Genomic DNA, 72,089 nt, shown 5'->3' on the forward strand with positions numbered 1-72,089 from the left:
CTCACGCCGCCTGGAACACCACAGCGTAATGGTGTGTCCGAACGTCGTACTCGCACTCTATTGGATATGGTGCGATCTATGATGTCTCTTACCAATCTACCGCTATCATTCTGGGGCTATGCTTTAGAGACTGCCGCATTCAATTTAAATAGGGCTCCGTCAAAATCCGTTGAGACGACACTGTATGAATTATGGTTTGGACAGAAACCTAAGCTGTCGTTTCTTAAAGTTTGGGGATGCGATGCTTATGTCAAGAAACTTCAACCTGAAAAGCTCAAACCCAAGTCGGAAAAATGCGTCTTCATAGGATACCCTAAGGAAACCATTGGGTATACCTTCTACCTCAGATCCAAAGGCAAGATCTTCGTTGCCAAGAACGGGTCCTTTCTGGAGAAAGAGTTTCTCTCGAAAGAAGTAAGTGGGAGGAAAGTGGAACTTGATGACATGACCCCTCTCGAACCGGAAAGTAGCACAGCACAAGAAAATGTTTCTGTGGTGCCTGCACCGACTAGAGAGGAAGTTAATGATGACGATCATGATCAAGTTACCACTGAACTTTGTAGGTCCACAAGGACACGTTCCGCACCAGAGTGGTACGGCAACCCTGTCCTGGAAATCATGTTGTTGGACAACGGTGAACCTTCGAGCTATGAAGAAGCAATGGCGGGTCCAGATTCCAACAAATGGCTTGAAGCCATGCAATCCGAGATAGGATCCATGTATGAAAACAAAGTATGGACTTTGACAGACTTGCCCGATGATCGGCGAGCGATAGAAAATAAATGGATCTTTAAGAAGAAGACAGACACGGATGGAAATGTTACCATCTATAAAGCTCGACTTGTTGCTAAGGGTTATCGACAAGTTCAAGGTGTTGACTACGATGAGACCTTCTCACCCGTAGCAAAGCTGAAGTCCGTCCGAATCAAGTTAGCAATTGCCGCATTCTACGATTATGAGATATGGCAAATGGACGTCAAAACGGCATTCCTTAACGGCTTTCTTAAGGAAGAATTGTATATGATGCAGCCGGAAGGTTTTGTCGATCCTAAGAATGCTAACAAAGTATGCAAGCTCCAGCGCTCAATCTATGGGCTGGTGCAGGCATCTCGGAGTTGGAATATTCGCTTTGATGAGATGATCAAAGTGTTTGGGTTTACGCAGACTTATGGAGAAGCCTGTGTTTACAAGAAAGTGAGTGGGAGCTCTGTAGCATTTCTCTTATTATATGTGGATGACATACTATTGATGGGAAATGATATAGAATTCTTGGAAAGTATAAAGGCCTACTTGAATAAGTGTTTTAAAATGAAGGACCTTGGAGAAGCTGCTTACATATTAGGCATCAAGATCTATAGAGATAGGTCGAGACGCCTCATAGGTCTTTCACAAAGCACATACCTTGACAAGATATTGAAGAAGTTCAATATGGATCAGTCCAAGAAGGGGTTCTTGCCTGAATTGCAAGGTGTGAGATTGAGCACGGCTCAATGCCCGACCACGGCAGAAGATAGAGAAAAGATGACTGTCGTCACCTATGCCTCGGCCATAGGGTCTATTATGTATGCCATGCTGTGTACCAGACCTGATGTAAACCTTGCCGTAAGTTTGGTAGGAAGGTACCAAAGTAATCCCGGCATGGAACACTGGACAGCAGTCAAGAACATCCTGAAGTACCTGAATAGGACTAAGGATATGTTTCTCGTTTATGGAGGTGATGAAGAGCTCGTCGTAAAGGGTTACGTCGATGCTAGCTTCGACACAGATCTGGATGACTCTAAGTCACAAACCGGATACGTGTACATTTTGAATGGTGGGGCAGTAAGCTGGTGCAGTTGCAAGCAAAGCGTCGTGGCGGGATCCACATGTGAAGCGGAGTACATGGCAGCCTCGGAGGCAGCACATGAAGCAATCTGGATGAAGGAGTTCATTGCCGACCTAGGAGTTATTCCCAATGCATCAGGGCTGATGACTCTCTTCTGTGACAACACTGGAGCTATTGCCCTTGCCAAGGAGCCCAGGTTTCACAAGAAGACCAGGCACATCAAGCGTCGCTTCAACTCCATTCGTGAAAATGTTCAAAATGGAGACATAGATATTTGTAAAGTACATACGGATTTGAATGTCGCAGATCCGTTGACTAAACCTCTTCCACGGGAAAAACATGATCAACACCAGAACTCTATGGGTGTACGATTCATCAAAATGTAACTAGATTATTGACTCTAGTGCAAGTGGGAGACTGTTGGAAATATGCCCTAGAGGCAATAATAAAATGGTTATTATTATATTTCCTTGTTCATGATAATTGTCTATTGTTCATGCTATAATTGTGTTATCCGGAAATAGTAATACATGTGTGAACACATAGACCATAACATGTCCCTAGTGAGCCTCTAGTTGATTAGCTCGTTGAAAAATAGATGGTTACGGTTTCCTGACCATGGACATTGGATGTCATTGATAACGGGATCACATCATTAGGAGAATGATGTGATGGACAAGACCCAATCCTAAGCATAGCACTAGATCGTGTAGTTCGTTTGCTGAAGCTTTTCTAATATCAAGTATCATTTCCTTAGACCATGAGATCGTGCAACTCCTGGATACCGTAGGAATGCTTTGGGTGTACCAAACGTCACAACGTAACTGGGTGGCTATAAAGGTGCACTACAGGTATCTCCGAAAGTGTCTGTTGGGTTGGCTCGGATCGAGACTGGGATTTGTCACTCCGTATGACGGAGAGGTATCTCTGGGCCCACTCGGTATTGCATCATCATAATGAGCTCAATGTGACTAAGTAGTTAGTCACGTGATCATGCATTACGGAACGAGTAAAGTGACTTGCCGGTAACGAGATTGAACGAGGTATTGGGATACCGACGATCGAATCTCGGGCAAGTAACGTACCGATTGACAAAGGGAATTGTATACGGGATTACTTGAATCCTCGACATCGTGGTTCATCCGATGAGATCATCGAGGAGCATGTGGGAGCCAACATGGGTATCCAGATCCAGCTGTTGGTTATTGACCGGAGAGTCGTCTCGGTCATGTCTGCGTGTCTCCCGAACCCGTAGAGTCTACACACTTAAGGTTCGGTGACGTTAGGGTTGTAGAGATATTAGTATGCGGTAACCCGAAAGTTGTTCGGAGTCTCGGATGAGATCCCGGACATCACGAGGAGTTCCGGAATGGTCCGGAGGTAAAGATTTGTATATAGGAAGTCCAGTTTCGGCCACTGGGAAAGTTTCGGGGGTAACCGGTATTGTACCGAGACCACCGGAAGGGTCTCGGGGGTCCACCGGGTGGGGCCACCTATCCCGGAGGGCCCCATGGGATGAAGTGGGAAGGGAACCAGCCCCTGGTGGGCTGGTGCGCCCCCCATGGGCCTCCCCATGCGCCTAGGGTTGGAAACCCTGGGGGTGGGGGGTGCCCCACCTGACTTGGGTGGCAAGTTCCCCCCTTGGCCGCCCCCCCTTGAGATTCGATCTCTAGGGGCCGGCGCCCCCCCAGGGCCCCTATATAAAGAGGGGGGAGGGAGGGCTGCGGACCCAAGCCCCTGGCGCCTCCCTCTGTCCTCGTAACACCTCTCCCTCTCGCTGAGCTTGGCGAAGCCCTGCCGAGATCCCCGCTGCTTCCACCACCACGCCGTCGTGCTGCTGGATTTCCATCAACCTCTCCTTTCCCCTTGCTGGATCAAGAAGGAGGAGACGTCTCTCCCAACCGTACGTGTGTTGAACGCGGAGGTGCCGTCCGTTCGGCGCTAGGATCATCGGTGATTTGGATCACGACGAGTACGACTCCATCAACCCCGTTCTCTTGAACGCTTCCACTCGCGATCTACAAGGGTATGTAGATGCACTCCTCTCTCTCGTTGCTAGATGACTCCATAGATTGATCTTGGTGATGCGTAGAAAATTTTAAATTTCTGCTACGATCCCCAACAATATTTTCTAGTAGCTTTGTTTAATTTGCGAAAATCAATTACCATTCTATAACATGAACAATTATTTGAGGGATCAATTCATTCTTATCATTAGGTACAACAGTAATACCTCCCTTCTTAGGGACACAATGAACGGGACTTACCCATCCACTATCAGCAATAGGATAAATTATATACCTGCCTCCAAAAGCTTTAGTATTTCATTTTACCACTGCTTTCATCTTAGGATTTAACCTCGTTGATGATCAACAACTGGTTTAACATCGGGCTCCATATTAATTTTGTGCTGACATAGAGTGGGATTAATGCCCTTAAGATCATCAAGAGTATATCCAATAGCGGCATGGTGCTTCTTCAGAGTTTCAATACTTTCTTTTCTTCGTGCTCTGAAAGATTAGCACTAATAATAACAGGATATATCTTCTTTTCATCAAGATAAGCATATTTCAAAGTATCAGGTAATTGTTTAAGCTCAAACACGGGATCACCCTTGGGTGGAGGAGGATCTCCAAGGAATTCAACAGGCAAATTGTGTTTCAAAACAGGCATTTGGTTAAAGAATATTTCATCTAATTCCTTTCTTTCATTCATAAACATATCATTTTCATGGTCTAGCAAATATTGTTCTAAAGGATCGGTAGGAGGCACGGCAATGGAAGCAAGACCAATAATTTCATCCTTACTAGGCAATTCTTTATCGGGAGGTTGTCTATGAAATTTAGAGAAATTAAAATCATGAGACACATCCCCAAAGCTTACAGTAACAATTTCTTTCTCACGGTCTATCTTAGAATTAACAGTGTTCAATAAAGGTCTACCAAATATAATGGGGCAAAAGTTATCTTGTGGGGAACCAAGAACAAGAAAATCAGTAGGGTATTTTATTTTCCTACACAAGACTTCGATATCTCTAACAAACCCAATTGGTGATATAGTATCTCTATTGGGAAGCTTAATAGTAACATCAATATCTTCCATCTCAGCAGGTGCAATATCATTCATAATTTCTTGATATAAAGTAAAAGGAATTGCACTCACACTAGCACCCACATCGCATAAGCCATGATAACAATTATCTCCTATTTTGAAAGAAACAACAGGCATGCCAACAATAGGTCTATGTTTATCTTTAATATCGGGTATAGCAATTCTAGCAGCTTCATCAGAGAAATAAATAACATGCCCATCAATATTATCAGCCAAGAGATCTTTAACCATAGCAATACTAGGTTCAACTTTAATTTGTTCAGGGGGTGTAGGTGTTCTAGTATAACTCTTACAAACCACGGGTGAAGCTTTAACATGATCCTTTATCCTAACAGGAAAAGGTGGTTTCTCAATATAAGCAGTAGGAACAATAGCATCAACATTATAAGTAACAATTTCTTCTTCAAATTTAATAGGTTCTACTACTTTCACTTCAATGGGAGGATGATATTTAAACCACTTCTCCTTAGGGAGATCAACATGAGTAGCAAAAGATTCACAGAAAGAAGCTACTATCTCAGAGTTAAGTCCATATTTAGTGCTAAATTCACGAAAAGCATCAGTATCCATGAAAGATTTAACACAATCAAACTTAAGGTTTATACCTGACTCATTACCTTCGTCGAGTCCCCAATCATCATAGTTGCGTTTAATTCTTTCCAATAAATCCCATTTGAATTCAATAGTCTTATTCATAAAAGAATTAGTATAAGAAGTATCGAGCATGGATTGATCATTACGAGAAAGTCGAGCATAAAATTTCTGAATAATAATTTCTCCTGAGAGCTCATGATTGGGGCATGAATATAACATTGACTTAAGCCTCCCCCAAGCTTGAGCGATACTTTCTCCTTCTCGAGGCCAAAAATTATAAATATAATACCGATCATGATGAACCAGATGCATAGGATAAAACTTCTGATGAAATTCCAATTTCAATCGGTGGTAGTTCCAGGATCCAATATCATCACGTAGCCTATACCATGTCAATACCTTTCCCTTCAAAGATAAAAGGAAGACCTTCTTCTTGACATCATCCTCGGGCAAACCTGCAAGCTTAAATAATCCACAAACTTCATCCACATAGATTAGATGCATATCAGGATGTAATGTTCTGTCTCCTGCATAAGGATTAGCTAGTAGTTTCTCTATCGTACCCGAAGGAATTTCATAATAAATATTTTCAGTAGGTTCAGTAGGTTGAGGAGCAACTCTTTGCTCTACCGGTCGAGGTGAAGATACCCCAAACAAGCCCCTCAAAGGATTATTTTCCATAGATCCCCTATACTTGTGGGTCATCAAGACTCTTTTCTGGCGCTGTTGCCGGGGAGTGAAGCGCCTTTGGTGAGTGGAATTTGGTAAGGAAACATTTATATTACGTGTTGAAATTTACTGTCACTTGTGGATGTCTTGGCTGCAAAAAACGTTATCCACTGGAGAGTCCCAGGAATAGAGACCACCCCTGACCCACAAGAAGGTGAAGTCATAGTTTTTACTGATCATATGCTCCGGGGGTTTACCCCACCCGGCTCAAAATTCTTTCGTGATGTGCTGCATTTCTTCCAACTTCATCCTCAAGATATCGGGCCCAACTCTATTTCAAATATTTGCGACTTTCAAGTTTTTTGCAAAGTGTACCTTCAATAAGAGCCCACTGTAGAATTGTTCAGGGAATTTTATTACTTGAACCGCTAGACCGAGTTCACAAATGGGCCCAGCCTAGAACTAGGTGGCATTTCAATTTAGAGGCGGAAAGAAGCCACTTTTCCTGCCGCCGCACTTCCCAGTCATCCTAAGGACTGGAACCAGACTTGGTTTTACTGCAAAGACACATCTCGAGAGGGTGAAAATCCTCTGCCGGGTTACCGTGAAAGCCGGCTTAGCAACAGACACGCTCTCCTAGAACGGATCAGCACAGAAGAACGGGCCAAATATATGCCCATTTTTTCAAAGATTAGAGCCTTAATGGCCAATGGTTTGACTGGAGTTGATCTAGCTTGATGCTGGGTCGCATGGAGAATCTTACCCTTAAGCCGCCGGCCCGGCTTAATGTGTGAGTATACTGGCGATGTCAAAGATCCCCAGTGCCACTGCCAAATAGAACTGGATGATGATGAAATCAATTGGATGACCAAGACACTGCTTAATGAGAGCTTGGAAACTTGCAGCAAGACAGACTTGAATCCTTTCTGCACCATTAACAAGGCTCCAGCCGTAAGTATTTTCAACAATTTCCGACTTATTCATTATTTGCTTAAACTATCTTCTCATTATCGCTTGACTTCTGCAGCCAGATTCCCCCTTTTGGAACAGAAAACTCCAGGACAAACCGGCCAAGAAGGTCAGGACAAAGACCAAGGCTCCCAAAAACCTGCTAAGAAGAAGGCAGATGCGATTGACTCGTTCACTCTGGATGATGAGTCGGAGGTAGAACTTGACTCCCTTGGCTCATTTTTTATACACCTTATTGACAATGATTGCTATCAGGATGACGCGGAGGCCAGCCATGCAGATGGTGAAGAGGTAACTATCCTTTCCTCCGACTTAGAACCTCTGCCAAGACAGAAAGTTCGACAAGCGAGCCGGAAAGTAAGGTTTTCTCACCCTTTAGCTTACCTGGATCCCAACTTTATTTTGAAGAAACAACAGCATGAAGTTCGCCGCACGACCCGGAACAGCGGCGGCGGCAATCTCTCCTCCGGCTTACCCAACACGCCGGCTCCTCTTGGAAACGCCGGAATGAGGTGCCACAAACTTCAACCCTCTCCTTTCCTAAGGCGGGTCTTATCCGTCAACCACTTAATCCGTCCGACTCAAATTATCAGGGAACTTCTCACTCTTCTTTTGGCGACTCAACTGGAACTCAGATTCCTCTTTTCAAAGTTGCTCCTGGGTGAGAACATTAAACTTCTTTGCTTTAATACTTACACATTTGATATATTAACCCCTTCATGTGTCTTATTTCCAGTTGTATAGCCAAGCCCAGAAAGAAGTTGAAGGTAAATAAATTGACTGAAGATCCCAAGGCTGCTGACCCGGAGAAGCAAATGATGTCAGAAGCCTCTCATCATACTCCTGAAGCTGCTGATGATGATCCGCCAGCACAATGTCATAATGGATTCCATGGATGTTAACCCGGCCAATGCTAAGCCGCCAAGTCCCATCAAGCCTGCTGAAGAAAAGACTGAAGATGTTATTGTCACCGGGGTTGGTTATGCAGAGCCGGGCAACCCCACTGTCTTATCAAAACATAGCGCCAAGGAAGAATTTTCAGCTGCTGACAAGGGCAAATGGAAGCTAGACTTGGAAAGTTATGCCCAGTTTAACGCTCATGAGATTCACGCGGGTTATTTAAACCGCCTTCATACCAGCCGTGACTTTGAAGCCGGCCTAGTCAATCTGATGAAAGAGCGCTTTGAGGTAAACACTCAAAATTATTCTCATATAGATATCTGTCAACCGCCAAGTCTACTGAATATGAAAGAATTAAACATGTTGTAGACTTAAATAGCATCTTTGACCTTGTAGCTATTCCATAGCAATTTAACTCTGCTGAATCAAAACAAGTAGTCCCCAAGGGCCGGCTTATACTGGATAGTTAAGCCAGGACTTAAAATTGTAGTGCAAAAATCCGCATATGTAGCCCCCATGGGCCGGTTTAAATTGAAAGATTTTAACCGGGTCATCAAGTATGCGTATGCAAAAAAGATGACCTGCATTAGCCCCCAAGTGCCAAGTGAAATACTTGTATTATGCTTGGTACTTTAATAAGATGATTATCATAACCACACATTGTTGCTTAATCTCTATGTCTTGCAGGCTGAATTAAGTATGAAAGAATCCCAAGTAGTGGATCTGCGGCAGAACATCCAAACACAACAATCTGAAACTTCCAAGGCCAAATCAGAACTGAAAACCATTTTGGCAGCTGCCATCTTTGGTAAGTAATATTGTACTTCAATCTTTCACCACCAACGTATCACAATCATCAGCCGATTTATCAATATATCTGCCAATGCAGGCCCTAGAAGTTCCAACCTTGGGCAAGACATGCATGTGAAACTTAAAGCTGCATATACCCTTGTGGAGCAGTTATACACCGGCGCTCAATGGGCTATATCTGCTATTTCACATAAAAAACAATCACCTTCACTCATCAGGGAAGTGATGGATAAATTACATGTGCTGCCTCAAAGAGTTGAAGAGCTAAAGCGATTAGCCGCCTGAGCCGGTGCCATCACCGCGCTGAGTCGGGCAAAGGCATGGCAAGCAGAACTGGACCCAGAAGAGTTGGCCACCGGCTGCCCAAGCCTGAAAGAGGACGGGTCTCCCTTCGAAGCAGCAGATTTCGCCAAGTGTATAAGGGAAATGCGCCCTTTGGCAAGCAAGCTAGCTGAGGAGACTGACTTGGCAAAATATCAGGCGGCTTACACCAAAGAAAACTCAAAAGTATCAGCGCCGGTTCATGATGCCGTGGATCTTATCCCACCAACACGTAAGCACACCTTCGCTCCCGATATTGATCTGTCGACCCTTATAGATGATGAAGATGTATATAAAGCTCTGACTGGGATCAACTGGGCCACCTCTGACTTCCAGCCAATGGATGATGATGAAGAAGAAGAACCAGTGCAAGATGACCCGAAGTCTTCAACACGCCAAGCCCAGAACAACTGACTCAAGGGGCGGCTCTTAAACTACAGCATAGTGCTTCTGTCTGAAAAATATTTAATCAATTTGGGCTTTGGAGAGCCTTGTAATAGGGTAGTTTGAAAACCATGATCTGCCATGCCATCGTGCATGTTTTAGCCAAACTGCTGATGCATTTTCTATGTGCCTTTGATAAGTTTGCAAGGAATATTATACTATTTTGCAATGTTCCTGCACACATAATAAACAACACATGCCCTGGCGGTTTACACCAGGGCGGGTCATAACATCCAATATAATATGTTCTGGCGACTTAAAGTCTATAACCAGGGCAGGTTATCAAACCTCGCATATTCATATAACAAGTAAAAACATACCTATGAAATTGGTTCATACTGTCGGCTTACATCGCCATATCCAGTGAGGGTGACAGCCCAAAAACTTATGGCGCATAACTCCAATTGCGCAATCAAAGTATACTGGCGACTTAACGTCCAAAGCTAGAACGGGTTACCAAAACCCCAGATATGCTCAAATACGAGTCATAAAGATTAAGGCTACATGGCCTGAATTGTTTTAAACCATATGTTAATATGGAACAAGGATATGAATCCAAACAATGTTTAGAGAAAATAACGAATCAGAAAAAACAAGGCTTTCATAGGCCGCCAAGCCAAAATTCCAAGTGCTTTCATGGGCCACACAGCCACTGAGTTAATCCTTCATTCAAACCTGTAAGCCGGCCCTCACATGAGCAACCGCCGTTTTAGCCTCGACAAGTTCAGGGTCTTTATTACAAGATTGACTGTTGAGAGTACGATGGGTCATTCCAGGATTACCTGGGCGGAGTGACAAGGACATACAGTCAGGATAACCCGGAATTTGGTGTGTACACCTGGCATACAAGCCGATCAAGAGGGTAAGTATAGCTATGCTCATTGAACAGGAAGCCCCCAAGTGACCTATAATGAGCCCTCAAGGCAGGATACCTATGTTTGAACTGCGTACTGCGGCAAGTTCTCTTTGGTAACCTTTGATTTGGGCAGGAAGCCCCCAAGTGATTTGTAATAAGGCGTCTAAGCCGGATCAAGAGGGTAAGCACAGCTATGCTCATTGAGCAGGAAGCCCCCAAGTGATCTTATGAATTGATAATAAAGACTCAGATACTCAGAAATGAAACGACAGAGGCCCTGAATTATCAGGGATGCCAGATTTATTATATTGATCATAATATATACATTGATGAAAGTACGTACAACACAAGAGCTGGTGGCTCAAGTGTAATAAGGCTGAAGATGAGTAATGTTCCAAGGCTGGCGGGTCTCCTCCTCCGATGTGCGTGAGTCCTTGTGGTCTCGAATATCAATGAGGTAGTACGACCCGTTGTTCAGATTTTTGCTAACCACAAAAGGTCCTTCCCAAGGTGGGGATAATTTGTGCATATCTATTTGATCCTGGATGAGCCGGAGCACCAAGTCACCTTCTTGAAAGGTCCGGGTTTTAACCCGGCGACTATGATAATCACATAGATCTTGCTGGTAAATCGTTGAACGAGCCACCACAAGGTCACTCTCCTCATCCAGGAGGTCGAGATCATCCTGACGTGCTTTTCGTTATCAGCTTCAACATAAGCTGCCACACGGGGCGAGTCGTGACGGATGTCACTGGGAAGAACCGCCTCTGCTCCGTAAACCATGAAGAAAGGCGTATAACCCGTGGATCTGTTGGGGCTAGTATTGATACTCCAAAGCACTGAGGGTAACTCCTCAACCCAACAATCCGGCATCCTCTGCAAAGGGACCATAAGCCAGGGCTTTATGCCTCTCAAGATTTCTTGATTGGCCCTTTCAGCTTGACAATTGGACTGGGGGTGAGCCACTGATGAAACATCAAGACGAATATGCTCTCGTTGACAAAATTCTTTCATAGCACCCTTAGACAGATTAGTACCATTATCAGTTATGATGCTATGAGGGTAGCTAAAACGGAAAATCACCTTTTAAATGAATTGAACAGCCATTGCTGCATCACACTTGCTGACCGGCTTTGCCTCAACCCACTGTGTAAACTTGTCAACCGCCACCAAAAGGTGGGTCTTTTTGTCCTTGGATCTCTTGAAAGGTCCAACCATATCCAGCCCCTAGACTGCAAACGGCCAGGTAATTGGAATCATCCTCAATTCTTTAGCCGGCACATGAGCTCATCTGGAAAAATTTCTGACAACCATCGCACTTGATAACCAGATCTTCTGCATCAGCATGAGCCGTCAGCCAATAAAACCCATAGCAAAAAGCCTTAGCCACGAGAGACTTAGAGCTGGCATGATGGCCACAATCTCCTTCATGAATCTCTCTTAGAATCTCACGGCCCTCCTCCGGAGAAATACAACGCTGAAACACCCCTGTGACACTGCATCGGTGTAACTCGCCATTGACAATGGTCATTGACTTAGACCGCTGGGTTATTTTCCTGGCCAAAGTTTCATCCTTACGTAAGTCACCCCGGGTCATATAAGCCAAATACGGAATTGTCCAATCAGGAATAGCATGAAGAGCCGCCACCAACTGTGCCTCCGTGTCAGGGATAGCAAGATCCTCTTCCGTGGGCAATTTAACTTAAGGATTATTCAGTATATCAAGAAAAACATTAGGTGGCACCGTCTTACGCTGAGACTCCAGCCGGCTTAAAGCATCAGCCGCCTCGTTTTTCCTGCGATCAACATGTTCCACTTGATAACCTTTGAAATGACCAGCAATCCCATCAACCGACCGGTGATAAGCCACCATGAGTGGGTCTTTGGAATCCCAAGTTCCTGAGACTTGCTGAGCCACCAGATCTAAATCGCCAAAACACCTGACCCGGCTTAGGTTCATTTCTTTGGCCATCCGAAGACCATGGAGCAAGGCCTCATATTCAACTGCATTGTTAGTACAAGGAACATCAACCTTAAGACGTAGCAAAATTTATCACCTCGTGGGGAAGTCAAAATAACTCCAGCCCCCGAGCCTTCCAACTGCCTGGATCCATCAAAGTGAATAGTCCAATACATATTATCAGGATTCTCCTTAGGCATCTGCAACTCTGTCCAGTCATTGATGAAATCCACAAGTGCCTGAGACTTGATGGATGTCCGAGGCATATACTTCAAACCATGGGGTCCAAGCTCAATGGCCCGCTTGGCCACCCGACCTGTAGCTTCTCTGTTTTCCATAATATCCCCTAGAGGAGCAGAACTGACCACAATGATGGGATGACCAAGGAAATAATGCTTCAACTTGCGACCAGCCATGACCACCCCATAGAGTAGCTTCTGCCAATGTGGGTACCTCTGCTTAGACTCAATTAATACCTCAGTGACATAGTAAACCGGCCTTTGAACTGGATATTCCTTGCCTGATTCCTTCCTTTTCACAACAACTGCTACGCTGACGGCTCTGCTGTTCGCAGCCACATATAAAAGCAAGGGCTCCTTGTCAATAGGAGATGCAAGAACCGGCGGCTCAGCCAACTGTTTTTTAAGCGCCTCGAACGCCTGATTGGCAGCATCACTCCAGACAAAGCAATATGTTTTCTTCATCATCTGGTATAGAGGAATGGCCTTTCTCCTAGGCGACTTATAAACCGGCTTAAAGCCGCAATACGACCCGCCAAACGCTGGACGTCGTTGATACATGCCGGCCTAGCCAAAGAAGTGATAGCCTTGATTTTCTCCGTGTTAGCTTCAATACCTCTCTCAGAGACCAAAAAACCCAAGAGCTTGCCTCCTGGCACATCAAAGACACATTTGGCCGGGTTAAGCATCATCTTGTAGACCTGGAGGTTGTCAAATGTCTCCTTCAAATCATCTAACAGGGTCTCCTTCTTCCTGGATTTCACAACGATATCATCCACATAAGCATGAACATTGCATCCAATCTGGCTGTGGAGGCAATTCTGAACACAACGCTGATAAGTCCCCTGGGCACTCTTGAGCCCAAAAGGCATAGACACATAGAAGAAGGCTCCAAAGGGAGTGATGAAAGATGTCTTCTCCTTGTCCTTAACTGCCATCTTGATCTGATGATAACTAGAATAAGCATCTGAAAAACTCAAACGCTCACAACCCGCCGTAGCATCAATGATCTGATCAATATGGGGGAGAGCAAAAGGATCAGCCGAACATGCCTAGTTAAGGTTCGTGTAATCCACACACATACGCCAAGTTCCGTTTTTCTTAAGTACCAGCACTGGGTTAGCCAACCATTCAGGATGAAAAACTTCAACAATAAACCCGGCAGCCAAGAGCCAAGCCACCTCTTCTCCAATGGCCTTGCGCCTCTCTTCATTGATACGATGAAGGAATTGCTTGACCAGTTTAAACTTTGGATCAATATTGAGAGTGTGCTCAGCGAGTTCCCTCGGTACACCTGGCATGTCTGAAGGCTTCCATGCGAAGATGTCCCGGTTCTCACGGATGAACTCGATGAGCACGCTTTCCTATTTCGGATCCATATTTGCACTGATAATGAACTGTTTGGATGAATCGCCAGGGACAAAATCGACCTGCTTGGTGTCATCTGCCGACTTAAACTTCAACAAAGGGTCATGCTCCGTGGTTGGATTCTTCAAGGGGGTCATATCCGCCGGGTCAACATTATCTTTGTAAAACTTCAACTCGTCTATTGCACAAACAGACTCAGCATAGGCCACATCGCCCTCTTCACATTCCAAAGCTATCTTCCTATCACCATGCACCGTGATGGTACCCTTTGATACGTCTCCATTGTATCTACTTATCCAAACACTTTTGCCCTTGTTTTGGACTCTAACTTGCATGATTTGAATGGAACTAACCCGGACTGACGTTGTTTTCAGCAGAATTGCCATGGTGTTATTTTTGTGCAGAAATAAAAGTTCTCGGAATGACCTGAAACTTCACGGAGAATATTTCTGGAATAAATAAAAAATATTGGCAAAAGAATAAACACCAGGGGGCCCACACCATGTCCACAAGGGTGGAGGGCGCGCCCCCTGCCTCGTGGGCCCCTTGAGGCTCCACCGACGTCAACTCCAACTCTATATATTCACGTTCGGGGAGAAAAAAATCAGACAGAAGGATTCATCACGTTTTACGCTACAGAGCCACCGCCAAGCCCTAATCTCTCTCGGGAGGGGTGATCTGGAGTCCGTTCAGGGCTCCGGAGAGGGGAATCCATCACCGTCGTCATCATCAACCATCCTCCATCACCAATTTCATGATGCTCACCGCCGTGCGTGAGTAATTCCATCGTAGGCTTGCTGGACGGTGATGGGTTGGATGAGATTTACCATGTAATCGAGTTAGTTTTGTTAGGGTTTGATCCCTAGTATCCACTATGTTCTGAGATTGATGTTGTTATGACTTTGCTATGCTTAATGCTTGTCACTAGGGCCCGAGTGCCATGATTTCAGATCTGAACCTATTATGTTTTCATGAATATATGTGAGTTCTTGATCCTATCTTGCAAGTCAATAGTCACCTACTATGTGTTATGATCCGGTAACCCCGAAGAGACAATAATCGGGACCACTCCCGGTGATGACCGTAGTTTGAGGAGTTCATGTATTCACAAAGTGTTAATGCTTTGGTCCGGTACTCTATTGAAAGGAGGCCTTAATATCCCTTAGTTTCCAATAGGACCCCGCTGCCACGGGAGGGTAGGACAAAAGATGTCATGCAAGTTCTTTTACATAAGCACATATGACTATATTCGGAATACATGCCTACATTACATTGATGAACTTGAGCTAGTTCTGTGTCACCCTATGTTATAACTGTTGCATGAGGAATCACATCCGACATAATTATCCATCATTGATCCAATGCCTACAAGCTTTTCACATATTGATCTTTGCTTAGTTACTTTTCTGTTGCCACTATTACAATTACTACAAAACTGCTACTGTTACCTTTGCCACCGTTACCGTTACTTCCATACTACTTTGCTACTAAATACTTTGCTGCAGATATTAAGTTTTCCAGATGTGGTTGAATTGACAACTCAACTGCTAATACTTGAGAATATTCTTTGGCTCCCCTTGTGTCGAATCAATAAATTTGGGTTGAATACTCTACCCTCGAAAACTGTTGTGATCCCCTACACTTGTGGGTTATCAAGACTATTTTCTGGCGCCGTTGCTGGGGAGCACAACTCTATTCTTTGAGTCACCTGGGATTTATATCTGCTGATCACTATGAGGAACTCGAAAGAAGAAAAAACCAAGATTTATCCCTCAACTACGAGGGGAGGTAAGGAACTACCATCTAGCTCTGCACTTGATTCACCTTCTGTTATGAGTAAACTTGCAACACCTACTCCTACTATTGATTCGGATATGTCGTATGTTATTGATGATGCCACTTCTGCTATGCATGATACTTATGATGAAACTACTTCTATGCTTGATAATACTGTGCCATTAGGTGAATTTCTTGATGAACAACTTGCTAGGGTTAGAGGGAATGAAATTGTTGAAACTGATAATATTAATGAAAGTGATGATGAAGATTCTCCCCCTAGATATGAATTGCATGATGTACCCGAGGGTTATGTTATGGATGAAGAAACTGCTAGACACCTTTTTTCTTGCAAAGATAGATATGATCTTAAGAAACTGTTAGCTAAGCTGAAAGAAAAATCTCTAAATGCTAGAATGAAATATGACCCTGCTTTTGCTACTTCACCTATCTGTATTTCTAATAAGGATTATGATTTTTCTGTCGATCCTGAGTTGATTACTTTGGTTGAATCTGATCCTTTATATGGCTATGAATCTGAAACTGTTGTGGCACATCTTACTAAATTAAATGATATAGCCACCCTATTCACTCATGCGGAAAAAATTCGTTACTACTATATCCTTAAGTTATTTCTGTTCTCATTAAAGGGTGATGCTAAAACATGGTTTAATTCTCTTACTCCTAGTTGTGTGCGTAGTCCCCAGGATATGATTTATTACTTCTCTGCTAAATATTTCCCCGCTCATAAGAAACAAGCTGCCTTAAGGGAAATATATAATTTTGTGCAAATTGAAGAAGAGAGTCTCCCACAAGCTTGGGGGAGGCTTCTCTGATTACTTAATGCTTTGCCTGATCATCCTCTCAAGAAAAATGAAATACTTGATATCTTTTATAATGGACTAACCGATGCTTCCAGAGACCACCTGGATAGTTGTGTTGGTTGTGTTTTCAGGGAAAGAACTGTTGATCAAGCTGAATTGCTATTGAATAATATGTTGAGTAATGATAATAATTGGACACTCCCTGAACCAACTCCTAAGCCAACTCCGAAGAAAAGGGGTATTCTATTTCTCAGTCCTGAAGATATGCAAGAGGCAAAGAAATCTATGAAAGAAAAGGGTATTAAAGCTGAAGATGTCAAGAATTTACCACCTATTAAAGAAATACATGTTCTTGATAACCCGACACAGGTAGTAAAGGTAAATTCTCTCTATAGATTTGATGAAGGTGATATTCCTCATTATAAGTCTGCTAGCCAATGCTTAGATGAGTTTGATAATTTTATTGTTAAACAAGAAAACTTCAATGCTTATGTTGGTAGACAATTGAAACGAAATGCTTACATGATTGAACACTTGAGTGATTATATGTCTAGAGTTAAAAGTGAACTCAAACTTATTAGTAAACATGCTTCTATGGTTACCACTCAAGTAGAACAAGTGCTTAAAGCTCAGAATGATTTGCTCAATGAATTAAATAATAAGAAAAATGATAATGCTGTTAGAGTTGTGACTAGAGGGGGTAGAATGACTCAGGAACCTTTGTATCCTGAGGGCCACCCTAAGAGAATTGAGCAAGATTCTCAGATAACTAATGTTGATGCACCTAGTCCTTCTAAGAAGAAGAAAAAGAAAAATGATAGGACTTTGCATGCTTCTAGTGAACCTGTTGTTGACACACCTGAGAATCCCAATGATATTTCTATTTCTGATGCTGAAACATAATCTGGTAATGAACATGAACCTAGTGATAATATTAATGATGATGTTCATGTTGATGCTCAACCTAGCAATAACAATGATGTAGAGATTGAACCTGCTGTTGATCTTGATAACCCACAATCAAAGAATCAACGTTATGGTAAGAGAGACTTTGTTGCTAGGAAGCACGGTAAAGAAAGAGAACCTTGGGTTCAGAAACCCATGCCTTTTCCTCCTAAACCATCCAAGAAAAAGGATGATGAGGATTTTGAGCGCTTTGCTGAAATGATTAAACCTATCTTTTTGCGTATGCGTTTGACTGATATGCTTAAAATTAATCCTTATGCAAAGTATATGAAAGATATTGTTACAAATAAAAGAAAGATACTGGAAGCTGAAATTTCCACCATGCTTGAAAATTATACTTTTAAAGGTGGAATACCAAAGAAACTTGGAGATCCAGGAGTACCAACACTATACCATGCTCCATTAAAAGAAACTATGTTAAAACTGCTTTATGTGATCTTGGAGCCAGTGTTAGTGTTATGCCTCTCTCTTTATATCGTAGACTTGATTTGAATAAGTTGACACCTACTGAAATATCTTTACAAATGGCTAATAAATCAACTGCTATACCTGTCGGTATTTGTGAGGATGTGCCTGTTGTGGTTGCAAACGTTACTATTTTAACGGACTTTGTCATTCTTGATATTCCTGAGCATGATAGTATGTCTATTATTCTTGGTAGACCATTTTTGAATACTGCAGGGGCTGTTATTGATTGCAACAAAGGCAATGTCACTTTTCATGTTAATGGTAATGAGCATACGGTACACTTTCCGAGGAAACAACCTCAAGTCCATAGTATCAATTCTATTGGAAAAATTCCAACGATTACTATCGGAGGTTTTGAATTTCCTCTTCCTACTGTCAAGAAGAAATATGATATTCTTATTGTTGGGGATGTGCATATCCCCATTGACGTAACTTAGTGTTATTCGAAAATTCTTCGGTTTCATGCGATTCGGAAAGAGTTTGTTAACAAGACATGATCAACCTTGTTAGTGGATTCCTTTTGATGAGCATGAGATGGATGAAGTTAGAAAGCACAACTCTCTGTACCCTCCTTTTACTTTCTGTTATTTAGATTAAATAAAGCAAAAACAGTATTTTCTGTCTGTTTTCTGAATTATCCTTGCAATAAAAAAATACCGCGAAAATAAAAGTTCTCCAAATGTCCTGAAAATGAAATATGATTTTTTTGTACAATATTTAAGAATATCTGGCACTGAGAACACACCAGAGGGGGCCACTGTCGGTGTCAAAGCCGGCGGATCTCGGGTAGGGGGTCCCGAACTGTGCGTCTAAGGCGGATGGTAACAGGAGGCGGGGGACACAATGTTTACCCAGGTTCGGGCCCTCTCGATGGAGGTAATACCCTACTTCTTGCTTGATTGATCTTGATGATATGAGTATTACAAGAGTTGATCTGCCACGAGATCATAGAGGCTAAACCCTAGAGGCTAGCCTATGGTATGATTGTTGTTGTCCTACGGACTAAACCCTCCGGTTTATATAGACACCGGAGGGGGCTAGGGTTACACAGAGTCGGTTACAAGGGAGGAGATCTACATATCCGTATTGCCAAGCTTGCCTTCCACGCCAAGGAAAGTCCCATCCGGACATGAGACGAAGTCTTCAATCTTGTATCTTCATAGTCCAACAGTCCGGCCAAAGGATATAGTCCGGCTGTCCGAGGACCCCCTAATCCAGGACTCCCTCAGTAGCCCCTGAACCAGGCTTCAACGACGATGAGTCTGGCGCGCAGATTGTCTTCGGCATTGCAAGGCGGGTTCCTCCTCCGAATACTCCATAGAAGATTTTGAACACAAGGATAGTGTCCGGCTCTGCAAAACAAATTCCACATACCACCGTAGAGAGAATAATATTCCACAAGTCTAATCTGCTCACACATTCTGCAGCATGACATCACACCACGGCCCGGTCATTATTCGAACCATTTTTCACAACCAGCCGCCGCACATATCGCGAGGCGGTTTCCTTGGCACGTCTTGTAGAAGCAGAGATCGTGTCCCCTTATCACGGGATTCTCATCAATACGGGTGTGGGTAACCCAACCGCGCCATCAATTACGGTGCTTGGGGAACAAGCGATTTTACCAGGTGAGTGAGGAGACGCATCGCCTCTTCCGCCCTTATAAAGGGACAAGGATTCACTCTTTTCACCCACGCCTTCTTCCTCCTTGCACATCCACTCTTGCGCACTCGAGCTCCAGCGCCCAAGTTCGCGTTCTCCTCCTCAAACCACTCCAAGCATGTCCGGAGTGGGAGGCAAGTGGATGGTCTCCTCCATCACGGAGGAGAACATCACAAAGCTACGGGGTGCCGGATATCTAGCCGCGGATATCGCACACCGGCTTCCAGATGCGGGGCAGATCATCCCAACGCCAGAGCCCCATGAGAGGGTAGTTTTCCTTACCCACTTCGTCCGCGGACTAGGATTTCCCCTCCACCCGTTTGTCCGCGGGCTCATGTTCTACTACGGGCTGGATTTCCACGATCTGGCCCCCAATTTCATCCTCAACATCTCGGCGTTTATCGTCGTGTGCGAGGCCTTCCTCCGCATCAGGCCCCACTTCAGCCTATGGCTGAAGACCTTCAATGTTAAACCGAAGGTGGTGGTCGGTCAACAAGCAGAGTGCGGAGGCGCCATGGTGGGCAAAATGCCTAACATCACTGGCTCGAAGGCTCCTATGTGGAGACCATAAAAGGGTGGCAATCGGGGTGGTTCTACATCACCGAGCCGCGCGACACCAACTGGGCGGCGGCCCCCGAATTCCGATCTGGAATCCCCACGCGGCTCACCTCCTGGAAAGAGAAGGGCATGTCCTGGGGTTCCCCGGTAGAGCTGACCGGACTCCAGAAATGCATCAGAAACATGATGAGCAAGAAAATCAAGCTCGTCAACGTGGTCCAGGTCTTGCTCTTCCGCCGGATCCTCCCGTGTCAACGACGTGCATTCAATTTGTGGGAGTTCGTCCCGGCCGAGCACCAGACGCTGCGAGAGCTCTTCGACACAAAGCACCAGGACGTCTGGAAGGTGTTGTTCAAGGGCGCCGAGGTACCTCCTCCCCTTACCGAGGACCGCGGACTAAGCGCAAAGCGTCCTGCCAATCCGGTGAGTTTTTCATATCTCATAGGATGTTTATTTTCCCCAGTTTAATCATGTGCAGGATCTAAGCCTCCATGCTATTTAACAGGACTGGGTAGAGACAGCGGAGCAGATCGATTGCCCAGCCCACCTGCCTGAAGATCCCGCAGATGCTCTCCTAACGGAGATGCTGGTTCCGGCGCCTTATGAGGTGCGAGTGAAGAATGCCAAGAAGAAGGCCACGGGGACCCGAAAGGGTCTCCGGCGCAGGGTTATATTGGACTCATCGTCCAAAAACTCCGAGGCGCACTCCTCCCACGAAAACGAGGAGGAGGAAGAGAAAAGTTCTCCCCCCCCAGCCGGGGGGGACAAGAAAAGGAAGGCCGCCCCAACCGGGGAGGCCGAAGGGTCCAAGAAGGGAAGGACCCTCCTCCCGGACTGCTCCACGACGGCCGCCTATAGCGACGACGAGTGGTTGCCTAGGGACAAGCCCCTGGCGAAGTCGTAAGTATCCGGATTCCATAGTAATTCATGGTATGTTTTATTGCACTGCTTCTCATCACGCCGAACATGATTATGCAGTCCATCCCGAGCCCATATCGACGTATCTTCGTCGGATGGTTCTTTGGACCCATCAGATATGAATAGCGATTCACTTCCGACCGCCTCCACCCCTCGCCCTACGAACAACGTCGAGGTGTTGTCTCAAAGGGCGCCGAGCCGAGGGGAGGTAGTCCTGGAGGCGCCTCAAGGCGACGTTCTGGACCCTGGGCGCAAGGGGAGCAAGACTCCCATGGGCTCCGAATTCGGCCCCCAGCCGAACACTGCGCCGGAACCTCCAGTGGTTCCGGACTCTGTCAGGCAACCCCCCGTTAAGAGGGGCAAGCCGCCTGTGCCGGTGGCCTCTGTCCATCTAGAGGCATCGGACAACTTGCCGGAAGCGCTTCGCGGCGCTTCCATTGACGAAGAACACCGCACTATCACGAGTGCGGTGGTCAAGAAGGTTCAGTCTGCCAAGAGCGGACTGACTGAAGCCTGTGCCGGTGGCCTTTGTCCATCCAGAGGCATCGGACAACTTGCTGGAAGCGCTTCGCGGCGCTTCCATTGACGAAGAACACCGCACTATCATGAGTGCAGTGGTCAAGAAGGTTCAGTCTGCCAAGAGCGGACTCACTGAAGCCTGTGCCAGCCTCCTAACAGGCTTTGAGGTAAGTGGCCAGATTATAAGAGAATGTTACCTCATAGACACTAGCCCCTGATGCTATGTTCGGCGTTTGCGAAGAAAGGCCGAATAGAGGATCAAATAATAACCGCAGGAGTCTAATCGAAATATGTCTATGTGCAAATGCAGGCTTCACTGCTGGCCGCTGCCGCACGTACTGCGGAGGTCGCCGCACTAAAGCGGGACCTTGAGCGGTCCAAGGAAGAGCTCGACCTTGCCAAAAGGGAGATCGAAGAGAACAAAGGTAAGTTATACCCCGTCTGTATGTTGATAAGAAAAAACAATGGTGGTTGCTTAGATCATAGGATCGTCATGAATTTTGCCAGGGGCCACGACCGAAGTGGCAACCCTGAAGAAGGCGCTGACCGAGGCTGAGGACAAGGCGGCGAAGGAGCGCCTTGAGCGGGACAAACAAGAGGCCCGGGTGGGCGAGGTGCAGCAAGAGCTCCAGGCTCTCGTCAAGAAACACGAGTCCTTGGAGCTTGACTCTAAGACGCGAGAGTCCGAGCTTGCAAAGGCCCTCAAAAGCACACAACATGCCAAGGCCGAAGCCCAAAAGTCCCTCCAGGAAATTGAGGCGGTTAAGAAGATAGCGGCGGGTAAGGAATTCATTATGCAAAGCAAGCATGTGAAAGAAAATTTCCTTTTACTTACCCGAGTTCGGAGCTCTCCAGGAGCGTTCGCAGATCTGCCCCGCAGTGTGTTAGATGCCGCGGAGTTCTACCGGGCCGAGAAGGGGATCTCGATAGAGAAGTTGTTCTGGTCTCAGTATACTCGGACCGAACACCCCATGCCATTGAGCGACCAGCTGAAGCAACTGGTCGAGCTCCACAAGGCAGCCGAACAGGCCATGAAGGGTCTTATAGTCCGGATGTGGCCTGGCGATCCCCTGCCCGATAGCTACTTCGGCCTGGTGAGGCGGCTTGTGAATGCCTGCCCACGGCTTGAAGTCGTAAAGCGGTCCGTCTGCATCGAGGGCGCGCGCAGGGCTTTTGCCCGAGCAAAGGTGCACTGGGCGAAGCTGGACGCCGAGAAGCTGGTGAAGGAGGGGCCGCCAGATGGCAAGGAGCATCGCCACCCCGAGATGTATTATAACAGTGTCCTGAAGGGTTCTCGCCTTGTGGCGGAGGAATGTACTAAGGATGTAATATTCGAATGAAAGTACTCATGCGATCCTGTAATATGAAACGAGTTCATTTGTGCTATGCAACTCTTGTGAATTTAAAATATTATCTTCTGTGCGGCCGTTTATGAAATCTGAGAGTTGGCCAGTCGTCGCCTTCTGCCCCCATGTAACTAGTACTGAGGTGTTCGGGATAAACCTGAGCACTCTTTATCCCAATTTTGGGTCCTTCGAGGGAGGTGTTCAGCACAACGAACCAGGCAATCTGACTATAAAGCTTTATCACTCTCACTTAGCCATAGAAGTCTACAATTTTAAATTTTGGCAAAGCCCCTAGTATTCGGAAGGCCAAATTTGGGGCTCTATATACGCCTAAGTCGGGCAAGGCCGACTCCTCGCCCGAAGCGGAAAAAGTCTTTAAGGACTTGAGACCTCTCGAACAGCGACCAGCTCTCGCCTTATCATGACAATCAGTTTTCGGCTTTCTCTACTGAGGTGCTCGTCCGGAAGAACCGGGACACAATCGCAGTAGTTATCCCAGCGCTACCTTAGCCGATATTGCAGAACGTAAGGTACCAAAACATGGGAGCCGGGCAAACCCAACTATTGACCCAAGACATGATTCGGAGCTGATGCATATAATGCTATAAGTTCGGGGTGCCGCACGGTCAAAAGTGTTCGGACTTCTCACGCCGTATTATGGGGTATACTGAAGCCCCTGGCGTACTGGTCGTACCAGAATGTACGGGTGCAAGTTGTCGTAAATAAATAGACAAGAAAAAGAAGGGAAATGCAATTATAGACTAATGCTACACAATAATACGTCGAAGCATACTGATACAAGTAGTGCAATAAGCAAAAAATAGGACTATTTGACATGTCCTATCCAAGGATAAGCTGCGTATGGGTATTAAAAATGGGTACTTCGATTGTTATCAGAGACCACCTGGGGATTCCCTTGTACGTCTTAGCTTCTTGCCTCCATTGTTGTTCCTTGCCGTAATGTGTCCAGCAATCAGACTGCCAGAAAGGGCTTCCAGAGAGTAAGGTCCTGAAAGAGAGGAAATGATAAAGGTATACAGCCCCTGGGGCGGTTGAGCCGCATTGTGGGACGTGCCCCCGCCTATGCCCATGGTATTTTTAGTGCGTAATTATGTACGCGCGGCACAGATTTCGTCGCTTGACTGGGACTAGGACGGGGGCCGAATTGCTAGGCAAGCTCTGAACGTGCCAGGCGATCCTGTTGCAGGTTACTCCGGACTCGCTTGAAGGTGTTCGGGGGCTTTATCGCCGAATTGGCGGTTTGGCTTAAAAGGCTGCTTTGTGCCTTAGCTGCGAGGGCTGCAGTGTGCTCCTCCATGCGGAGCGAGCGTTCTGTGTTTCCATTGACTGTTATAACGCCACGAGGTCCTGGAATTTTGAGCTTGAGGTATGCATAATGCGGTACCACATTGAATCTCGCAAATGCAGTTCGCCCGAGCAGTGTGTGATAGCCACTGCGGAACGGGATGATATCGAAGATTAACTCCTCGCTTCGGAAGTTGTCCAGAGATCCGAAGACCACTTCCAGTGTGATTGAGCCCGTGCAATGGGCCTCCACACCTGGGATGACACCTTTAAAGGTGGTTTTAGTGGGTTTGATCCTCGAGGGGTCTATACCCATTTTGCGCACTATATCCTGATAGAGTAGGTTCAGGCTGCTGCCGCCGTCCATAAGGACTCGAGTGAGGTGAAATCCGTCGATGATGGGGTCAAGGACCAGTGCGGCAGATCCGCCATGATGGATACTAGTGGGGTGGTCCCAGCGATCGAAGGTGATAGGACAAGAGGACCATGGGTTGAACTTTGGGGCGACTGGCTCCATCGCATAGACGTCCCTTAGTGCACGTTTCCGTTCCCTCTTGGGAATGTGGGTTGCGTATATCATGTTCACCGTTTTCACTTGTGGAGGGAACCTCTTCTGTCCTCCTGTGTTCGGCGGCCAGGGTTCCTCCTCGTCATCGCTATGCAGCCCCTTGTCCCTGTTTTCGGCATTCAACTTGCCGGCCTGCTTGAACACCCAGCATTCTTTGTTGGTGTGATTGGCTGGCTTATCGGGGGTGCCGTGAATTTGACACGAGCGATCGAGTATGCGGTCCAAACTAGACGGGCCCGGATTGCTTCTTTTGAACAGTTTCTTCCGCTAACCGAATTTAGAGCCGCTGAATCCGGCATTGACTGCCGCGTCCTCAGCGTTGTCGCCGTTGTTGCGGCGCTTGTGTCTGTTACGACGCGGTCTGCCGTTAGTATCCTTTGTGTCTGAAGTGCCATGACTTCTTGATGTGTTGTTGCTGTGAGCCAGCCAGCTGTCTTCGCCTGCGCAAAAGCGGGTCATGAGTGTCATGAGGGCTGCCATAGACTTCGGCTTCTCCTGGCCGAGGTGCCGGGCGAGCCACTCGTCACAGATGTTATGCTTAAATGTCGCTAAGGCCTCTGCATCCGGACAGTCGACAATTTGGTTTTTCTTAGTTAGGAACCGGGTCCAGAATTGCCTGGCCGATTCCCCTGGCTGCTGAGTTATATGGCTCAAGTCATCAGCATCCGGTGGTCGCACATAAGTGCCCTGGAAGTTGTCAAGGAATGCATCTTCCAAATCCTCCCAACTCCCAACGGAGTCTGCTGGCAAGCTATTCAGCCAATGCCGAGCTAGTCCTTTGAGTTTTAGTGGGAGGTACTTGATGGCATGTAAATCATCACCGCGAGCCATGTGGATGTGGAGGAGGAAATCCTCGATCCATACCGCGGGGTCTGTTGTACCATCATATGATTCAATATTTACGGGTTTAAAACCCTCTGGGCATTCGTGATCCATTACTTCATCAGTAAAGCATAGGGGGTGTGCGGCGCCTCTCTGCCGGGCTATATCACGACGCGGTTCATATGAGTCTTGTCTGCTGTATTCGGCCCGGCCGGATTTGCTTTTAGTGTATCGGGCATGACGGTCATCATCCCGCGTTGGTGCGCGCCCCCGTAATCCGTAGATCGATCTTGCATGTTTTGCCTTGTTTTCCAATACGTCTCGCAGGTCCCGCGTGTTGCCCCGGGCCTATGTATTTTTGTTTGATTGGCGGCGGGGTGCGGGCTGGACTTTGGGCTGAAATGCCTCTCTGTCTCGGCCACGAGGTGGCCAATCAGCCGCATCATATGCTGGTGATGTAGGTTTCATTGCTTCCTCCTCGAGTTGAGGTAGCAACCTGCGCTTTGGATAACTCTTGGTTGGGCGCTCGAGTTCGTATTCCTCGGCTGCCAGGACTTCGGTCCATCTATCCGCTAGCAGATCTTGATCAGCTCGAAGCTGTTGTTGCTTTTTCTTCTGGCTGTTTGCTGTGGCTATAAGACGGCGCTTGAAGCGTTCCTGCTCGACGGGATCCTCAGGCACGACAAATTCTTCGTTGCCGAGGCTCACTTCGTCTTCGGAGAGAGGCATGTAATTATCATCCTCTGATTCTCCGCTTGCTGCCTGTTCCGGAGGGCTAGCTTGTTCATCCTCCCGCTCGAGGTCTGGCTGGAGGGGATTATCGTCATCTTCGGCACTATCCGGAGCGTTATTGTCTCTTGTGCCGGTATCGCTGCTTTTGCTATGGCGAGACTTAGAGCGGCGCCGTTGACGTTGGTGCTTGGGTTGCTTCTTGGAGGGATTCTCCTCAGTTGTCTTGTCGCCATCCTCTTCTTTGGGGGTGTCCACCATGTATATGTCATACGATGAGGTGGCCGTCTAGCGCCCTGTGGGCGGTGGTTCTTGTTCGTCTCCTGCATCGTCGTCCATACCCACTACAAAAAAAGACACATCCGTGACATTTTGGGCCGAACGAATTTTTTTCCTGTCATACATATGACACTTCTATGACGATAATTGTGACAAAACCTGGTATCATCATAGATGTGGTGGGCTCCTACTTCTATGACAAAAAATGGGCTTTTCGTCCTGCGCGGGCCGGAGACGCAGCTGCATGACATTCTTTGGGCCGTCCATGACGGAAAAAACCGTGGTAGAAGCGAGGGGGAGGAAAATTTCGGGGAGTTCCCGGTTACGGTGGGAGGTCGGGGGCCGAGCGATGCGCGTTTCTCTCGTACACGTACGCGCGTGTGTGCGAGGCGTTGGCTCTAACTGAACCCCTGCGAGGCGTTGGGCTCTAACTGAACCCGAGCGATTGCACTGCAGGCTACGCGTTACCGAACCCGAGTGATCGACTCCTTCGCTACTGCTGCTAACTGAAGCCGATCGATTGGATGAACAGTGAGCGTTGCGGGGGGGGGGGGGGGGGTTGGATGAACTGTGAGCGGTGGCGTTGCCTCTGGATGAACAGGACCCCGTGGTGTGGAGGGCTGGATGAACAGTAGACGGTGTAGGGGTGGTTGAACAGGACCCCGTGCTGTGGAGGGCTGGATGAACAGTAGAGGGGTGGTTGAACAGGACCCCGTGGTGTGGAGGGCTGGATGAACAGTAGACGGTGGAGGGGTGCCCGTGGAGGGGTGGTTGAACAGTAGCCGGCGGAGTAGCGCGCGGTGGAGGCTGGATGAACAGGAGCCCGTAGAGGCTGGAGGAGGTCGACGGTAGCCCGTGGAGGCTGGAGGAGGTCGACGGTGGAGATGAAAAGTATCCCGTGGAGTCCCATTTTGCGGTACGCCACACCCCTCCCGATGAACAGGACCCCCGTTTCGACCGTAGGAGGTCCGTTTTGTCCATTTTGCGGTACGCTACACCCCTCCCGATCAACAGGACCCCCGTTTCGACCGTAGGAGGTCAGTTTCGTCCGTTTTGCAGTACGCCACACCCCTCCCGATCAACAGGACCTCGTTTCGACCGTAGGAGGTCCGTTTCGTCCGTTTTGCGGTACGCCACACCCCTCCCGATCAACAGGATCCCCGTTTCGACCGTAGGAGGTCCGTTTCCTCCGTTTTGCGGTACGCCACACCCCTCCCGATCAACAGGACCCTATTCTGAACGTAGGAGGTCTGTTTCCTCTGTTTTGCGGTACGCCAGGCCTCGTTTCCATCGCCTGTTCCGTCCAAGCCCTCCCGATGAACACGACCACGCATTCCGTTCCGACCCAGTCGGTTGGCTCCCACGCATTCCGTTGCCTCCTGATGAAAACGACGCATTCCGTTGCCTCCCCATGAACACGACGCATTCCGTTGCCTCCCCATGAACACGACGACGACACTGTTTCTCTGTTCCGACCCAGCCATGTACACGAGCCCTGGCCATACGTATGCGCGAGTAGGCGTTCGAGACCCCGCCCGTATGTACACATACGTGGCCGTATTTTCTTTCTTGCACCCTGGCCGCTGTATGTACGTGTACATACTACGTGCGCGCCTCTACTACGACACGTGCGCGCCTCTACTACGACACGTGTACGCCTCTACATCGACCAGTATGTACGTACACGTTCGCGACCAGAATGACAACGCTACGTACGCTTCGACCAGGTGGGTCCCGACTGTCAGGCACTTCCTTGCCTGCGAAGATGTAGCTGGTGGGTCCCAGCAGTCAGGGGGTGAATCATTTTTTTTGCCCGGACGCACTTCCTTCCGTGCGAAGATGTAGCCGGTGGGTCCCAGCAGTCAGGGGGGCGAATCGTTTTTTGGCCCGGACGCACTTCCTTGCGTGCGAAGGTGTAGCTGGTGGGTCCCAGCAGTCAGGGGGCGAATCGTTTTTTTGCCCGGACGCACTTCCTTGCGTGCGAAGATGAAGCTGGTGGGTCCCAGCAGTCAGGGGGAAATGTTTTTTCCGCGAAATATAGTGGCCTGTCTGGTGGGTCCCAGCTATCAGGTGGAGGAATCATTATTTTCCGCGTAATAAGGAGGCACTTCCTTGCTGCGGCCGTGGACCCAGCTGTCAGCCTCTCCACGTACAGTCCACGTCCGATGGAAGTCGTTCCTTGACCACATTGACCAGGCCACGCCGAGAGCACCACGGCGGTGGACGACGGCGAGGCCTAGGAAGGGGACGACGTGGAGCCGGGGAAGACGCGGCAGTGGAAGCCTGCGCGGAGAGGAGTACGAGGGTTCACTGGTTCGGCTGCGATGTGAGGCTGCCGTCGTCGCAGGGCCTGGCCAGCGGTGGGAATAGTAGGGGGCGGTGAGGCCTCCACGGCAGCACAACCGGCCACGGGAGGCAGGAGCATGCGGCACGACCGGCGCTGCTTTGGGCGGCTGGAGCAAGAAGACCAGAGGTTGAAGAAGCACTACGGCCGTTGGATGGACATCGTACGGTCACTGGAGCTAGAATCGTTCATATTGACTAAGTTGACAAAGCCCTCCGTCCCCGTCAACTTAGTTGGCCCACAAGTCATCCTCCCACTATGGTGGGTCCCAGCTAGCAGGGGGTATTCATTTTTTGTGCGTAATAAGGAGGCACTTCCTTGCGTGCGAAGATATAGCTGGTGGGTCCGACATGTCAGCGGGAGGAACGTTTTTTTCATGAAATACAGAGGCCCTTCCGGTGGGTCCCAGCTGTCAGGTGGAGGAATCATTATTTTGCGCGTACAGTCCACGGCCGATGGATGTTGTTCGTTGACCACGTTGACCAGGCCCCGCCGAGAGCACCATGGCGGTGGACGACAGCGAGGCCTAGGAAGGGAACGACACGGAGCCGGGGAAGACTCGGCAATGGTTGCCCACGCGGTGGGGAGTCGAGGGTTTACTGGTCCGGCTGCCGTCGCCGGAAAATAACAGGAGGTGTGGGTGAGTAGAGGAATGGCATGGCCAGCAATGAAAGTAGGGTGGGGCGGTGCGGCCTGTGCGGCAGCACAGGCGGCCATGGGAGGCGGGAGCAGGCACTCCCACCGGAGCTGGTTTGGGCGGCTGGAGCAAGAAGATCAGATATTGAAGAAGCAGCACGGCCGTTGGATTAACATCCAACGGTCACTGCTGCTAGAATCGTTTGTGGACTAAGTTGACAAAGCCAAAGTACACGTCAACCTAGTAGACCCACAAGTCAGCCTCCAAATCTGTCCCAAACAGCATACAGCCCGAAATTTCTAGCCAGATTCAAATTAATTTTAAATCTAAATATACCTTAATTTAAATTCAATGTAATTTTACCTGCACAAAAACAATGAAATTTAAAATATCAAAATCGGAAAGAAAACAGTATTTTGGAACTAATTGCCTGTTTGCTGTATTTTTTCATTTTACAACCCATTTATTATTACTTATAGCCCATTTTTTGGGCAAAATGCATCCCTCCTCGTCTTGAAAGATTTCCGGCCCAGCAGGGCGTAGAAAAGCAAGTAGGCCTACATTGGTTATTCTGCAAAAAACAAAATAGCTGGCTAGCCATTTTCAGAAAGGAAAAAAACAAACTGGGCTGGTCATGTGCTAAACATATGAAATAAAAGCCTGGGCTAGATGGGCCACGGGTCCCGCACAACCCAGTTGATACCCTTCTCCGTCCCGAAAAAACAAAATTACTGTGCGCGCTGCTGGGTCCCTACTGTCATCCTCAGCATGTACAGTCATCTCCTTATTCCTCTCGGTTGTTGACCATGTTGACAACACCGGAGGGCGGCGCCGCGGCGAGCGAACCAAGGCAGAGGACGATGGTGAGGCCTCGGACGGGAACGAACAGGAGCCGGGGAAGATCACAGCCAGCCGTGGGAGGCGGGAGCAGGCGGTCCCGCCGGCGCTGGTTTGGCTTTGGCGGCTCGAGGAAGAAGAGACTGAAGAAACGCGATAGACATTGAATGTCAATCCAACGGTCAAGGTTGGCACAATCGTTTGTTGACTAAGCGGACACCAAGTAGCATACTTTTTTATATATAGGAAGAAAACTGCAAGGAAAATGCGTTCGTCTGCCGTCCTCCTCATAGGGAACGTTCGCCACATAAGTGACTAGCACCCTTGGTTTTCAACCGAGAGGTCTTGGGTTCGAGTCCCAGGAACTCTCAATTTTGTCCTCCTTCCTTCCTCACAAAAAAAGGGAAAGAAAATCAAAGACTTGGGAAGGCGTACAGAACAAGCTAGTGTACCAGTAAAGAGACGTTGCCGAGTTTTAGAAAAAAGAAAGACATGCTCCTGTAGCTGGTTCGAATCCAAACCTAGACTATGACTATATATGGTGCTATGCTACTCTGCAAGTAATGAAACTGACTTATCCAACGTTCCTCTTCTCTACTTACTCTGCCTAGCATCAGAAGCTCTGGCCGCAGCAACCATGTCCGCTAGCTGCTCGTCCACCTACTCTTCAGCAGGCAACAACCAGATATGCGCCAAGTCGCCACCCGTACCATCGCATGTGGGTCTCATCACACCCCCACCGGCACGCGCACCGCAGCCGATTGCTCATCGCAACCCGCTGCCGTTGGTGTGGTGCCACTGCTGCAAATCACGCAGAGTCATCCGTCGCGTCTCAACCACAATCCGCAACCCTGGCCGAGCCTTCTACAAATGCCTGAATCATGGGGTAATAATATGTTTAAGTGTTGTTCTGCTGCTTTCAGTTGCTGATTTTTTTAATAGTTTGGTTGATGATCTTCCAATTTGATTCGTGCAGAAAAGGGAAGATTCGTGTGATTTGTATTTCTGGGAAGTTGCTGATGTGGGGGAATGCAACTACGCTGATTATTAGGTTAGCCGAGGAACCCAATACCAGCAGGTTGGGGTGTTGGACAAGTAACTGAAGGAACGGCAGAAGAGGAAGATGCAGAGCAGAAGGTTAAAGATGCAGTTCCTCTGATCATGGCCAAGCAACAGCTGCTGAACGGCCTTGACAGCAATGAGGAGATGAAAGAGCGTGTGAAGATAATGGGCAAAATCGATGTGTTCTTTAGGATGATTATCTCTTTATTTGCAATGTATGTAGCACTCGTGATGTATTCAGTGGCTACGACATAAGCACTTTGGTGAAACTAGTAATGAATGAAACCTGTGTAGTAGGCTGGGCGTAGTGTTGTGAACATCTAATGATTTCTATTAACGGAAATTAGGGGGTATCCCCTTTTGCTCATATAAATAAATAAATAGCAGAGGCCCTGTCGGGTCAGCTTTGTTCTCATTCGAAGACGTCGAGCAAATTGCAGTCCAACAGCAAACTATGTCATCAAATTCAAGTTTCACAGCCAAATATGAGTACAACTAAACAACAATGTCATCATGTTTTAGTTGTCATACAATCACCAAACACAAATCAGCATACATAACAAGTGATGTTCTCACAGCAAAATACTAAACAACATGTTCATCAGGTTTCAGTTGTCATAGCAAACGCAATTTCACATAGTAGATAAAAAACGTCTTCTGACAGGCAAATACGACAAAAGCAATGTAATCATCATCCGCAGCAGCAGCGTCAACATCTTCGCCATGTGTATCAGTCTGAATCGTAATTCCCCAAGGTGTCATCTTCTTCTTCGTCCTCAATGTCCTCGAACGTTGGCTTCTTCTTGATCAACTCTTGTATGTCCACAGCACGACAGGCAATCTTTTCGCCGGCGTCATTGACGTGATGGTTCTCAAAGATATTAGGAACATCTGTGTTATCTTGTACATCAGGAGCAGTGTAAGCATCATCTTGTTGTGCAACTTCATTAAACGAATTCCTCTGCTCAAACCTTTGCAATACTCTCCAGTCATCTCTATGTGCAAATGTGTCTTCCAAGAAAAATATCTGTGTTGCTTGATTTGCCAAAATAAAAGGCTCATTGGTCTGGTACGCTGCCTTGACATTGATGAATTTGAAATAATCATCAGCTCTGGGTTTTGCGATCCTGGAAAACAGGTTATACCAACGACAGCACAACAGAACCACACACCGATGATCCTCGAAACTGGAGATATACTGCAACTGAACAATGTCTGTTATGTTAGCATACATTTCAGTTGTCTCTTTGTCATACGTATCCGTGCTCATGATGGCACTGTTTTGTGTCTTCCTGCCTTCGTCTCGTGCAAGGGTGTTGTAGCGCACATCTCCAACAATGCAAGATTCATAATGTCTTACCCGAGTATCAGGACCCATTGCTAGTGAGTAAAGGGCATCATCAACTGCCTGCCCATCCTCCCGCATCTTCTTAACCTATGGTTAGAAAATAGACAAGCTGATCATCTTATGTACTCAATATATTAAAAAAAACTGACAGTGCACTTCAAAAGCTTACATGGTTCTTGAACCATTTCGCAAATCCTGCCATAACCAGTTTGTCAATGTTTCTTGGATTTTGCGGCAGTAACTCCTCTTTGTAGATGCTGCACAACATAGTGATCGCGTCAAACATCTAAATATATAAGAATGTGCTGCAAGTTTAGTAGATTACGATGTATAAGCTGCAGTACTGCACTTACTTGATATAAGGTAGTATCTCAGGATAGTTATTCAACACATACCAAACCATTTTGTCCAAATCTTTAGGTTTGTCCTCTTGTCGACTCTTCCCTGTAACTCGAACAGAATAATCAAAAACATTGAGCCCGGGATTGTCTTCACCCACCTCTTTGCTAAGCTGATCAGCTGTTTCAATGTATTTTGAGCAGAATGTCAACGCTTCTGTTGCAATGTAGGCCTCTGCAATGGAACCCTCGGGTCTAGCTCTGTTCCTAACATAGCCCTTGAAAGTGCCTAGCCGCCTTTCAATAGGGTACATCCAGCCATACTGTACTGGACCTCTAAGTAGTGCCTCATCAGGTAGATGAACAGCCAAATGCACCATCACATCAAAGAAGGCTGGAGGATATATCTTCTCAAGGTCACATAGGATAGTTGGTATCTTGTCTCTAAGACGCTCCAAAGCATCTATCCTGATATTCCTACTGCAGAGTTCCCTGAAGAATTGTCCCAACTCTGCAACTACTCTGTATAAGTCAGGGCGGCCCAATCCTCTAAGGATAACAAGTAAAACCCTTTGAAGTAGGACGTGGCAGTCATGAGTTTTCAACCCTTGTACCTTGTTTCCATCTGCACTGACTCTCCTTTCAGGGTTGGAAGCAAATCCACGTGGGAATCTCACACGTGACAGGACCTCGCAGAATTCTTTTCTTTTTACCTTGTCCAAGACATACACAGCTGGTGCCATATCCCGTGGTTTACCTTCATCTTGCACCTGCAAATCCTTTCTGATACCCAGGTGTGTCAAATCAATCCTAGATTTTAAGGTATCTTTCGTCTTGCCTTCAATATTAAGAAGTGTGTCGATAATGCTGTCACATATATTTTTCTCGATGTGCATCACATCAAGGTTATGCCGCAGATCCAAATCTTTCCAATACTCCAAGTCCCACAAAGTGGACCTGCGGGTAAACAATAATCTCTCTTCTACCCTGCCACGCTTCCTTTTCCCGCTACCATTACCAGGATGGTTTCCTGGTGTAATATGCCTGACCTTCTCTAATTCCACTTGCAACTCATCGGCGGTGAGCCTCTTTGGCGCATCACGGTTTTCATGCTTTGCATTGAACACATGTCTTCGATATTTTCTAGGATGCGGCTTGTCCTTGGCAAGGAAACGGCGGTGTCCAATGTAACAGATCTTGCTAAGTATTGCGTATGACAGCGGATTCCTGTCACAGCGAACACATGCATTGTAACCATGTGTTGTTCGCCCTGACATAGTGCCCAAAGCCGGATAATCATGGATGCACCAAATTATAACAGCACGCAGAAAGAAATCAGCTGGTGGGCTGCTATATAGGTCTCGAGTGAGAACACCCTTCCATAGCTGTTGAAGTTCCTCCACAAGAGGCTCCATGAACAAATCAAAATCCTTTCCAGGACTTTTTGGACCTGGGATGAGCAAGGCCATCATGTAGTTTGATTCTTTGGTGCAGACATTTGGAGGCATGTTGTAAGGGATAACAAGCACTGGCCACATGCTATATGTGGCGCTCTGGTGGCCAAATGGGTTAAATCCATCTGAAGCTAAGCCAAGTCTAATGTTTCTCGGGTCAGCAGCAAACTCTTTGTGTTTATCATTGAAGCTTTTCCACTCACTACCATGAGATGGATGGCTCATTACATTCTGATCTCTGTACTCCTGGTTCCTAGAATGCCACAGTACATCATCTCTTGTTTCAGCATCATGAAACAACCTCTGCAATCTTGGTGTAATTGGAAAATGTCTCAGAACATTATGAGGAATCCTCTTCACAGCATCGCCATCTTTCCATCTTGATGATTTGCATTTCGGGCATTCACTTAAGTTGGCATAATCCTTCCGGAACAGAACACAATTATTCTTACAAACATGGATCATATCATATCCAATTCCAACTGCACGAAGGAAATTCTTCATTTTACTGTAGGTGTGTGGCAGCTCAGACGCATCTGGGAAAGATTTGCGGAAAGCAGCCAACATCGCATCGAATGATTTGTTGGTCATCCGCTCAGATGTCTTCACCTGAAGAAAGGTGACCATAGCTGAGAATACTGACAGCTTATTTCCTGGGGTGACAGCAACGTTGCATTGTTCCCACATGCGGGCCCACCGTTTTTCTTTTGTAGGTGAAAGTTCACGGAATGCACGAGCATTTCGTAGCATTGTTTCAATGTTGGTCAAACTCACTGGCTCCGCCACCACCACCTCCTCCTCCTCTTCCACTTGAGCATCAAGCAGATCAAGATGGTGATCTGCTGCTTCCACGTAGTCAATAACATGATGAACCCACCTAGTATATGTGACCGACACCCCATACAAGTGTAGATGATTTTGCACAGTTGACTGGGGTCTTGTAACTGAATTCATACAACTGCTACACGGGCAGAGCACATCTGATTTCGGACCACCATACTCAGCTCTGATAAAGTTCATGAAGTTTTCAACCCCTCGACATATGCAGCGGAGAATCTTCGAGCAGAAGTTATCCAAGTCCTGTCCATCTGTTAGACATACAAATTAGTTCTTCTACTAGATATTACAGGAAAAACATATATGCTTTTTTATGAAGTCCAGAAAAAAATACCTAGGTCGATGTCTAAAGCTATGGCAAGATATTTGGACGAGCAGATCTAAGTAACGAAATATATGTAAAGCTAATTCAGCAAACAGATTTGAGTGCCAAATTATGGCATGCTGTTTCAGCAGTCAATGAGACCGAGCACACAGCCATCGAACTATCGAAGGCCATCGCAGCAACAAAGATCGAGTATAAAACGGTGTAGAGCTATTTCACCTAACAGATTGGCTACTAGACCATGGCAATCTATGTCACAATAAATATATGGCAGGATATTTTAGCAACTAATCGGGCTTGGCATGCCATCTCAGCTAAGCAGATTGAGTGCAGAACAGGGCAAGGAAGCTTCTTAAGCAGAGCATATTGACAGTAAACTACTTCGGCAAACAGTGAGATTAACAGCGTCTGTCAGCTAACATTCAGCGCTACACCGACATGAACGGGGCCTCAGTCTAGAATGCGCGTACCGTGGGAGAAGCTGACCGTCGTGCGTCTCCACACGAACGTCGCCAGTGGTGGCGGCGCTGACCGCCGTGCGCCTCCACAAGAACGTAGCCAGAGGTGGCGGCGCGGCTAGAGGAGGGCAGTCTACGAGAGTGTACTGTGGGAGCGAGAGGATCGCCGAACCGCGGCGCCGACGTATCGGCGCGGCGGGAAGGGCGGCTTTGGCGGAGCGAATGGAATGGAGGGGGACAGGTGGGGGGGGGGGGGTTGGGGAATATTATTGGCTAGTTGGCCGAAGGGCGGTTGAATCGGATTTGGGGGGAATTTTTGGGTGTGGGGGGGAGGATTTTCGCGCGGTGGGCGGGGGGAGTTTGGCGCATGGTCGGTTTCTCCAAGTGCAGTCCCACGTGTCAGTGAAGAGGCAAGCCGAAGCGCGTTCCGTTTGCGTGAGCCGTGTGCAGGACCGAACGTGTGTGGGGTGCAATGTGACCGCGACAGGAGTGCTGTGAGTGTACCGCCTTTTTTCCTTTTAAACTAGGTGCTTCGCCCCCTCAAAAAAAAATTGTTGCTTCGCGCGATCCATCGATACTACTACTAGTAATCCGGTAATCCCGACTAAAATGGCGCGGCCGGGTCTTTTCCCGCGCGATATGCTGGGAGGTTGGCTTAGTTGGGTTTTTTAGGACGAGTAATGCTACACCTACGTAATCCTAGTTACGTAATTAACATAATGTGAAACATGTGAGCTGTTGATTATAGATTGGGGGGAGGGGCCCACCACCATGAAAATCAGGGGAGGAGAGAGAGAGAGGCAATTTACGTTAACCCTTTCATAGGTTCCCGTAGATGTAGAAAGATGTGTAATGCATGAATGTGTAGTGGACGTACTATTGGAGTGCCTAAGATAATTTGTGTATCTATAGACCCTATGTGTTTATTTTACTTCGCATGTTAGATTTGTCTCGGTTCAATAAAAAGCAGAGTTGGTGATGATGGTGTGCCTGTCATCCTGCAATATAGGCCGTCCGATCTATATCTAACGGATAGGAAGGAAACTATGACAATTTACCCGCACTCCTCTCCACATTTGCAGATAAGGCTTTCCCTCGTTCATCCTTTTCTCCAACAAGATCTTGATCTTCCATGCAACGCACGGGCATCTTGCTAGTACTCCTACAATATGTATATTATTGTGAAAGTTCATATACACCGACCGAGATTAATGCAAACACGGCAGATTTTCATTACATTTCGAACTTTTATAGGACAGAAAAATAAAAGAAACCCGACCCTAAACCTATTCTACGGCGGCGACCGACGTCCTCCATCTGCGATCTCTATGTACGGGGGCGGGGTTCAAGACCCGTGAAGTGAAGGTGCGGTCTCCGGCGAGGAAGAGTAGAACACGGGATACGGACCGGCCAGTTGGCACACCATGCCCTGCCGCCTCCCATGCCCTACTCATCCTCGGAGGAGTCCCCGACATCGACGGTGCCGGACGTTGGACGGCGGCAAGTAGGACGCGTGGCTGATGGTGCTCCCGTCGTCGGCCGCCAGTGTGGCCACCGCTTGTGCGGTCGCGTCCGCCTCCGGCTACGCCGCTATTGCGTCGTGAGAGGCGACTTGAGCGAGGGCGGCGACCTCGAGCTTCATCCCCGAAGACAAGCTCTCACGCAGAGCGTTCGCACTTGCGGTCATGGCGGATGTGGTGCCAGGTAGGAGGACGATGCGCTATGGTGTGGAGGTTAGCTGGGCGTTGCCGCTTTAAGTAGCGCATTCCGGTGAGGCCAAGCGTCCGGGTGCGTCATTAAGTCGCCGGAGTTGGTTCCTCGGGCACCGAGCCTCTTAACGACGACATACGAACGGACGACATGAATGCGGGCAGCTGGCGCCGGCTGGGAACGCACTGCGCGACGGCGCGAGGGACAAGGGTTTTGGTGTGCCAGGGTAGTCAGCTGCGGTCGTGGCAACGTTGGAGATGCCCTTTGCTCACATGTGATCCCCGCATGTCATTGAAAAAGCAAGACAACCCGGCATGGTCTCAGGTCCAGAGGATGCAGTTGGCCGCGCTACACCACTCTGCGGACGCGTCGCGGCGCCCCGTGCATCCTCGACGAGCCGGGTGTTGGGGTGTGTTTGGATTGTGGCCAAAGTGCACCTTACCAAAATTTTTGTCATGACCCAAAGATTGGTCTTTGTTTGGATGGTTGCCATTTTTTTGGCATGCCAATGAACTCTAGCCAACTCTAGTTCATTTTTCTTGCCAATGTCGGCCAAATCATGGGCAACCAATACCTCAACCAAAATTTTGGTCATGACCCAAAAATTGGTCTTTGTTTGGATGGTTTCCATTCCTTTGGCATGCCAATGAACTCTAGCCAACTCTAGTTCCTTTTTCTTGCCAATGTCGGCCAAATCATGGGCAACCAATACCTCAACCAAAATTTTGGCTACCCAATGCTTTGATGGGGCAACCTTGGGCACAAACAAACATACCGTTGGTCGTGCCACAGCACTAACGCCACCCTCGGCACACTGAAACCGACCATGTCTAGCGATGATGTGAGCGTGTCGCTCACCGCGGTCGCCGTGTCCAGAGGCGGTGCTGGAGCTGCGCCCCGTTGTTGGCCCCAACGACCCACATGAACGGTTGTCGGTAGCGAGGAGGTCGTGGGCCAGCTCCTCCATTGGACTAGTCTGCGCTACGTCGTCCCGACGGGTGTGCCCCACATGTCGGTTTCCCTGTTTTCCCGGCCATATTCGAGCGTCGGTGCTCCGTGTTGCGCATTAGGCCTTTCACTATGTAGGCCAAGAGAGACAACTTATTGTTTATTTAAGCCGTTCAAGTATAATCATGTGGCGTTTGCTTATTTCTCATTCCTCTCCAACCCTCTTCTCCATCGATCATGTCGCCCTCCAGTCGAGTCCATCCTCCCACATGCCTCATTTGAACATTCCGCCGAGTATCATTCGCATGTACCCACCCTAGTCCTCTTTCAATAGATCTCCGGACCCCGAGATGAAATCGAGAGGGAACGAGTGGGGGCACGTGATACCTAAGGCGGATTCAAAATTTTGAACCGGTGATCATAGCATCCGCAAATCACATATAAAGGGTATTCAATGTTCGTTTCATTTTTGAACGTGCAATATACTCCCCCTATCCTTTCTAGTTTACATATAAGTTTTATGTGTAGTCAAAGTATCTCTACTTTGATAAAAAAAAAAGGTATCAACATTCAACAACGCCCAATCAATATTGTTAGATTCGTACGTACTCCTAGATTTGTACTCGAGATGGTTTCCAATTTGACTATTGACAAGATTAATAGTACATGAGATGTATATTGTGAAAATTATATCATTGGAAACTCCTTTCACATACGAATTTGAACGTATGCTTTGTGTAAGTTGCATGTCATATATTATTACTCTAACATTTGGTCAAAGTTAGCCTCGAAAAACGCATTAGACCCTGTATGCTTTGTGTAAGTTGCATGTCATATATTATTACTCTAACATTTGTGTAAGTTGCATGTCATATATTATTACTCTAACATTTGGTCAAAGTAGTATAGTGGAAGTGGATCCTCTGACGTAGGTATCCCTGCCTTACCCTCCCTTTCGGTCACTTGCTGGCGGACCCCATGCTTGCTAGGCCCCGCATGTCAGTTACTCAATGGGTTCGGCCATGGCAGGGGATCCTCATCCGTAGTATACTCCCTCTGTTTTTATTTACTCCGCATAAAACGGAGGGAGTGTTGGTATAATAAATGACGCGGGCGGGGGAGGGGGAGGGACGTCGGTTTGCTCTCAACTGCGGTCCCACAAGCGAGCGAAAACGCAAGACGAAGCGCGTTCCATTCGGTGAGCGGCGTGGAGGGTCCAGCGCGCCAGGCTGCAACGCGAACGCGACAAGAGCGATGTACAGTCAAAACCGATTGACCGGTCGTCATCGGAACCACTATTCACACCAGAACCTTCGCTGCTCGGCCTACGCCAGCCACTGCCCTAAAACCACACCAAATCTCCAGCCCATTCCCCCACCTTTCGATCCCCTAGCCCGCATCAAGCGTCCCCTAGTTCGCCGGAAAGCCATGGTGCGCCGCAAGATCACTTACTACAAGATGGTGATGCCGGAGCGCCGCGCAGAAATCACGGCGGCGGTTGGCGCCACAGACCTCCGTTCCCAAGCTCGCTTTGCGGCGGGCCAATCCCCGAGTTCTCTGGAGCCAAGCTACGAGGAGGAGGAAGTCGATCCAATGTTCATGGCGGAGGTCGCGGCGCAGAAGGCCCCCGATGGGTATGAGACGATGGACGTCGACTTCGTGCCGGTGTCCGAGTCCCCCATGGTGAAGGCGGACCAGCGGTTCAACATGGCGATACTAAAGGAGGACCGGGAGGCAGAGGCTCAACTCGACGCGGAGCGCGCGCATGCCGCTGCCACCGAGGCTCTCCTGCAGGCGGAACCGGATGTCGTGGATGTGAACCGGGCGGCGGAGGCTCAACTTGAGGCGGAGCGCGCGGATGCCGCTGCCATCGAGGCCCTCCTGCAGGCGGAACCGCACGTCCTGGACTTGAACTGGGCGGCAGAGGCTTGACTCGACGCAGAGCGCGCGGATGCCGCTCTCATCGACGCCCTCCTGCAGGCGGAACCGGACGTCCTGGACTTGAACCGGGCGGCGGAGGCTCGACTTGACGCGGAGCGCGCGGATGCCGCTGCCATCGAGGCCCTCCTGCAGGCGGAACCGGACGTCCTCGACTTGAACCAGGCTGTGCTCTCGTCCGTGTATAGCGCCCGCACGCTCCGCTTGAACGAGTAGCTGGAGGCCGAGGACAACCACGGTGCGGAGACACACGTCGGCAGCGACGGCTGGTTCGTGCCGGCAGCCAAAGACGACGAGGCCGTCTCTTTCCGCGAGCAGTGATAGTGTTTCTTTATGTTGTTGTTTTTATGGATCTTTTGCTGTGTAAAAACATATATTTGTTATGCAAGTCGCCTGACTTGGGTCAGTCTACCATTTTAGGCGGTTGGATGAATATCCTACGTCTCCTAACCCTTCTTTCCTTCTTCCTCACCTCTTCTTCTTCCCCAAACAGACTACCGCACGGGCCGTACGGATACTCCCCAACATGCGGTTGGATAAACATACTCTATGAACGAAAATTACGTGTCAGCGATAGGATGGCTGAGTTTGGTTTGTTCACATGCGACAACACGTGTCAGTGAGGGTGCGTTCCCTTGGTTGGGTTTGCGGCGTGCAGGAGCGACTGTGTGAGGGTGCGGTGCGACCGCGGCGTGCAGGAGCGACCGTGTGAGGGTGCGGTGCGACCGCGACAGCGTGCGCAAGTGTACCTCCTTCTCATTTTGAAAACTTTAGGCAAGCTTGGCAAAAATGTGTGGCGAAGTTTGGCAATGCAAGGCCTAGACCCAAACAGGATAAGTACGTACGTACTAGGAGTACTAGTGTTAAAAAAGAAAGGCGGGGTTTTCCTTCGCGGGATTTAATCGATACAAATCCTCGTTTCACGTGTCAATTAATGCATATATTTTTCTCCAAACACCAAAGAGCTAACCATCTCACTCCTCATCGCTTGATTAATGCAGCGCCATGCAAACCAACCTTCTCACTTCTGCATGCATGCAGGGGATATTAATGTCCTTGGTTGCTAACCCCATCAATTTTGCCTCGATTAGTGTTAGTGGCCCTTTGCAAATTGTAATTTTGATATACTGGCCTTGTGTACAAAAAAATGGAGGTAGTAACTATATTTGACTTCCTTCCCCATTGCGGTGACGTCGACGATATCTTTTTTTTTGGTGGTTTGGCGAAGTGCGTTCGACGGAGAACACCATTGAGGGAGACCACGGTAAGTCGTTCGCAAGTGCCGCCTGCAAGCCGAGAGAACCGCCTTATTTGCATCCAGGAAGTCCTTACTAGTACTACTAGGAGTACTAGTGCGGTGAGATGGTTTCTCAAAGAAGACGATGGAGAAGCGGAGTCAGCGAAGAGTGAAATGATGGTTGCTTCGTCCGTGCTTTTGTGATTTGACGCCTCACTGCTTTGTGATTTGTGATAGAAGGGACAGGGGAGTAGACTCTATGCTCTATACTGTACTACATGCGTCCAAGCATGGGAGAAAGAGGAGAGACGTTGCATTTTTCTATTCCTTCAATCAATCAATCAGGGAGCTTCGGTTCCATCTTTTTGGCTTTGGCAACACCGTCCACAATGGTTCCCACGATGCCAAAAGCTATTTTCACATTTGGCTACACATTGTGGATGCCCTTAACCATACCACTTGGTTTTGCTCCTGTGTGCTATTTATACAAATCTCAATTATATTGATCTAAAAAATTATAGAATCAAGATTAGTAAAAAGGAGGTGATTTTGCCGCGCGGATGGCGGGGGAGGTTTCTTATTTGAGCAATGCTACATCCACGTAATGGTTTACGTAAAGTTACGAACTGATGTGATGTGGGACTATTTGATTGGATTAAAGGAGAGGATTAGGCCCACCCCACCTGAAAATCAGGGGGGCATATATAGATTAGATGGAAAGTATACGTAGCAGCTACGTAGCCCTTTGTAAGTCCAGGATTAGGCTTCTTATTTTCGGAGGACGTTGTCCTGGCGGCTTGCTAACATGCGGTCCCACGTGTCAGTGCTTTACCAAGCCGATCTGCGTCCCACATGAGGCAGAACAACGGCAGAAGCAACACGTGGTTAAGTTGAAGAAGATGAGGGAGAAGCGGATTCAGCAACGAGTGAAATGATGTGATGGTTGCTTCGTCCCTCCAACTTAACTGCGGGAAAGGTTCAGCTTTGTGATTTGACGCCTCATCGCTCATTACTACGCCGGCGCCATGACTGGGGTGCTTCACCCCGGCTGCTCTGCACTGTATTCCGGTATGGCACGTGGACCCGGTAGCTTGATGTCCCACATGTCGGCGAAAGGGACTAGAAGATTTATGAAAGCGAGCGCTCCACTCTTACGACGAAGGACTAGACGACACGACAGCCCAGTGAACTATCACTTGTAGTAATGTATAGTACTATAGTTTTGCTGTTTCGCACAATCCATCGATACAAACCCGATTAAACAGGAAAGGGCGGGATTTTTCCCGCGCGGTAGATGATACTGGCCATACATTTCAAAGGCAATTTTAATGTATGCAAACTGAATAATTATAAGTAACAATATGATATCTAGTAAAACTAAAAAGACATATGATTTATTGTGTTAGAGCGTAGTAGTAGTGTTGTATTGCATAGTTGTTAGATGTAACATGCAAGAACGTGTAGAGATGTAGTTTTGGAGGGCCTACAGAGAGAAAAGCGTAATACAGTCACCGAACTTCAGGATAAGCTGATTACGGTCACTATATACTTTTCGCGGTGATTATACGGTCACTTGCTCACAGTTCAGCATCGGATTACACTCTGTTGACCGGCCAAATAGTCTGCGTGGCGCCATGTTGACTAGTTAAATTGACCATGTTCCTTGTGGGTCCCACCTGTCAGTTCGCATAGGCAAAAGGTCAGATAAACACAAATTTACGCAGGCGCGACAAGGTTCCAACCCGTGCGTGGGAATCACCTGGTTGTGTATGTGTCTGTCAGGGCCTGATGTGTGCGCATGCACGTGTAGGTTGAGCACTTGAGCGTGAGAGTGTGTGCTGGTCGTGTGGTGTACTGGTGTGTGCATGCATGCGTGCGTGTGTGCATGTGAGTGTTGCGTGCGTGTGTGGCTGCGTGTGTACGTGTGAGTGTTGTGTGCATGTGTTTGTGTGAGTGTTGCGTGGATGCAGTTCGTGTGCATGCATGCGTGTGTGTATAATCACCACACCAGCTCCTATGTGTTAAAACAGACGGCTCAGCATACCAATACAAGGCCACCTTGTCCGTTGTGCCCGCGGTCATGACTTCGAACCACCGTCCAAATATTTTTTTGTCGTTTGTTTTCATTCTTACTAGCAAGATGCCCGTGCGTTGCACGTAACATCAAGATGCATTTGTATGACTTGTTTATCTTGTGAGAGAAAAGGATGAACGAGGGAAGGCCTTATTTGCAAATGTGGAGAGGTGTGTGGGTACCTTTTTGCAAAATTGCCATAGTTTCTTTCCTATCCATCAGATATAAATCGGACGGCCTATATTGCAGGATGGCAGGCACACCATCATCACCAACTCTGTTTTTTATAAGAGTGTATTTTATGTATTTTATAAGAGTGTAGATGTAGAGTAGATACAAGTCGACAGGTGGGCACGATGGTAGTGAGATAATGTGATGCAACACTAGAGGTGCCACGTGGAGCGTTTAACTGGTCAACTAGTCATGTCATGAGCAAATACAGAGTTGTACGGTGAGCCCGTGACTGTATAATAACCACTAAACGTAAATGGTGACCGTAATGAGTGGATTCTGAAGTCCAATGTACGTATCGTGCTTTCGCTTCAAATACAATTATCGTCATTGCATATATCGCGAGAGAAAGATGAAACATGCGTGAATTTTCTGGGGGCTTACTTTTAGAGGACCTGGAGATAGATTTGTGTGCATACGTGAAAGGGGCGTACAGGGGGGGTATGCGATGGAGAGAGAGATTCTCTTCGTTTCTCTTTATTATGACTAACTTTGTATATAATATAAAAATATACAAATTCACAGTGCGGAATAAATATCATTGTGGGCACCATGCAATGCAAATTAGCGTTCGTACTCCTCCATATAACTTTGTAATGTTGTATATATGTAGAAACTCTAAAATAATTTTTTGGCCACACTTTATTCAAAAGGAATGTTGTATGCGAAATATACATGAAGAGAGGGCTTTTTAGATCAATGGGGTATGTGATGTAACATGTGTGAATGTGTAGTTGATGCATTTGGCGGGGCCTAGAGAGGTATGTGTGTGTATTACGTATTCGAGAGAGGCATGGATAGAGGGGCCGACGGGGGGGGCATGGGAGAGATAGCACGAGAAATGAGAGTGGTCTAGAGAGAGAGAGACGAATATGACGTCACGACAAGAGATTCCATTCCCTTGAGTGTGTATATGCAAGGGGGGGGAATAGAGGCACCAGGAGAAATTTTCTGTGTGTGTGGTGTTTGTGTTGGTATGTGTGGGTGTGAGAAGATAATGAGACGTGGGGGCAGAGGGTGTGTCACCGCGTGAGGTCCGGTGGGTCGAGGTGAGGCCCTTCGTTCGGTTCCGTCCTGCGCCACATTGGTCGGCCCGTGACGCATTTAGGAAGACTCATGGATGACTAGTCGTACAAGACAAAGGTAGCAGAATTGTGAAGGACTCTGTGTCCACTGACAAAGCCAGCTAGGATTTGTAACCCTAGGTTCTCGGACTAAGGTAACCCCTTTATCTCTGATATTACTATTCATCCAACCTAACTTTAAGGGGCATCCTACAGAATGCTCTGCTAGAATCGTACTCGTCGATTAGGAAGAGAGGTGTAGACAATGCGTGAGAGACAGGCGTAAAGATAATGTGCGTACATGAGACACGTAGGCAGGTCCATGTATATAGAAAGGGTCGATGAGGATTGTGCGTGTGTATGTTTGCGAGAGGAAGAGTGCTTGTGATAAAGGCTAGTGAAAACAGTTGTAAATGGTTACGAGAGGGAGGGAGGGTTACCTCGGGAGAGAGTGTGTGAGCATGTGTGAGAGACCACCGATGGAGAGTGAAACTACACGTAAAAGACTGCTCTACACATTGATTAAAGATATAAATTGTGTCCAAATATTAGGATGGGATCATGATATTTGCAATTCGCGTAAGGAGCAGTCATTGATCCATCAGACATCTAGATTCTATCGAATTTGAGCATGTCTATGTTATTATTCGACACAATTGATCCACATAGTTAGTATTTTGAACCCCAGACAATGCATCGCTTTAGCAATCGAATATAAACGTGAGTATAGTTCATGTTGTGTGTGTAAAGCACATTATACATACGAAAGTTACACAATGGACATTATAAATAGCTACCTATGAACTAGCATACATTTGAATTCAACTTAAGGTGGTTTAAAAAAATCGAATTCAACATGAAGTCCATTCAATTATTTCAATTTGATATCATGGCATTTGTAAACCATACCTAAATTATGGGGGCACCAATCTTTGCTCTGATTTTGTACATAATAGCATATGTAGTCGTGTACAAAATAGATTCAAATTTAGCTCCTCCATTCCAAAATAATCGTAGTTATAGGATTTTCAAGTGTCAAAATATCAAAAAGAAGCGGATAATTTAATGAGGTTTTCAAACATACAAGGTCAAATATAACGTTGTCTATTTAGGTCAATCCTCATAGTTCAAGATTACTCTAAGCGTGAATGCTTGTGTTTGAAAATTCCGAACGAAGCGCCAAAAGAGCCTCTACTCACCCGAAACCACGTGAGACCAATGTTTGGTAGTACAAGGAAATTACTTTTCTAATAACTCCGACCCGTGAAACCTACCGGCCCGACGTCCAAAGGTCTAAACCGGGGTAGGTTTGTAGCTTCATCTAGACGCCACGCAACCGCATCTAAAAAAACATTCATACACAATGGCCGCCTAAGCACACATGCGCGCGGCCGAAATCGCTCCCACCCACTATTTGGGACACCTGGGATTACCATCCTACCCCCAACCCGCAGTAGGTCCGAAATTTAAGAGGGGGGCAAAGTTTGTACTTTCCCCAAATTTCAAACTAGCGCGTCCCATCTTCTATTCAAAAAAGCCAAAAACAAGCGCGTCCCAGACCGAAACATGGTTCCCCCCCACCCGTCCGATTCCCCATTCGTACTCCGTGGGTGCCAAAACTACCTCTCCACCAGCCGCGAAACCCCGGCGTCCTCCGTCCGCCACCCCATCCCACCCATCAACCGCTGCCCTCCTCCATCACGCCGGAGCCGATACCCTGACATCGTCGTCCACCGCAACCTCAACCGCAACGCCCTCCACGGCTAGTAGTTGAAGCCGAGAACGTGTCGTCCGTACCCGAGCCAGTTCAACCACGTTGTCCTGCGCCTCACCGCTGCCGCTCCAACTTCGCCACCCTCCACCGCACCGGAGCTGTTCCTGCTACGCCGTCCTCCGTCCGCCACCCCATCCCACCCATCAACCGCTGCCCTCCTCCATCACGCCGGAGCCGATACCCTGACATCGTCGTCCACCGCAACCTCAACCGCAACGCCCTCCACGGCTAGTAGTTGAAGCCGAGGCCGTGCCGTCCGTACCCGAGCCAGTTCAACCACGCTGTCCTGCGCCTCACCGCTGCCGCTCCAACTTCGCCACCCTCCACCGCACCGGAGCTGTTCCTGCTACGCCGTCCTTCGCCGCCTCGGATCTGCTTCCCCTCCGCCGACATACGGCCACGGCAACACAGTCAAGAATTTTGCCATGGGTTCGTCCAAGCCTGCACCCTCCAGAACATCGGTTTCCCCGGTAAAAAGAAGAAGATCGGCGCGACATGTGGAGGTGACCACACCGGCAACCGAAAAAGGTACTCCTCTTCCCTTATTCGTGCAAATCTTACGTCTCTGCTTGCACGGTATTCATCCCACAGAAGACACTAGTTGACTGCTTCTTCTTGATACTAGATGTTCCTAGTAACTCGCGATGCACAAGGTTTCTCCTCATATACTATTTCACCTTAGCTAGAGGTCCGTCGCCCCCCTGAATTTCAATTTCTGGCCAGTTGATTCCCAATTAATGGAAGCATTCCCCGGCGTAACAGGCGCTAGCATGCCTATTACGCCGGGGAAGCAGCGCCTTGGTGTTTATCTTAGGGGCGTGTGCGGCCTAGAGCTACTGGCGCCTGATCTGGAGGTCGGCCGGGATTAAAGGGATGGCCTGGGGGCGCTGCCAAGCACGGCGGTGTGTGAGGTCGATGGGAGGGCGGGGCGGCGGAGACAGGGGTCTGGGCCGGTGGTCGCTGGCGGTTCGAGAAAGATCGTCAACAGTGACTGGCGGGAGGTAGACGAAGCCCATCTGCCCATTCCTTATAGATTGGACGGTTCATTAAAAAAATCAACTGACCTATTTATTTTCAGTCGACTGTTATCTTAGATATGACCACATGTGGTGGTGTGCTGGAAGAGTACCTGCATTTCCTGTGCTCATATATTACAAAATCATACGGAGTAGAATCTAATTTTTTTGCCATGCAATGTTGTAGAGCTACCATATGTCTCCTGTCATTTATTTTTCAGCCACCTGCTATCTGCTACTTTTACAGTGCACTAGTTCTGCACACACTTCACCCTTACTCTCACTATTGTGTTTTTATGCAAGGGTATTTCAGACTGCTGCCATGAGAGAAGCCAAAAAGAAAAGAGAGAAGTCGCTCCAGCTTCGTATGCGGGTAGGCAAGACACGTTACAGCGCTATAAAGGGTGCAGTGTCAGCAGATGGAGACGGTAAACGTAGCTCTGGAGTTGATGACCTCGCTCGCAATGAACCACCATCCCAGGTGCTTGCTTTAACTTCGCGGTGTCATATGTGGTTGCATGTTCCATATGGTGTCTAGCTTGTATTCGAAAGGCCGAAGTCGGTAAGATAAGGAAAGATATTTTTTTACATGAACCACCATCCCGTGAGCACCAGAAGACAAATAGCTAGTCAGGGCACTGGCCGAGCCAGTGACAAGCCCAGCAAAGATAGGCATCACCTAGAAGCCAACTAAAAAGCTGTGATGGTGGCGAAGCAGCCCGCCTCCCACCTGGCTCTCAGGTCCTAGATGATCATGCTCACCACTCCAGCCGGATGTCCAGCCTGTATTGCTTCCAATTTGGTTAAATTGCATCTGCTTAGCTTACACATTATACCTTTGAATATGACATACCTTTCTGTTTTTAGTACATACTAGTACATCTGTGTATTAACCATGTTCTTACATCAAACTAATGTTCTTGTGTATCCCTCATCAATCACTTATGACGAGGCAGGCAGGCAAGGGGACTACTCATTTAAAGAATGCAGCGTCAGCCTCCTGACATGATTCTCAAGAAACAGAAATGCTAGATGAAGATAGTGAACATAGCTCTGTAGTTGATTACAGCATTTCCACTACACTAGCATCGCAGGTGCTTGCTCTAACTTGGCAGTGTGATATGTGGTTGCATGTTGCATATGGTGTCTAGATTGTAATTCTTCCAATCTGGTTAAACTGCATGTGCTAGTCTGCTTAGCTTATACATTATACCTGTTAATGTGACATGCCTTCCTGTATTTAGTACATAGTACATCTGTCTATTAAGCATGTCCTTACATAAAACTATTGTTTTTTTTGTATCCCGCATCAATCAACATGACGAGACACCTTTAGTATATGCAGTGCGATATTAGTTGCATCTTTCATATGATTTATAGCATGTGCTGCTTCTAATTTGTTGAAATTCCATTTATGATGGGACGCTTTTAACTTGGCAGAGTCATATTGGTTGCATCTTTCATGTGGTGTCTAGCTTGCATTGCTTCTTATTTGCTGGAATGGTTTCTGCTTAGTTTACACAAACAGTTGTGAACATGCCATGCCGTCCTGTTTTTTGTACATATTCCATCCTGGTATCATGTGTTTGCCTTACATCAAAGTAGTGATTGTCAGTATCATGCATGAATGAGTTCTGAAGAGAGAATTTTATTGCTTTTTCTTGTCGGTTTTACTTGACAATTCAAAATCAATAAAGCGGAAGGAAGTTAGCAAGGCAGCGGATAAAGTTGCTCCTTCCGAACGGAGGGCCTCTACAGTTTCTACTCCTCCACACCCCCAAGATGATTTCCAAGACAACACATGCATAGACACTCAACAAAGCTGTGTTTATGATGAGCATGTCTCCCCTAGTGCAACATCACCGGTGCTCCCTCTAACTTGGCACTGTTATACGTGGTTGCAGGTTATGCGTGATGTCTAGCTTGTATTGCTTCTAATTTTGTTGAATTCCATCTGCTTACTTTACACATTATACTTGAATAAGACACGTGTTCCTGTTTCTAGAACATACAATATCTGTCTATCACACCATGTTCTTACATCAAATTACTACTGTTGTGTAACCTGCAACAATCACTTATCATAAGACACGTTTGACTTCGGAGTGTGATATAGGTTACATCTCACATTCTTTTCTAGCTTGTACTACTAATTTGTTGAAATGGCACTTATGACGAGACAGTTTTAACTTGGTAGAGTGATATTTGTTGCATCTTTCATATGGTGTCTAGCTTTCATTGCTTCTAATTTGTTGAAATGCCTTCTCCTTAGTTTACACATCATAAGCTGTGAATATGCAATGCTGTGAATATGCAATGGCACTAATGACGAGAGACCTCTAACATGGTAGTGTGATGTTGTTTGCATCTTGCATATGATTTATTTCTTGTACTGCTTCACATTTGTTTAAACGCCATTTATGATGAGACACTGTTAACTTGGCACAGCGATATTTGTAGCATCTTTCATATGGTGTCCACCTTCCATTGCATTGCTTCTAATTTGGTGAAATGTCTTCTTCTTAGTTTACACATCATAGTTCTGGTTATCTTTTTCCTCCTGTTTTTCATACATATTACATCCTCCTATCATGTGGTTGTCTAACATCAAAGTTCAGTTCGTCTGCATCACGCATCAATTTGTTCCGACGAACTAAATTTTTATTCGTTTTTCTTGTCGGCTTGACTTGACATGGCACAGAGAAAGAGGAAGAAACACAGAATGGCAGGGAATGAGAAGCGGATGAATCCTGCAAATTCTGCTGGTACTGATGGTGCAATAGAAGGTCAAAGTCCAGTGGAAAATTCTACAAACACGGCATCCCATGCTACACGAGTTGCAAAAAAAGCCAAACAGAAACAAATAGCTGCCACCAAACAAGCAGAGACAGCCCTAGTTCTTGCAACACCTACCATAGTACTACCAGCTGCACGACTTACTCGTGCGTCAACTGAGCTAGCAGCACGTTCCCAAGCTCCCTTGCCACCTGACACTACTTCCCAAGCACTCTTGACACAAGACGAGTTGGCAATATCAGATGAACCTTGTGAGCTTCAACAGCAAGAAGGTAGTTAAAGGAGTCAAGTTATAGTTGCATGCTTCTTTATATGTAGTCTCACAGTTTGATGTACACTAACACTTCCTATGTTCGTTGTTGGACTAGCACCTAGGCGCAAGAGGAAACAAACATCAGGGATAATGCTCGATAGGTTAACTAAATCTAGAGGAGGAAGAATGGAGATCTGTTTTGAGGCAGGTTTAAAAAGGCCACGTGATGCTACAGAGTCAGCCAAGTTAGTATCAGAGGCAGCGGTTGCCGTTAGGTGTCATGTACGTATCCTCCCAACATGGATTTAGTACAGGAATGACAAAGACGAAACCCAGTTCAACACCTTCCTCGACCATTTATCTGTAAGTATGGTTATGTATGGAAACTAGTAATATCGTCTTGCTCTCTCCCATACTTTCTAGGTTGCTGATAATGAGACTCCCATAATTTTCAACAGATGAGGTTCAAGTTGGATAGCCAAGATGATGCAACCAGACAAGCTTGCACCCATGTTTTCAAGTCTGCTCTGCGATAGTATCGGTATAACTTGAGGAAAACTCACTTTGAAGGAAAGGCTAACAGTGAACTTTCCCAAACATCTCTAGTGGAAAATATATCGGATGAAGACTGGAGGGGCCTTGTTAAACACTGGTCTGATCCGAAGTATCAGGTACATTATATATATGTGATCAGATCACATGTTGAAGTCCTATTTACGCATGTGCCACACAAATCTATCTTCTTGTAGGTGAACTGTTCAAAGAACAAGGCCAACCATACGAAAGTGAAATTCCAACAGATGACAGGATCTCGTAGCTATATTGCACACTGCGAGGCTCTTGTAATTAGCTGTTGTTTCACTCTTTTCGTTGTATCATATTATCAGATCTATATTGACTTGTTCGAAATGCAGAGGAAAGCCCGCAAGGACCAAAAAGTACCTGAACCAAATGTTGTGGAAATCTTCAAGGACTGTCACACCAACAAGAAGAAGGGCATGACTACACCAGTCAAAGCCGCTGTTGTAAGTCCTTAATCCTCATGCCTTTTAACTACTACTTACTCTGACTTGTGCCTTGAACTGCATGGTTTGCAGCCAATGTCTATTACTCTTTTCAATTTTATACACAATTGTCTTAGTGTATCATTGCACCTTACAAGGTTTCAAAGAGAGGAGTGATGTTCCTTTGATCTTGACCCGTAATCTAGTTCCGTGCTGGACTTGCCCACACAACGTTACAATTGCCTGTTTGTCAGTTCTCAGTTGTTTTGTGATATGAATGATGTCATACTATGCTTACCGTATTATAAACTTCGTCTCTTTATCCTTAGCCCTCAATACAATGTGAAGAAATAGACAATACATTAGCGATGGTACATGGTCATATGTTTGGAACCTGGTTTTATTATGTACTTTGCAATAAAATACAACTAATATTTTACATGGGTTCACCAGAATAAGTTCTGTATATAGACCAAAGCTATTTTGTTTGGTTTTGCTGCCTCCTTAATATCTTCTGTTCTGGTACTACTAATGTAAACCTCAACTTTTCAGCGAGTTATGGAAAAAATGGTGGAACCGCCACCTTCTGAAGGTGGCGAGGCAACTATAACCGCAACGTCAGCTCTTGCTGCAGTGGGTCAGTACCTGTCCACTAACAGTGCCAAAAGCACGTTCCTGCGTAATACTGGGTTGGTTGTTAAGGCAATATCGTCCAAACTGCCTCATGATCAAGATATGCAAGCTCAAAGCAATGTTGTATATGCGCTCCAGACACAAGTCCATTCCCTAACAGAGACCCTTTGTGAAACAAGGAGAAACATTGCTCAATGTCGTCAAGATATGCATGGTTTTGAAACCAGACTATCAGACATTTGCTATGTTGTTCAGGAGCCTAGGGGAAATGAAGGCGAGGGTTATGGTGCTCCATCGGACATACAGCATGAAAACGTAACAGTCAGGTCAAATGAACTGAGCTTCTGAACTTCTGGTGGTGCATTTATCTGCTAGACTGTTAAGTTTTATGCCAACCTTCCTTTTGTTATATAGTTGTAATTTGTTTTGGTGCGATACAAAATTTATTCTTAATGTGCAGCCAGCGGCTCAAGAAAACAGCAAGCCATTTTTGTATAGTGTAGGGTGTTCCCTATATTTGCACTGGTGGCGATCTTTGATGCCGAGTGGATGTAATCTGTGCAATCGCCTTAATAGCCTAGTGTTAGTTTCGGCCTTATTTATTTCCTAGTCTTCTTTTTCCCTGGTTTGCTAGTGGCCGCAACTACCATGGGCCATATACGGGCCGTAGGATCCATGGGTCTCCTACGGGCCGTCGATAAATGGGCATGTAATTGGTGGGCCTCGGGCCGTCGGATAAATGGGTCTACATGGGCCGTAATCGGGCGTAATTGGTATCGGCCCAGCACGGTAACAGGCCGTTAACAGGCCGTAGGACAGCAAAGGCTTAATTCTGTCACAGGCATAATGGGTCGTTAATGGGCCAGAATATAGGACGGGCTGGAAACGGCGCAAAGGGTTAACAGGCCAGAAACGGGCCGACTCTTGCCATGGGCCGAATTTGGCCCATTAGGGGAATAGGCCAGTAACGGGCCGACTCTTGCCATGGGCCGAATTTGGCCCATTAGGGGAACAGGCCAGTAACGGGCCGGAAGTAATCGAGGGCCGAAAAGGAGCCCAAGAACGTATGGGCCGTCAATAGGCCGAAAGCTAACACGGGCTGGAAACGGCCCATGTAAATCACGGGCCGTGAACGGGTATAAAGAAAATTATTGTTCATTATGGGCTAGAGTCACCATGGGCCTCTAAAGGGCCGAAAGATACGAAGGCCTCATATGAGCCGAAAGATGTCGTGGGCCATACATGGGCCGAAAGTAAAATGGGCTGGTGTTATATTCGACGGCCCACATGACGTTGTTGGGCTGATTTACTTTAGGGCCTAACGGGCCGTGAGTTAACGGGCCATAAAATGGGCTATTTGCGAAGAGGCCGTTAACAGGCTTTTCATGGGCTAGCCCGTTAACTTTTGACGAAGTCAAACGGGCCGGCTTTGTAAGCTAAATGGGCCAGTGGTGGGCCGTGGCACGTGTCGACATATCATAGGCGCCTATCTGACCCACTGACAAGCTAACACGTGTTTCGTCCGGCCAATAAGAATTTTACACATGGAAATTTCCAATTGGCCGGGGCTGTTAACGGTTTATCGGATCCAAAACCCGACCCGATAGCTTAACGGCGTTCCATTACGGTGGATGCCACGTGTCGGTCACCCTTGACGAAAGCACTTCTGTGACGCGCGATTTATCGTCATGGAAGTGGACACTTCCGTGATGATAATTTTGGTAATGTCATGGAACACTTCTACGACAGCACAGGTATGACTATCTTGATTCTGTCATAAAATCGTCATGGATGTACATGCATGACAAAAAACGCGACCTACTGTGACAAACACGTATCATCACGGAAGTGTATTTTTTTGTAGTGACCGTCGATGTCTTCGGAGCCGAAGTCGAGCATGTCGGTTAAATCGTCGACGGTGGCTACTAAGTGGGTGGTGGGTGGGGCGCGAATTTCTTTGTCGTCCGCATCCCATTCTAGCCGGACATAGTTAGGCCAAGGGTCTCCCGACAGGGAGAGAGACTTCAACGAGTTTAGTACGTCGCCAAAAGGCGAGTGCTGAAAGATATCCGCGGAGGTAAACTCCATGATCGGTGCCCAATCGGATTTGATGGGCACAGACACAAGCGGCTCGGAGTCCGTGGCCGGGGACGAATCCAACGGTTCGGCAACACGGGTCTCATAGGAGGTAAGGTCAGTATTCGGCGCTATCGTCACTGAGTGTGCGGCCTCCGTGGCGGGGTCCATCCACCCGTCCACAAATGGCGCAATTTGTTCCGGATTGAGGGCCGGAGTAGTTGCAGGTGTGATCTCCCGAACACAGTCCGACGGCAGAGCTAAATCATGCTCGTCGCGATTGTGCGGCGCACCTGACATGGGCTCGAATCCGTCGAAGATCAAGTCTCCGCGGATGTCGGCAGTATAGTTCAAATTTCCAAACCTGACCTGATGGCCAGGGGCGTAGCTATCGATCTGCTCCAGATGGCCAAGCAAGTTAGCCCGCAGTACAAAGCCGCCAAATACGAAGATCTGTCCGGGGAGGAAAACCTCACCCTCGATTGCATCGTTGCCATCGAGTTGTCCGATGATCGAAGGAGCCATCAAGCCTTTCGGTGACGGCACAGTGGAACTCCCAATGAAAGCACCAATGTCGGTGTCAAAACCAGCGGATCTCGGGTAGGGGGTCCCGAACTGTGCGTCTAAGGCGGATGGTAATAGGAGGCGGGGGACACAATGTTTACCCAGGTTCGGGCCCTCTCGATGGAGGTAATACCCTACTTCCTGCTTGATTGATCTTGATGATATGAGTATTACAAGAGTTGATCTACCATGAGATCGTAGAGGCTAAACCCTAGAGGCTAGCCTATGGTATGATTGTTGTTGTCCTACGGACTAAACCCTCCGGTTTATATAGACACCGGAGGGGGCTAGGGTTACACAGAGTCGGTTACAAGGGAGGAGATCTACATATCCGTATTGCCAAGCTTGCCTTCCACGCCAAGGAAAGTCCCATCCGGACACGAGACGAAGTCTTCAATCTTGTATCTTCATAGTCCAACAGTCCGGCCAAAGGATATAGTCCGGCTGTCCGAGGACCCCCTTATCCAGGACTCCCTCAGCCACCACCTGGCCACGAGGGTCCAGGGCACGCCCACCCCCCTGGGGCGCGCCCCCTGCCTCGTGGGCCCCACGTGGACCCCCTCCACTTATTCCTGCACCCGCTCACTTCGTCTTCCTCCAGAAAAAAAATCCTCCCATAGCTCAAACCCGTGTTCTAGCTCATCTTGCTGCCATTTTCGATCTCCTTGCTCAAAGCTCCATTCACGAAACTTCTTTGGGGGATTGTTCTTCGGTATGTGACTCCTCCAATGGTCCAATTAGTTTTTGTTCTAGTGCTTTATTTATTGCAAATTTTTGCTGCTTAGGTGACCCTGTTCTTGATCTTGCATGTCAAATTTATATGGTCAAAAGTAGTTTTAATGCATGATATAGCCTCTAAGCACTTGTGGGAGTAGTTGCTATCATTTTTGTTGAGTTTGGTTCACTTTTATTTTGAGTCACTAAAAATTTCAGAAATTTTTCAGAGGAAGAAATATGTTTAGGAAAATGTACCAAGGTGGTTCCTCAAGGAAGCAAGGCCCAAGGCTCACGATACGTGAGCCGGACAATGAACTACCAAGGGAAGTTCAAGTGCGGCCTTGTGAATGGCCGTCAGAAGAGTTTATGGTCTAGGCTGGCATCAAGGATGAGTTTGACGCGTATGTGCGTAATGCTGATCTTGAGGGCTTCGTGTCAGATAAGTGCCCGCAATACCACTACCTAACTGATTCCTTTGTGAGAAGGTTTAAATTTACATCCTTGCGCAATTCTCACACTGTTTTGTTTGATCTTTATGATAAATCATATACCATGGACCTAGAAGATTTTAGTAATGCTTGCAAACTCCCGCAGTGGGGCAATGTTAGTGAACCTCGCAAATCTGAATATAAAGACTTTCTTGCTAGTATCACTGTGGGGGAATCTAGAGAAATCACACAAGCTACCATAGGGAGCATTCATTTTCCTTCCATACATTATTTTGCTATCTTTATAGGTAGATGCATTAACGGTAAAGATGAAGCTTGTCACATGTGCGTTCCAGATCTTTGTGTCCTCAAAAGTGCGGTATTAGGTGATAAACAATATAACTTGGGGGCTATTGTTGCACGAAGGTTGCATCATAATGGTGCAAGTGGAGATTTGTTTGGTGGAATTTATGCAACTCGTGTAGCTAATTATCTTGATGTACCCATACATAGAAATGATTTGGAGTTACCCCCTGCTTATCTAGATTATAATGCTATGGTCCGCCATCAGTTTGTTGAGAGGAACGAACAGTTCCTCCAGTACCGACTAATCTTCGACAGACGTCGCACTGTCCATGTTGCTCTCCCTGCCCCTACTTTCTTTGACTTTCAGGCAAAAAGGAGACATGTCATAACCAGGGAGGAGGCGAACGAGTATGAGAGGAGGACGGAGGCATCTCGCCTCCAAGCTGCAGCTCGTCAGGAAGTAGCCGCTGCATCTCAGTACGACCCCTGCTACAACTTTGGATATCCGCCAGGCCAGCAGTGGCCCTAGACCAACTTAGGCTAAAAGCCTAAGCTTGGGGGAGTACGTATTTCTCACCGACATTACATTCATGTTCACACACTCATTCTAGTTTTCGGTGCTCATACTTTTTCATTGTACTATCCATGCTAGTTTATTTCCTAAGCCTTCTTCTTGTGTGTTTGAAAAACCTTAAGAAAAACCAAAAAATTAGTTGTAGCTTTTAGCTAGTTTACTTTCCAAGCCTGTAGTAGTAGTAACTAAAAGAAAACACAAAAAGATTTCTCGTTCTTCTTTTGTTTGTTGGGAGCATTCCTATGTAAATAGTTTTATTTCTTTTCCTTTCTTTGGGGGCCCAGAGTGTCGGCGTTCTGGGAACGGGGGTCCCCAGACTTGCCTGCCTGCGGCCCACGGCGTGGCTAAGTCAGCAGGCCGTACGGCCCATCTTCATCAGCAAGGCATCCAAGACCCTCGCGAGGGGCCAAGCCTCGCGAGGTGGGCAACGCAAGACCTCTTCGGGAGTGGCCTAGTCAGGCAGGCTCACGAGGAGCGGAGATATCAAGGCGGGGCGAACCTGGCGAGGCTCTCGTGACGTGAGCCATGACGATCGACACCAGGCGGGCACCAGCGCGCGCAGCGTCCTTGTTTCCTCTTTGGTGCTAAGGAGGCCAGCGCAGCCGAGGAGTACCGAGGCATCAGGCAAAGGTTGCTATATCGGTGCAACGAGACCGAGACCAGGAGGACGGCAAGACGGAGGTCATCGTGGAGCCCAAGACGGCGTCACCACCAGAGCCTTTCGCAGGCGAAGACCACTTTTGTCAGGATAGCTTATACTAGCTGTCCCCCTTCAAATTTGCCCGCCGTTGTTGGCTCCCTTCCCGCTCAACATTTGGGAAGAGGACCAGGGCCTATATAAGTAGAGCTAGCCACCACAATAGGGGCATCGAGCAGTTCACCTAGCTCTCGCCCGCCAAGACACCAAGCACAAGAACACCTCAACCTCAGGAGGTTGTTCTTTCCCTTGTACTATTCTTCATCAGCCCAAGAGGCAATCCACCACCACCACACTGGAGTAGGGTATTACACCACAACGGTGGCACGAACCAGTATAAACCCCGTGTCTTTCTGTGTTGTGAGTTCGTCGAGTTCTTCCGCGAGATCTTAGCGAGCTAGGGCGTAGATCGGTAGGAGGGAAAGACTTCGCGCGCACCCCAAAGTTCGAACCTTAAGGGTTTGTCGGAACCCCACATCCGACATTTGGCGCGCCAGGTAGGGGTGCGCCGGAGCTCCTCTCCACCAACCTGCGCCCCGCGCCGCCGCACTTCGCCCCCATGGTCGGTGCCCCGCCATCCACCTCTGCGGCCGACGCCAACAGCGGGGCGTCTGGGTACCGAGCCCTGGCCCCCGCCCTACGACGAGTGCGGTGGCCAACCAAGTTCAAGCCAGAGATGTCACCGCGTTACGACGGCACGGCAGACCCGACGTCGTTCCTGCTGGCGTACGAGAAGGCTGTCCTCGAGGCCGGAGGTGACGACAAGATCATGGCTAACTGGTTCCCCATGGCCCACGCCGGCGAGCCGCGTGCCTGGCTGCTCAACCTCCCGGGATCCACGGTGGCCTCCTGGGGGGAACTCCGCGACCTCTTCACCGCTCGCTACGCGGTGCCGGCGCACCACGTAGTCGCGGCCCTGCTGGGTGGCTCTCAAGCACCACCTTCAGACCGCCACGTCAAGCCGTTCCTCCGTAAGATAGGAGCCACATCCAAGCGCCCGGGGGCTCCGCCGGGTTGGGCCGCGCCAGAGGCCGACCTCACCTTTGGGGAAGAAGACCACCCTGACTCCACCGCCGGCTCCGGAATGCTCCCGATGCTCTGCACGCCCACCATCTGCAACGTGGCCGTTACCAAGACCCTCATCGACGGTGGTGCTGGCCTCAACTTGCTCTCCGTAGAAGCCTTCAGCCTTCTTCACGTGCCGCCTGAGCGGCTCGGCCTCAGCAAGCCCTTCTCGGGAGTGGGTGGTGGAGCCGCTCACTCTCTGGGGCAGATCCGCCTCCCTATCACCTTCGGCGCACACGACAACTACCGCAACGAGCTGGTGGACTTCGACATCGCCCGCATTGGTCTCCCGTACAACGCCATCCTTGGGTACCCGGCTCTCGCTCAGTTCATGGTGGTGACTCACCCGGCCTACAACCTCATGAAGATGCCAGGAAGCAAGGGCGTCCTCACCATCAAGGGGGACACTAAGGAGGCCGTGATGGCGCTCAGGCTCGCCTTCAAGACCGCGGCAGCAGCACAGCCCGCCGGCACCGGTACCCCCGAGGCCAAGGAGGTCGCGCCTACCAAGAAGAAGCAGTTGTTCACCCAAGACATGGCGGAAACCAAGCAGGTGCCGGTCAACGAGGACGGTCTTCAGGAGCCACCTTTACCATAGGAGGCGGCCTCGACCCGGAACAAGAAGAAGCCTTGGTGAGGTTCTTGCGCGCGAACAAGGAGATCTTTGCGTGGGAGCCTAACCAGCTCGTAGGGGTCCCGAGGAAGGTGATCCAGCATCATCTAAGGGTGTGCCCCAATATACGCCCCGTGAAGCAGCGAGCAAGACAGCAGTCCACTGAAAAGCAAGCCTTCATCGTCCAAGAGACTCGCAAGCTGGAGGCGGCAGGTGCCATCCGAGAAGTTCGATATCCCGAATGGCTGGCGAACCCCGTCGTAGTGCCGAAGAAAGGCAGAAAGGAACGGATGTGCGTCGACTTAACCAACCTAAACAAAGCCTGCCCCCAAGATCCATTCCCACTCCCGCGCATTGACCAGATTGTCGACTCCACCGCCGAGTGTGACCTGTTGTGCTTCCTGGACGTGTTCTTAGGGTATCATCAGATCAAGATGGCGGTGGAAGAAGTGGAGAAGACAGCATTCCTGACACCATGTGGGGTGTACTGCTACACCTGCATGCCCTTCGGGCTGCGCAACGCGGGCGCGACCTTTTAGCGGTTGATGCACATCGCCCTGGGGCGGCAGCTTGGGAGAAACACAGAGGCCTACATCGATGACATAGTGGTAAAGTCTCGCGAGGCAAGGACATTGATTCAAGACTTGGAGGAGACCTTCGAGAGCCTGCGCCAAGTGAACTTGAGGCTTAACCCGGAGAAGTGCGTGTTTGGCGTCCCCTCCGGCAAGCTACTGGGTTTCCTCATATCCCACGGAGGGATCGAGGCGAACCCAGAGAAGATCAAGGCCATCGAGGACATGAGCCCACCACAGACCCTCAAAGAGATGCAGAACCTAGCGGGGCGGGTGACCGTGTTAGGGCGTTTCATCTCCAAACTGGGAGAGCGCGCCTTGCCTTTCTTCAAGCTCATGAAGAAGAAGGGCCCTTTCGAGTGGACCCCAGAGGCCGACCAGGCCTTCCAAGACCTCAAGAAGTACCTTATCAGTCCCCCAGTGATGGTGGCACCACGGCCTCTCGAGCCTCTGGTGCTCTACCTTGCCGCCACCCCGTACTCCGCCAGCGCGGCGCTGGTGGCGGTTCGGGAGGAGCGCCAAGCCAAGGGCGCACCGTGCCAAGCCGGAGCGGAAGTGGCGCAGGATCAGGGAGGCGTAGCAAGGGCGTTAGTGCTACCTCTTGAGCACTGCGTTGGTTTTCCCTTGAAGAGGAAAGGGTGATGCAGCAAAGTAGCGTAAGTATTTCCCTCAGTTTTTGAGAACCAAGGTATCAATCCAGTAGGAGGCTACGCGCGAGTCCCTCGCACCTACACAAAACAAATAAATCCTCGCAACCAACGCGATAAGGGGTTGTCAATCCCTACACGGCCACTTACGAGAGTGAGAGTTGGTAGATATGATAGGATAATATTTTTGGTATTTTTGTGATAAAGATGCAAAGTAAAATAAAAGGAAAGGAAAAAAGCAAAGGAAATAACTAAGTATTGGAGGATTAATATGATGAAGATAGACCCGGGAGCCATAGGTTTCACTAGTGGCTTCTCTCAAGAGCATAAGTATTTTACGGAGGGTGAACAAATTACTGTTGAGCAATTGACAGAATTGAGCATAGTTATGAGAATATCTAGGTATGATCATGTATATAGGCATCACGTCCGAGACAAGTAGACCGACTCCTGCCTGCATCTACTACTATTACTCCACTCATCGATCGCTATCCAGCATGCATCTAGAGTATTAAGTTCATAAAAACAGAGTAACGCCTTAAGCAAGATGACATGATGTAGAGGGATAAATTCATGCAATATGATAAAAAAACCATCTTGTTATCCTCGATGGCAACAATACAATATGTGCATCAAAGCATCAACGATATGTTTGGTAAAAGCTTTATTTTTACTATAAGCATGAGGAGAATTTAGCACGGATTGCAACAAGGAAATACAATCTATCAAAGAGCAATTATCATAATTAAATTCCTTGAAATCCAAAATAGTGGGTTTATTAACTCTAATGTTTTGATTTCTTCAATCCCACTTTTATCAATTTTAGCATCAAGATCTAAAAACTCCAAATTTTTGGAATGCCTTCTAGGTAAAGGTGGATCATATTCAGTCTCATCATTATCAAGATTCATATTGCAAAACAAGGATTTAATAGGAGACACATCAATAACTTTTAGACCTTCATCTTTATTTTCATAGAAATTTGAAGAACACGCTTTTATAAAGCAATCTTTCTTAGCACGCATCCTAGCGGTTCTTTCTTCGCACTCATCAATGGAAATTCTCATGGCTTTGAGAGACTCATTGATATCATGCTTAGGAGGAATATATCTCAGTTTTAAAGAATCAACATCAAGAGAAATTCTATCAACGTTCCTAGCCAACTCATCAACTTTAAGCAATTTCTCTTCAAGCAAAGCATTGAAATTCTTTTGTGAATTCATAAACTCTTTAACACTAGTCTCAAATTCAGAGGGCATCTTATTAAAATTTCCATAAGAGTTGTTGTAGGAATTACCATAATTATTAGAGGAATTGCTAGGATAAGGCCTAGGATTAAAGTTTCCTCTATACGCGTTGTTACCAAAATTATTCCTGCCAACAAAATTCACATCCATAGATTCATTATTATTCTCAATCAAAGTAGACAAAGGCATATCATTAGGATCAGAAGAAACACTCTTAGTAGCAAATAATTTCATAAGTTCATCCATCTTTCCACTCAAAACATTAATTTCTTCTATCGCATGCACCTTTTTATTAGTAGATCTTTTAGTGCGCCATTGAGAATAATTAACCATAATATTATCTAGGAGTTTAGTAGCTTCTCCAAAAGTGATTTCCATAAAAGTGCCTCCCGTGGCCGAATCTAAAAGATTTCTAGAAGCAAAATTCAATCCGGCAGAAATTTTTTGTATTATCATCCACAAGTTCAAACCATGTGTAGGGCAATTACGTATCATTAATTTCATCCTCTCCCAAGCTTGTGCAACATGTTCATGATCAAGTTGCTTAAAATTCATAATATTGATTCTAAGAGAGATGATCTTAGCGGGAGGAAAATATTTAGAGATAAAAGCATCTTTGCACTTATTCCAAGAATCAATACTATTTTTAGGCAAAGACGAAAACCAAGCTTTAGCATGATCTCTAAGCGAAAAAGGAAATAGCTTCAGTTTAACAATATCATTGTCCACATCTTTCTTCTTTTGCATATCACACAAATCAACAAAGCTATTTAGATGAGTAGCGGCATCTTCACTAGGAAGGCCGACGAATTGATCTTTCATGACAAGATTCAACAAAGCAGCATTGATTTCACAAGATTCAGTATTGGTAAGAGGAGCAATCGGAGTGCTAAGGAAATCATTATTGTTGGTATTGGTAAAGTCACATAATTTGGTATTATCTTGAGCCATCGTGACAAACAAGCAATCCAACACACGAGAAAACAGCAAGCAAGCGAAAAAGAGGCAAACGGAAAAGAGAGGGCGAATAAAACGGCAAGGGTGAAGTGGGGGAGAGGAAAACGAGAGGCAAATGGCAAATAATGTAATGCGGGAGATAAGGGATTGTGATGGGTACTTGGTATGTTGACTTTTGCGTAGACCTCCCCGACAACGGCGCCAGAAATCCTTCTTGCTACCTCTTGCGCACTGCGTTGGTTTTCCTTTGAAGAGGAAAGGGTGATGCAGCAAAGTAGCGTAAGTATTTCCCTCAGTTTTTGAGAACCAAGGTATCAATCCAGTAGGAGGCTACGCGCGAGTCCCTCGCACCTACACAAAACAAATAAACCCTCGCAACCAACGTGATAAGGGGTTGTCAATCCCTACACGGCCACTTACGAGAGTGAGATCTGATAGATATGATAGGATAATATTTTTGGTATTTTTGTGATAAAGATGCAAAGTAAAATAAAAGCAAAGTAAAAAGCAAAGGAAATAACTAAGTATTGGAGGATTAATATGATGAAGATAGACCCGGGAGCCATAGGTTTCACTAGTGGCTTCTCTCAAGAGCATAAGTATTTTACGATGGGTGAACAAATTACTGTTGAGCAATTAACAGAATTGAGCATAGTTATGAGAATATCTAGGTATGATCATGTATATAGGCATCACGTCCGAGACAAGTAGACCGACTCCTGCCTGCATCTACTACTATTACTCCACACATCGACCGCTATCCAGCATGCATCTAGAGTATTAAGTTCATAAGAACAGAGTAACACCTTAAGCAAGATGACGTGATGTAGAGGGATAAATTCATGCAATATGATAAAAAAACCCATCTTGTTATCCTCGATGGCAACAATACTATACGTGCCTTGCTACCCCTACTGTCACTGGGAAAGGACACCGCAAGATTGAACCCAAAGCTAAGCACTTCTCCCATTGCAAGAAAGATCAATCTAGTAGGCCAAACCAAGCTGATAATTCGAAGAGACTTGCAAAGATAACCAATCATACATAAAAGAATTCAGAAGATTCAAATATTGTTCATAGATAAACTTGATCATAAACCCACAATTCATCGGTCTCAACAAACACACCGCAAAGGAAGATTACATCGAATAGATCTCCACGAGAGAGGGGGAGAACATTGTATTGAGATCCAAAAAGAGAGAAGAAGCCATCTAGCTAATAACTATGGACCCGAAGGTCTGAGGTAAACTACTCACACTTCATCGGAGGGGCTATGGTGTTGATGTCGAAGCCCTCCGTGATCGATGCCCCCTCCGGCGGAGCTCCGGAACAGGCCCCAAGATGGGATCTCGTGGGTACAGAAGGTTGCGGCGGTGGAATGAGGTTTTTGGCTCCGTATCTGATCGTTTGGGGGTACGTAGGTATATATAGGAGGAAGGAGTACGTCGGTGGAGCAACAGGGGGCCCACGAGGGTGGAGGGCGCGCCCCCTACCTCGTGGCCTGCTCCTTTATTTCTTGACGTAGGGTCCAAGTCTCCTGGATCTTGTTCGTTCTGAAAATCACGTTCCCGAAGGTTTCATTCCGTTTGGACTCCGTTTGATATTCCTTTTCTGCGAAACTCTGAAATAGGCAAAAAACAGCAATTCTGGGCTGGGCCTCCGGTTAATAGGTTAGTCCCAAAAATAATATAAAAGTGAATAATAAAGCCCAATAATGTCCAAAACAGTAGATAATATAGCATGGAGCAATCAAAATTATAGATACATTGGAGACGTATCAGTCAGCGGGGGAACACCAAGCTCGGCAGGGCAACATCGCGAAAGCTCCGGAGGACAGTCAGGTCTCAGGAACCCCTCCACCTCAGGATATGCCCCGATCTCCGCAGGACCCGAGCCTCGACAGTGTGCCAGCCCTCGTCGAGCACCCGGTGTACTTCGTTAGCACCGTACTGCGGGACGCAAGGGCACGCTACCCCATGCCCCAGAAACTCCTGCTCGCACTCCTGGTGGCCTCGCGCAAGCTGCGACACTACTTCCAGGGACACCCCATCAAGGTCGTCTCAGCCTACCCATTGGAGAGGGTACTCAGGAGCCCTAACTCAGCCGGAAGGGTCGCCGAGTGGGACATCGATTTGCAAGCATTCCAGCTGGAGTTCAGCACCACCAGGGTCATCAAGGGGGCAGCACTCGCTGACTTTGTGGCAGAATGGACGGATGCCCCGACACTTTAGGAAGGAGAAGACCAGTCCACCTCCCTAGGAAGCGAGGCTCCAGACGGCTGGGTCATGTATTTCGATGGCGCCTTCGCGCACCAGGGCGCGGGGGCTGGAGCAATGGTCATCTCGCCCAGTCAGGACAAGCTCTACTACGCCGTGCAGCTCTGCTTTTAGCACGGCGAGAAGGTCTCCAACAACATCGCAGAATACGAAGGCCTCATAGCTGGACTAAAGGCTGCGGCAGCTCTAGGGGTGAAGCGCCTTACCGTCAGAGGCGACTCGCAACTCCTCGTCAACTTCTCCAACAAGGTGTACGAGCCAAAGGACGAGCATATGGAGGCCTACCTCGCGGAGGTGCGCAAGATGGAGAAGCAATTCTCGGGCCTGGACCTGCAGCACGTGTCCCGGGGCACCAACAAGGAAGCCGACAACATCGCCAAGAGAGCATCCAAGCGGCAGCCGCAGGAGCCCGGTGTCTTTGAAGAGCGGCTCTTCAGGCCATCAGCTACGCCACCTCTTTCAAGCATGACTCAGCCTCGGGAGGATCTCCCACAGCCTCTGGCCACGGGAGCCCCAGCCTGTGGCCTGATCTCAGGAGCTCGGCTGCTCTTGGCGCTCGAGCCCCAGGAGGAATGTTGGACCAAGGAATTCAAGGAGTACCTGACGCACGGGGCGCTGCCGGAGAAGGAAGAGGACGCGGAGCGCGTGGCCCGGCAAGCCATGGCATATTGTATCCGAGACGGCGAGTTATACAGGAAATGACCGAACGACGTCACGCTGCGCTGCATCTCCGGCGATCAAGGAAGGGAGTTGCTGACTGACATACACGGCGGGGACTGTGGACACCATTCGTCGTCACAAACCCTCGTCAGCAAGGTGTTCCGCAGCGGATTCTACTGGCCTACAGCACTCAACGACGCAGCTGAGCTGGTGAAGTCCTGTGAAGCTTGCCAATTCCACGCCAAGCAAATCCATCGGCCTGCTCAGGGCCTCCAAACCATCCCGCTCACATGGCCGTTCGCGGTCTGGGGGCTAGACATTCTAGGCCCGTTCCCTCGGGAGCCAGGGGGGCACCGCTATCTCTACGTCGCCATCGACAAGTTCACCAAGTGGGAACCGTCCGCACCATCCCAACCAGCTCTGCTGTCAAGTTCATCAAGGGCCTCGTGGGCCGCTTCGGGGTCCCCAACCGCATCATCACAGATAACGGCTCGCAGTTTACTAGTAACCTTTTCAAAACCTACTGTTCTAACCTTGGAACGCAGATCTGCTACGCTTCGGTAGCGCACCCCAGGAGCAATGGCCAGGCCGAACGCGCCAATGCGGAGGTCCTGAGGGGCCTCAAGACCAGGACCTTCAAGAAGAAGCTGGAGGCCTGCGGCAGGGGCTGGCACGATGAGCTCCAGTCCGTGCTGTGGTCCATCCGCACCACCGCCACCAAGCCAACGGGCGAGACTCCATTCTTCCTCGTCTACGGAGCTGAAGCAGTCCTCCCTCACGAAGCCAAGCATCGCTCCGCACGGGTCCTGGCGTTCAACGAAACGCAGCAGGACGCCACGCGGGGGATGGACCTCGTGTTGGGGGAGGAACGCCGTCGCGAAGCTGCGTTAAGGGCGGCAAGATACCAACAAGCGTTGCGGCGGTACCACTGCCGCAACGTCCGCTCGAGGACGCTCGAGGTAGGCAACCTCGTCCTGAGGCGGGTCCTCTCCAGGGAAGGGCTGCATAAGCTTTCACCAATGTGGGAGGGCCCGTTCAAGGTCGTCCACATCTCCAGGCCTGGCGCCGTGCGCCTGGAGACACAAGACAGGGTACCTATCCAAAACGCCTGGAACATCCAGCACCTCCGGAAGTTCTACCCATGAAGCAAGGCCCAGAGCCTGTGAAGAAGTCCCGGTGCCTGTGAAGAATCGCCGCCCGTGACACTCTCACGTAATAATGAGTTGGGGTTGTACACGCCCCGGAGTCTCAGGAGCGCCGGCCTCAGGCCCTAGGGCTCCCGCCCACGCCTAGTAGCAGCACTTAGCTCCGCGCTGGTGAGAAGACTTGAAGACTAGATTAGGTGCCGGACGCGGCTTTTCATTTGCTTTCCGTAGTTGGCTCGCTTTTTCTTAATCGAAGTTTGCTTTTGGTGTTCCCTGCTGATTTGATTCCCTCGCCTCTTACCACATTTTCCGACTCTGGTTTGCTCGTGTTCTCTCTCTCGCATACCTCGCGAGGGGGCTAGGCAGGTGCCCTCGCGAGCATTTTTCTCCTCTCTGCCTTCTCGCGAGCCACCCTCGTTCGAGCCCAAAAGCTAGCGCACCTCTCCTAGTCCGTGCCCCACGGGTACCGCGATACAAAGCGCCAGATCAGGGCCAGGGTGGACGGCAAGTCCTTTAACGCACTTCCTAACGAGTTTATGCAGTTCCTGAGTGAATGTAGGCCACCAAGGCAAGATGTTCACGAGAAAATAAACGCTTCGTAAGGAAGAGGGCGTCCTGAACGCACCAGGTTAAGTTATCTTTGCGCAAAATAACAACATGGCATGGGAATAACACGCATAGTACAATAACCAAGGAACCACAGTTCAATACATGCCCCTCTGGGCCCATACTGGTTTCACTTTTTGATGCAGGAAAAAAGAGCAAAACAAAGCGGCGTTGCGGCGATCCGCGGAGGCAGGCCCTTAGCGACGCCCTGAGCCAAGCCAGATCCTTCCTCGCACTTCACGGAGGAACGGCGGTGAGATGACCCACTGCCGCCTTCGAAGCGGGCACGGCGGCGCTGCGGCTGGTCGTAGCCACCACTGCTGGAGTTGTCGCTGGAGGAAGAGCCGCCGTAGCTGGAGGAGACACGGTCGCCGCCGAGGGCAGGCTCGCCCTCGTCCTCGCCGCGACCGTCACCAAGGCCGAGCACCTCCTCACCGTCGTTCGTCTCGGGGCAGCACCCGGCGCGGCGACCATCTTCCCCAAACACCCTCACGTAGAGGGTCGATCCACCATCGTACTTGACATGGAGGGTGCACCGCCTGCCCAGGCCGCGCGCGCGGGCAAACGTCTGCCAGCCGCGGGCCAGGGCTATGTTGCCCGCGGCGGAAGTCTCGACCACGACCCAAGAGGCCTTGCTGCAGCAACCATCCGCCTGCAGCCAGAGTTCGCCTAGACCAGGGGCCGGTAGTTCGTCAACGAAGAAGCGCGGAAGCTGGAGCCAGTTGCCGGCCGGGTTCTCCGACCAGACGACGAACTCCGGCGACACCTCCATCGTATGGAAGCGTGGACGGGGAGGCCGCGCCACTATAGCATGCCTCCCCTCGTCAACTAGACCGCCATGGTTAGTACGACCCCCTCCGCGTGCCGCGGCGTCGCCTCGACGATGGCCACGGCGGACGCGGCATGCTTGCGCGGACGGCCGCGCCCGCGCTTGGGAGCCGGGGAGCCGGGCCCCTCGCGAGGAGCCTTTCCCTTCTCGGCGGCGGAGAACTTCCTTCGTGGCGCCATTGGTGGCACTGCAAGCAACGGAGCAAGGAAGAAGAAGCAAGCAAGCAAGGAAGAGATGGGCGACGGGGGCTCCGTCCCCTCCCCATTTATAATAAGAGAAGGCCAACCGGCGCCTCCCACGATCGCAGGTAATGATGGTTTTCCTTGCATGTCGCAGGGACTTGTCAAGTCGTGCAGTTGCCGAGGCAGCATGGGGAAGCGGAGACGCCCACGTCCAATCAACCGCCATGCGTCAACCGAGGCCACAGGCTTTTGGGGCCCGCGGTGCTCCGTACTTGACCCTTGGCTTCGCCGCGAAGCCAAGCCCGAGCGCACCTTGGGCCCGGGGGCTACTGTCGGCGTTCTGGGAACGGGGGTCCCCAGACTTGCCTGCCTGCGGCCCACTGCGTGGCTAAGTCAGCAGGCCGTACGACCCATCTTCATCAGCAAGGCATCCAAGACCCTCGCGAGGGGCCAAGCCTCGCGAGGTGGGCAATGCAAGACCTCTTCGGGAGTGGCCTAGCCAGCGGGCTCACGAGGAGCGGAGATATCAAGGCGGGGCGAACCTCGCGAGGCTCTCGTGACGTGAGCCATGACGATCGACACCAGGCGGGCGCCAGCGCACGCAGCGTCCTTGTTTCCTCTTTGGTGCTAAGGAGGCCAGCGCAGGCGAGGAGTACCGAGGCATCAGGCAAAGGTTGCTATATCGGTGCAACAAGACCGAGACCAGGAGGACGGCAAGACGGAGGTCATCGTGGAGCTCAAGACGGCGTCACCACCAGAGCCTTTCGCAGGCGAAGACCACTTTTGTCAGGATAGCTTGTACTAGCTGTCCCCCTTCAAATTTGCCCGCCGTTGTTGGCTCCCTTCCCGCTCAACATTTGGGAAGAGGACCAGGGCCTATATAAGTAGAGCTAGCCACCACAATAGGGGCATCGAGCAGTTCACCTTGCTCTCACCCGCCAAGACACCAAGCACAAGAACACCTCAACCTCAGGAGGCTGTTCTTTCCCTTGTACTGTTCTTCATCAGCCCAAGAGGCAATCCACCACCACCACACTGGAGTAGGGTATTACACCACAACGGTGGCCCGAACCAGTATAAACCCCGTGTCTTTCTGTGTTGCGAGTTCGTCGAGTTCGTCCGCGAGATCTTAGCGAGCTAGGGCGTAGATCGGTAGGAGGGAAAGACTTCGCTCGCACCCCAGAATTCGAACCTTAAGGGTTTTCCGGAACCCCACATCCGACAGAGAGGAGAAGACCATGATGAAAATGTTGAGTGGCTCTTATATGCACTATTGTTGATTTAACGAAGAGCCCATATTACCTTGTCTTCTCATGTGTATTAAATGCTTCCAGATTCCAGCTTAGTCCAATGCACGTGCACTATTATTATTATCCACACCGTTCGGTCGTGCAAGTGAAAGGCAATAATGACGATACATGATGGACTGATTGAGATGAGAGAAGCCGGTATGAACTCGACCTATCTTGTTTTTGTAAATATGATTAGTTCATCGTTCCTGATTCAGCCTATTATGAATGAAACATATTTGCAATGGCAATTAGAGATTATAGTTACTCATGCCATGCTTAATTTGCTAGGAGTTTATAATGGTTTACCTTGCGTACCAACATGCTATTAAAATGGTTGTGATGTGGTATGATAGGGTGGTATCCTCCTTTGAACGATTCGAGTGGCTTGACTTGGCACATGTTCACGCATGTAGTTGAAACAAAATCAACATAGCCTCCACGATATTTATGTTCATGGTGAATTATATCCTACTCATGCTTGCACTCAGTGTTGATTAATTTTAATGCATGTTCATGACTGTTGTCGCTCTCTAGTTGGTCGCTTCCCAGTCTTTTTCTAGCCTTGACTTGTACTAAGAGGGAATACTGCTTGTGAATCCACTTCCATAAACCCCAAAGTTATTCCATATGAGTCCACCATACGTTCCTATATGCGGTATCTACCTGCCGTTCCAAGTAAATTTGTATGTGCCAAACTCTTAACCTTCAAATGAAATTCTGTTTTGTATGCTCGAATAGCTCATGTACCAACTAGAGTTGTCTGTATCTTCCATGCTAGGTGGGTTATTCTCACGAGGAGTGGACTCTGCTACTCATTCACGAGAAAATGGCTGGTAACCGGGATGCCCAGTCCCATGCTCAACTCAAAATAATTGCAAACAAAACTCCCCCAGGATTGTTGTTAGTTGGAGGCACCCGTTGTTTCGAACAAGCCATGGATTGATGTTTGTTGGTGGTGGGGGAGTATAAACTTTACCATTCTGTTTGGGAACCGCCTATAATGTGTGTAGCATGGAAGATATCGAGATCTCTCGATTGTTATGTTGACTATGAAAGTATGCCACTCAAAATATTATTTATCTCTGTTTCAAAACTCGAGCTCTGGCACCTCTACAAATCCCTGCTTCCCTCTGCGAAGGGCCTATCTATTTACTTTTATGTTGATTCATCCTCCTCTTATTAAAAAGCACCAGTTGGAGAGCACTGTTGTCATCCGCATGCATTACTATTAATTTATATTGAGTATGACTATGACTGGATCTCTTTTACCATGAATTACAATGTCTAGTCAGTCCTTGATCTTCAAAGGTGCTCTGCATTTATGTTTTGCGGTCTCACAAAGGGCTAGCGAGATACCATCTTGTTATATCACATTATGATTGTTTTAAGAAAGTGTTGTCATCCGAGATTTATTATTATTGCTCGCTAAACATGAGACCTAAATGTTATTGTGAATATGGTTAATTCATAATCTTTGCTGAAAACTTGAATGCTGGCTTTACATATTTACAA

The sequence above is a fragment of the Aegilops tauschii genome, chromosome 5, assembly GCF_002575655.3.
Source record: "Aegilops tauschii subsp. strangulata cultivar AL8/78 chromosome 5, Aet v6.0, whole genome shotgun sequence".
NCBI classification, from domain to species: domain Eukaryota; kingdom Viridiplantae; phylum Streptophyta; class Magnoliopsida; order Poales; family Poaceae; genus Aegilops; species Aegilops tauschii.